The 69,531-nt window shown below is 35.7% G+C and overlaps 9 protein-coding genes and 2 pseudogenes across 20 annotated transcripts in view; 3 read left to right on the forward strand and 8 right to left on the reverse strand.

Moving 5' to 3' along the window:
• Window positions 1-791: 791 nt before the first annotated feature.
• On the reverse strand, window positions 792-12,801 carry LOC142526423 (soluble starch synthase 3, chloroplastic/amyloplastic). 3 transcript variants are annotated; one of them, XM_075630817.1, is made up of 17 exons: window positions 12,508-12,801; window positions 12,029-12,092; window positions 11,528-11,943; window positions 10,294-11,434; window positions 9,211-9,422; window positions 8,798-9,068; window positions 7,854-8,029; window positions 6,677-6,784; window positions 6,095-6,204; window positions 4,900-5,005; window positions 4,193-4,363; window positions 3,882-4,010; window positions 3,139-3,321; window positions 2,299-2,430; window positions 2,088-2,199; window positions 1,738-1,861; window positions 792-1,262 (listed from the first exon to the last, which is right to left on the reverse strand). In XM_075630817.1, exons 1-17 carry the CDS (start codon window positions 12,634-12,636, stop codon window positions 1,133-1,135), a joined length of 3,714 nt encoding a protein of 1,237 aa, XP_075486932.1. In that variant the 5' UTR covers window positions 12,637-12,801; the 3' UTR covers window positions 792-1,132. The 3 variants fall into 3 exon arrangements, with proteins under 3 accessions (XP_075486932.1, XP_075486933.1, XP_075486934.1); XM_075630818.1 differs by lacking the exon at window positions 12,508-12,801 and adding an exon at window positions 12,221-12,256; XM_075630819.1 differs by lacking the exons at window positions 12,029-12,092; window positions 12,508-12,801 and having other exon boundaries at window positions 11,512-11,773.
• A 12,185-nt stretch (window positions 12,802-24,986) lies between these two features.
• LOC142527882 (protein S40-5-like) lies at window positions 24,987-25,995 on the forward strand. Its single transcript, XM_075632867.1, has one exon. The coding sequence runs from the start codon at window positions 25,154-25,156 to the stop codon at window positions 25,784-25,786; it is 633 nt and encodes a 210-aa protein (XP_075488982.1). The 5' UTR covers window positions 24,987-25,153; the 3' UTR covers window positions 25,787-25,995.
• A 4,505-nt stretch (window positions 25,996-30,500) lies between these two features.
• LOC142526854 (protein DETOXIFICATION 40-like) lies at window positions 30,501-33,463 on the forward strand. Its single transcript, XM_075631482.1, has 7 exons — window positions 30,501-30,901; window positions 31,131-31,762; window positions 31,941-31,997; window positions 32,123-32,361; window positions 32,890-33,008; window positions 33,134-33,220; window positions 33,296-33,463. The coding sequence occupies exons 1-7, from the start codon at window positions 30,578-30,580 to the stop codon at window positions 33,371-33,373; spliced, it is 1,536 nt and encodes a 511-aa protein (XP_075487597.1). The 5' UTR covers window positions 30,501-30,577; the 3' UTR covers window positions 33,374-33,463.
• Window positions 33,464-38,188: 4,725 nt separating this feature from the next.
• On the reverse strand, window positions 38,189-42,564 carry LOC142527893 (tobamovirus multiplication protein 1-like). Of its 4 annotated transcripts, none has more exons than XM_075632885.1 (12): window positions 42,429-42,564; window positions 42,121-42,291; window positions 41,656-41,746; window positions 41,524-41,576; window positions 40,824-40,916; window positions 40,549-40,620; window positions 39,714-39,786; window positions 39,542-39,587; window positions 39,358-39,421; window positions 38,867-38,920; window positions 38,680-38,757; window positions 38,189-38,600 (listed from the first exon to the last, which is right to left on the reverse strand). In XM_075632885.1, the coding sequence occupies exons 2-12, from the start codon at window positions 42,271-42,273 to the stop codon at window positions 38,508-38,510; spliced, it is 870 nt and encodes a 289-aa protein (XP_075489000.1). In that variant the 5' UTR covers window positions 42,274-42,291; window positions 42,429-42,564; the 3' UTR covers window positions 38,189-38,507. The 4 variants fall into 4 exon arrangements, with proteins under 4 accessions (XP_075489000.1, XP_075489002.1, XP_075488998.1 ...); XM_075632887.1 differs by having other exon boundaries at window positions 42,449-42,548; XM_075632883.1 differs by having other exon boundaries at window positions 42,396-42,536.
• Window positions 42,565-43,085: 521 nt separating this feature from the next.
• LOC142527892 (putative serine/threonine-protein kinase PBL23) lies at window positions 43,086-45,671 on the forward strand (annotated as a pseudogene).
• A 1,214-nt stretch (window positions 45,672-46,885) lies between these two features.
• Window positions 46,886-52,067, reverse strand: LOC142527891 (homeobox-leucine zipper protein PROTODERMAL FACTOR 2-like). Of its 4 annotated transcripts, none has more exons than XM_075632879.1 (13): window positions 51,737-52,067; window positions 51,179-51,378; window positions 50,371-50,642; window positions 50,155-50,272; window positions 49,888-50,076; window positions 49,338-49,775; window positions 49,153-49,254; window positions 48,828-49,028; window positions 48,561-48,735; window positions 48,081-48,352; window positions 47,844-47,939; window positions 47,371-47,750; window positions 46,886-47,229 (listed from the first exon to the last, which is right to left on the reverse strand). In XM_075632879.1, exons 2-12 carry the CDS (start codon window positions 51,206-51,208, stop codon window positions 47,385-47,387), a joined length of 2,259 nt encoding a protein of 752 aa, XP_075488994.1. In that variant the 5' UTR covers window positions 51,209-51,378; window positions 51,737-52,067; the 3' UTR covers window positions 46,886-47,229; window positions 47,371-47,384. The 4 variants fall into 4 exon arrangements, with proteins under 4 accessions (XP_075488994.1, XP_075488997.1, XP_075488996.1 ...); XM_075632882.1 differs by having other exon boundaries at window positions 50,371-50,591; window positions 51,193-51,378; window positions 51,737-52,066; XM_075632881.1 differs by having other exon boundaries at window positions 50,371-50,637; window positions 51,184-51,378; window positions 51,737-52,066.
• Window positions 52,068-55,074: 3,007 nt separating this feature from the next.
• Window positions 55,075-57,230, reverse strand: LOC142526159 (COBRA-like protein 10). The gene is made up of 2 exons (XM_075630414.1): window positions 56,570-57,230; window positions 55,075-56,486 (listed from the first exon to the last, which is right to left on the reverse strand). Exons 1-2 carry the CDS (start codon window positions 57,108-57,110, stop codon window positions 55,075-55,077), a joined length of 1,953 nt encoding a protein of 650 aa, XP_075486529.1. The 5' UTR covers window positions 57,111-57,230.
• Window positions 57,231-57,546: 316 nt separating this feature from the next.
• Window positions 57,547-60,287, reverse strand: LOC142527751 (uncharacterized). The gene is made up of 5 exons (XM_075632666.1): window positions 59,751-60,287; window positions 59,176-59,343; window positions 58,973-59,070; window positions 58,785-58,869; window positions 57,547-58,040 (listed from the first exon to the last, which is right to left on the reverse strand). Exons 2-5 carry the CDS (start codon window positions 59,234-59,236, stop codon window positions 57,841-57,843), a joined length of 444 nt encoding a protein of 147 aa, XP_075488781.1. The 5' UTR covers window positions 59,237-59,343; window positions 59,751-60,287; the 3' UTR covers window positions 57,547-57,840.
• A 1,328-nt stretch (window positions 60,288-61,615) lies between these two features.
• LOC142526470 (nuclear transport factor 2A-like) lies at window positions 61,616-62,059 on the reverse strand (annotated as a pseudogene).
• On the reverse strand, window positions 61,616-65,021 carry LOC142526469 (putative dolichyl-diphosphooligosaccharide--protein glycosyltransferase subunit 3B). 4 transcript variants are annotated; one of them, XM_075630898.1, is made up of 2 exons: window positions 63,881-65,021; window positions 61,616-62,098 (listed from the first exon to the last, which is right to left on the reverse strand). In XM_075630898.1, exon 1 carries the CDS (start codon window positions 64,942-64,944, stop codon window positions 63,925-63,927), a length of 1,020 nt encoding a protein of 339 aa, XP_075487013.1. In that variant the 5' UTR covers window positions 64,945-65,021; the 3' UTR covers window positions 61,616-62,098; window positions 63,881-63,924. The 4 variants fall into 4 exon arrangements, with proteins under 4 accessions (XP_075487013.1, XP_075487011.1, XP_075487010.1 ...); XM_075630896.1 differs by having other exon boundaries at window positions 61,616-62,151; XM_075630895.1 differs by lacking the exon at window positions 61,616-62,098 and adding an exon at window positions 63,131-63,563.
• A 1,983-nt stretch (window positions 65,022-67,004) lies between these two features.
• LOC142527560 (chaperone protein dnaJ 50) overlaps window positions 67,005-69,531 on the reverse strand; it is a 4,227-nt gene continuing 1,700 nt past the window's right edge. The window contains exons 5-10 of the mRNA XM_075632399.1: window positions 69,415-69,465; window positions 69,203-69,279; window positions 68,324-68,440; window positions 68,004-68,121; window positions 67,704-67,830; window positions 67,005-67,422 (exon numbers count right to left, since the gene is read on the reverse strand). Coding sequence (XP_075488514.1) covers window positions 67,319-67,422; window positions 67,704-67,830; window positions 68,004-68,121; window positions 68,324-68,440; window positions 69,203-69,279; window positions 69,415-69,465 — 594 coding nt within the window. The 3' untranslated portion in view covers window positions 67,005-67,318. The remainder of the gene's footprint in view (window positions 67,423-67,703; window positions 67,831-68,003; window positions 68,122-68,323; window positions 68,441-69,202; window positions 69,280-69,414; window positions 69,466-69,531) is intronic.

Raw genomic sequence — 69,531 nt, forward strand, 5'->3', positions numbered from 1 at the left:
AAGCAAAGAATTTAATAACTTCACGGAACGAAATACGGCCACAAAAATACTAAAGTTGCACTTGATAGATTTGGTTTAAGGACAACTTTGTTTCGAAAAACGATTTGATTGGATGAATTTTCTCATCTTCAATATATTTGAAAATACACATTACTTATTATTGAAATTTCATTTAAAAATTTCAAATTCATTGATTTGTAATGTTTCCAGTGATAAAGGGAGGAGGAAAAATTTAGCATGGGAGAAGGAGAGTGAACGAATACTCATTTTATTGGGGATAAATGATATAAACTTTTAAACAAATTGTGTAAAATATTAAAATGTCCTCATTCCTCTTTGTTGGATCGCTCCCTATGACCCTACACCTTATGATGTTAATCCTGTTTAACAATTTAGTTGATAAGACATAATCGACAACTCCAAACAGGTAAAGTTAGTAAATTCTTTATTAAAAACCCTTTTATATTATTATTGTGGAGCAAACATATGGCGGATAACTGCGCCCAAAAAGGCATGTAGTGAGATAACGTAGACCCATATACTAACCCCTTTTGGGTCCAACGTGCAATCATATCATCATATATTTATCATTATTTATTACAAGTAAAATAGAAGGGCTTCCGAAATCAAGTTGGCCATTTGAAACTTATCGAGCATGTTTTGCCAAAGTGATTTCCAATTAAGAAATTTAATCGGACGTAAATCAAGCATATATCAAAACATAAGTCTATACTCTCTTTTAACGAGATCAATTAGGAGCACGAAAATGCACCATGCTAACCCATTGCCCATTTCAGTCAACTTCGACTCACTTTTCTTTTTTATTTTCAACTCTTGCCTCCTCTAAAATCCCCATCTTTTCAACAGAAACAAATCACTCAAAACTCTTTAGTCACATAACCATCATTTCAACAACTATTTTCTAATGTAAATTTATGAATTTTACTCTAAAAATAAATGAATATTATCATCTTACAACGTAAATAAAACTGGCTGAATGATAAGAGAGTATTTACAGTGGCGATATCTTGCAGATTTATTAAATATATTTTAAAACATGAAATCTTACCAGAAATGGAAATTGTGACTAAAGCTGTACAAAACCCACCGTATGAATTATGATCGATCGTTCTCATTTCCGAGCAGCATGGTAGAGCTCCAGATAATCGAGAGCAGGACGATTCCAAGACCAGTCTTGCTCCATAACTTGCTTGCATAAAGAATTCAACCACTCTCTACCATCGTACCAAGCAGATATTGCTCTAACAACAGAAAACATGGTGAGTCTTCCCATTCAAGCAAGATAAAACTTTATCAATATGAAACAGAAAACCTTATAGAGGATCATCTCTTCTCAATCACATGCAATTTCCCAATTATCTTCTTTATACAACATTTTTTCCCGGTATGGAATGAGTCATATAATACTTTTACGCATCAATCCTGTAGAAATATATTCGTTCTCTTTTATTCGTTCACATGTTCAACCGCAAATTTAAACAGTTTCAAATGATACCGATTAGGTAAACTGTGTTTTTTCAGTTTCCCATGTTTAGTTGACACAAGGGCCCAAATTCAATCACATGGCAGTGATTTAAGAATCATCGGTGAAATCTTCAGAAACTAATCCTTTCTTTCGAGATGAAGCCAAAATGTCATACCAGGCTAGATAGAAATGCAACTATCTGTGGTGCACCATAAAAAAAACTAAGAAAACATGAAACTGTGCCTACTTACCTATTAAGAGCATAATCAACACCGGCAGCATCTGCACCATCAAAATTAAATCCATTCGGTTCAAGACCATGACCTTGTGCTCTTTCTTTATCATGGTCAGCATCAAAAACAGTATCATATAGTCCTGCAAGGTAAATTTTGTAAAGACCAGCTTAAATGAGTTGATGTGAAGATAAGCAACGAAGAAAAATGCCACCAAGGAACATCATGCATATTCTACGCAGATGGTTGGTTAGTTAGTCAGCAAGATCTTTCACTCGCACCGACTTGGAACTGCTAGATAGATAAGAGCTTTAAAAAACCATCTAACTGAAACAACTTACTGCTAGTTTTTTTTTTAATTCACTTACCACCAGTTTTACGAACAATAGGAATTGACCCGTATCTCATGGCTGTGAGTTGAGTAAGTCCACATGGTTCGAATATTGAAGGGACCAAAATGAAATCTGCACCAGCATATATCTGGGAAATATACAAATAAAAGTAGGTGAAAATGTATCTTGCACATAAAATCTGCAAACATACAAGGAAGGAAAATAACTAATTTCCACGAGAAAATACCAAGTGAGAAAGAGGCTCGTCATATGATAGGCATAGGCGTGCACGATCATTATATGAAGAATGCAATTGGTTTGCCAAATTAACAAAATCATTCTGGATCCGATGATCAGGAGCTGAACCCAACAAAACAACCTATCAAAAAGCTCACTCTCAGTATAGCAAATAGTAAGTTGATATCTCATTTGTTTCCCAAAAAAATCTCAAAATATTCAACAAAAACAACTTCAAGCATTAGAAAAATGCTCTTGATCTAAAACTGAAGGACAAGCTTTGCACACTTGCAAATATGTCAATAACACATCGAGGAAGAATCTGTGTGAGGACAGGAGCAAAACATAAATCAATAGACCATGGCAAAGGAATAGCAGTTCATTCAATGGCCCAAACAAACCCATGCAATTCAATTCAAACAAATAACAAATTGAACTACTAGACATAAAACATCGCAGTTATTGAACAATTTTGAAAGTAATAAATTGATCTTCTTTATAGGATTTGCAGGAATTGATGTTTCAGCCGAAAATAAATCCGATTGTGTAAATTAGTCTGTCAATTGGACTTTAGTATTCTTCCTTTTCCGATAATGGGTTTTTTCTTCACAATGTTAACTATCCCATTGCTGTCTTGTTTTACCACCTCACCATATTTATCCTTAGAATATCTTTCTCTCAATTATTCTACATCTCAGATGTGTAATAGTATGAATCTTTTTAACACTTCAAAAGAAAGAGATTTAGTTCTCCAAATATCAATAATATTCTTTCCTTAAAGTGCATTCTCTCAATGAACAACCCAAAAAAGACACTGAAGGAGTAGATTCAACAGAAAAATTAGACAAACCTGTCCACCGCGTTCCAGTGTGCGCCAGATGGCATGTTTGATGAGGTGGATTCCCTTTTGGTGAGTCAAGCGACTAATTATTCCTATCAAGGGCAAATCGGCTATTCTCAACCCAAGCTTTTGCTGCAAAGCTTCCTTGGCAGCTTTTTTGCCTTCAACCACATTTTCTGAAGTATAGGACACCTGTAATTGGTATGCTTGAGTTTCGTACCAGGAAACAAACAAATGAGTGTAATATTAAAATCTGAACTATAAGCATCACATACGTAAAATGAATGGTCTGAAATCATCATACTTCATGATCATTAAAATTAATTGAATAGTATTTCAATAAATGGTTCAAATAAATAAAAAGAAATGGATCCCAAATGGAAAGAGGAGAATAGGCCAATCATTCATGAACACTAGAATTAAATAGGATGAGAAACAGAGAGAAATATGACATCCATCATCATTTCATGTAAAAACATGCCAGACATCCTCTAGGTAATAGTTTTCATTACCAAGCTATGAAGTATAATAACATCACTCTCAACCAGTTTTACGTGAACCGATATGGTAATTAGAGGCAAAACAATATTGGTAATTAAAGGCAAAGCAATATACATCTTTTTCCAACTCAAGCACACGGATATGGAACGTCAGCGGAAACAAGTATACACTAGTAACAAAGTAATTTCAATTCATCTATCTCACCTCCTGCAGCCCGAAATGAAAGACAGTTTAAAATGTAATTTGCTCACCGGGATGAACTTATCATTGTATGGATCCCATATGTCCGGGTCAATTCCATTCAAAATACCATGGAACTTGAAAATGTGAGGGGCTATGGAAGGATTTCTCGAAATCTCCCGTGCATAAGTAGGGGACACCTGAAGGAACCGTAACCAGTTATGGCAAGACAATAGAATAGGTAAACAGCAATTCCAATTTTTGCTTCCACTTCTTATAGTGTCCAATCATCAAGACATTAACATAGGTTGAAACCGCTGAAAATAGCAATTAAGTACGCCAGTCATTAAATCATTTATTTGAAGATCTCAGAGGAACTTACAGTTGTAGCCTTGTCCGAGAACTCCATGGCCTTAGCAATTAATTGTGCTCCAAATTCAAGGTTGTGTATGGTGAAAACAACACGGGCTTTACTGAGACCATAATGCCTGTATTGATCCTTGAATAACCATGCAACTGGAGCAGTAGACCAATCATGACAGTGAATTATATCCTGGCATATAAAAAGCAGCAAGCAACACATAAGGAGATTGAAGTCGTAGGAAATGAAAATGTCATGCTTCTTTGTCTGCTGTTTTATTGCTCTAGAACAAGTCATCAAAGATGAAAGATGAAAAGCACATACTCGAAGAAAATAGCTCTATCACAAATTAAAAAATATATCATTTTATAGATACAATGATCAATACATGTTTCCTTAAAAAAGGTAATATTTAATATCAAAATCATACATCCTGCCACACATTTTATCAAGCTTGCATGCAACTTCCTATTCACATGTAATTCTGATTATGGCAACACGATGACAATGAAAGTGACAAACAAGATGAGCAGCAACGAAAGATCAATAGGGAAGCAAAAACTCGCAAGCCTCATAAGTTCAAATCATGAACAATTTGTTTCAGCATAGTAATCCAGTTTGCCTCTTCCTCAATCGGGAGTACAGATAAATTGCTTGCACCATGTCAGGAATGAATGACACATGAGTATAGACATCAAACTTGATATTTGATGTGAATTAGAGTTTACCGGATGAAATCCACCTTGCAGAAGAAACTCAAGAGCCGCGTGGCAAAAGAAAGCAAATCTTTCCCCATCATTATTGCGACCGTATATGCAACCAACACAAAATAATCTAAAAGAAAGACAAAAAAAATAATTTAGCTAGATCCAGTAACCTTTAATGATAAAGTGCTTCAAAATAATAAAAAGGCAGGCTTACAGAGATCAAATGGTACAACATTTAGTATACTGAAAGGTGTACTCAGCTTAAAAAAAAGCTTGAAGTGTGTCCATGAATTAGATAATAAAAATTATGTTTCCATGTGGCATCTGGAAGACTTGCATCATCTGACCATTGTCCTCAGGACTATGCACATAGAAACCCGAGTTATAATTTCAAATACATTCCTTAAAAGGGTACAGAATGATTCATTTTTTAGCTACAAAAGTGAGGGGTTTATCCTTAATTCTCCTGGCTAGAACTTTAAAAAAACACACACCTCCATCCATTAATTGATCTATCCAACACCTCTACGGTTTCTATCTGAAATTTATGAATAAAATCAAAATCTAAAATGCCGTTCATCTACTTTAATCCAAAACTATGATGAAAACTGACCGAACCATATGGCAAAAAATAACAAAATTTGGGACAACTATAGCGTTCCAGTAACAAGGAAGACTCGAATGTTGTAGTTACCCGAAACGAAACCAAAAAAACACAGATATGCAGAGGTAACTTATTTCTCAAATTCATTCAGATAGTGATAAATAATGGTAATGAAAAAATTTGACATAATTCTTTTAGTCAACAGGGATAATGGTACAGCCCGAATATCAGAATGTGAAAGGACTAAAGTTTTAGACACTCGATTTTGAAAGCATGTCGCTTATATAAGAGTAATTTAATCTGGAACGAGGGTATTTGTACTAAACACCCAATTCAGAAAGAAAGAATATAAAAAATTTAATGTGCCAATCAAGCCGCCGCAGAAGGCTTCAAAATTAACAGGATGGGCTAGGAACGAACTAGTTGACTTGATGATCAAATAATCAACACAATGGCTGGAATCTTCTCGACAACAAAAAAGAACAAGTCAATAAAATGTTATAAACAACCATAAAATAAAAACTTGGCTTTCTAAGTGCAAACATGACCAACAACCTCAAACAAAACATCCCACCTTCACACAATTAACATGAGGGCGGGACTAGAAGTTACCCGTTCTGAGGTTCCAAAAAATAGACAGATAGGCCTTCCACCTTCCCAGACCAAACTTTAATCTCAGTCCCACTCCAAAAGTAGCTTTTATGAAAGTGTAAATCCTTCACCTATTTGAAAATATGTAGAGATGGCAAAATAGAGGAGAAATTAAAGCAAACATGATTGAACTAACTACCTAAGCTGCATTCCATTTCATATTTTCAAAATGATTCTTCAGAAATAGTTTGTAGTAGCTGTACTGAAAAATGTCATAAAAAACCTTCCTATTAAGTAGATATAAAGAAAGGGCAGATAAACCTGAATTCCTGAAGATTATAAGAACAATGAGTGACACCATAAATATTATCAAGAATTTTTTGCCGCGTTTTAGCAGTTTCACACTAAAGACATAAATTACAGTTTTGCCAATACTTCTCCCATCACATGTCACACAACATTCACTGGTTTTCGCAAAAGGTGTATAAACTTTGGAATGTAATAGTATTCATCTGCGCTTTTCCATGGATGGAATTTGAAGCTTAGTCAAATCCGTTTGTATTAGTTTATCAGAACTCAAGCAGCACATATGGAAAAACTTACATGATCAAATTTCAAGCAATCGTACTTCGGAAGAATAATGTCCACGTTATGATTCATGTCCTGAACAGCTCGAGAAAGGCTGGTAACGACATCACCAAGTCCCCCAACCTGCAAGAATATGATTGATAAATATAATTCAAAACATAATAAAATCATTTATGTACATGCTTACCGATAAATCACATGAGTAGTACAGAAAAACCAAGCAAGATAGGCCAGAACTAAATAACCCTCTCTTTATATATATAAAAAAACCCACAAAATTATTGGCTTGTACAAACTGGAAAAAAGAAGGAAAACAAAACTTCCTACCTTACGGAAGAGCCAATAAAAATAAATAAATAGCATAAGGCGATCTACACGATTTTTACTGAGCCTGTATGCTGGGTTACAAAGACAACAGCCAGCATAATGGAGAAATTGCAAACACCACAACAAAGAAAGATCAATCCACATATTTAACATTACTTTATTAATGTCTGGATGCTGGATCAAATTACTGAGGCTGTATGCTGTCAAATTACTGAAGGCCGAAAAAATCATGATTTATATTTTTCACAAACACCAATCTCCAACCACATGGATGCCAAACTATAATAAAATCTGCACCAATGCCCATTTCTTTATATTAGTAAAAACTTGTGCAAATTATATATTTTAACAATCCTGAAGTCGGTATTTCCTCCCCAACATTTCACTTCCTACAGATGAAAAATACAGAAAAAAAGAAAAAGGAAAATCAGTATTCATTGATGGTACAACCATTCTAACTTCTATCATATAGAGCCGTCGAAACGAGCCAGCAGGGTTGGCCCACCAGCAACCTGCCACAACCCACCATTTGGTGGGGCAAGGCGGCCCACCATTTGGGTGGGTTGGGAAATTGCCAACCCATCCTGCCCACTTGGTGAGGCAAAGCGAGACTAGCCATTTTAGTTATATTAGGTGGGCTGGCCCGCAACCAGCCTCAACCCACCATTTGGAGGGGCGGTCCAACCCGTCATATGCGCGGGTCAGGAAATTCCCAACCCAACCCACCTATTTGGTGGGACGGGTCAACCCAACAAGCTTGACTCAATTTGCAGACTCTAATCATATTGGATTAGTTGCTTATGTCAGCAGTTGATAATGACAAATTAATTGAAGACAACATATAATTAATCAAAAGACACTCAACCTTGGCAATAGGAGCCATTTCAACTGCGATGTGCACAATGTGCATTGGTGGTTCCTTCACAACTCCTCCAAGCACGGGTATGTGATAGTCCATACCGTTCTTGTTGTCAAAGACTCCACGGTCCTTACCTTCAGAGAACACAAAGTCCATCGAGTATGCATCCAACGGAACCTTGACTGCCAAAAATGAAGCCAGACGTGGAGGAGAGAAGAAGGGACTTTGATAAAATAAAGAACTTCAAAAACTAGAAAAACGATAAGACACGGAAAACCTAAATGTACAAATTGTCCAAAAAGTTGGCACATGGCACATCAGCCAACAGAGACAACTTCAGATATCAAGCACGTTTCGTTGTCCATATTGAATACCGCAACCAGAAATTGTATTATTACCATATGCATTCAAGCAAATGTTATTGCACATTCGCAGTCAGGAAGCCAGTGTGACATCAAGGTTTTCCGTGAAAATAGACAAGTAGAGATTTTTTCATAAGAGGAATCAAACCAACAAGAAAAAAACCTCCAGTTATTTGTTATTATGATGAAAAGATACAGATATAAACATTTCCATCTACCACCCTGACATTTGTCATGATAACAAAAAAAACTCAAGTATATTTAAATATTACATATAACTCTCTTGAGATTCGTGAAAAATAATAAATAAATCCGATGGTATCTAACATTCCATGCAAACCCTCATATTCGTATTTTTCTCACATTTATCCCCCAAAAATATAAGATAAACACAAACATAAGGGTATAAAATGTAAGATAAATACAAACTTGATGGGAGTGTTTGTATAGATTTATTTGTTGTTTTTCAAAAACCTCCAAGGAGTGTAAATGTAACATTTAATATATCATGGAATTATTTTGTAACTATGACAAACTTCAAGGAAGGTAGATGTAATTATCACTGATATTTTCACAACTCGATCTCACCAGTTGCTTTGAGATGAGAACCGTTTTTATCACGATACATTATTTGTGGTGCGAATGGACCCATACGATGCGTCCAGCGGTTGAATGAATATAGCAACCAGATTTCTGATTTCCCATTGAGGACTGTGTTGGCGGGATCATAAAATACGGTAATTGTGCTTCCAGCTCGGACATCAAGGGGATCGGTATAGACAATTTGCTTTTGAGACAACAAAAATGTTTTCAAAGTTCTTTTCTTTGTTTCCAATTTCATACGAGCGGTTTTTTTTACCTGTTGAATGAAGAACAGAGAATAAAGAGAATAAGTACTTGCAAAAACAATGAGAAGCACTCAGTATCTGTTCCTGACATCCAAAAATCACATTTGAGATATTAACAGTTTCATCTTCAAATATAAATTCCAGAAAACAGACCTTAGCTTGTATAGCTTCTTCTCTCAACCGCCTTGCTGTCTGAAGTTTATTATAAATGTGTTCTTCCTCAAGCAATGCGAGTTCCTCAAAACTGGCTTTGGGGACGATGGCATGAAAATCTTGGCGACGATTATTGTCATAAACAGTGGCTCTCTGAGGTGAACCATCAGCAAAAACCCAGTCCAAAACTAGCGCTCGTTCAGGTAAAACAACTGCAAAAAGAAATCTTACTTTGACGAACAATGCAGGTCAATTTCAACTAGGGGAGTGATAAATGAAGTGCACTAAACATATACTTTAGGAAGAATATTCAAGGGAAGATAGTGTCAAATTTATTAGTATGTACGAAGAATTGTTCAATTTTTTAAATGCGCATTCAAACTTCGGCACTAATACTTAGCAATAACTTTTTATAAAAAATTATGTGTATGAACAGGCACATAAATCGCCAAAAGTTCAAAGAAATTCCAATAAATTGAAAACTCACGAGAAAGGATTCACTTGCACAACGTAAAAGGGCCATAGCTGATATACAGCTAATATAAATATATAGATACATGATAAAATGTCCACAAATGCAGAGAGATCACTGGCACCAAAAAGGATCATTCAAAATATTCCAAACAAGAGCATAGTCATAGAAGAAACAGTTAAAAAAATGTATTCACGCTCAAGAGTCACCAATGGAACCAGACAGAAAACTTGATGCCGTACAGAAAGGGAAAAAATAGTCGGTTATAGCAAATATAAGGTGATAGGCATTTTATATTATGTGTGACAACTTATTTGTCCTTTACATGATTCTGAACTCACAGCACTTGAACTAGTCAACTCCGTCAATAACCAAGCAACTGGACAAAAGTAAATTGAAAAGAAGGAAAGCTTAAAGTAGAGAAATCATATGTACGGTACACTGTACATCAAGCCTAACCATGGATAAGGTGCAACATCCTAAATGAACCCAGTAAACTTTGAGACGTCTATGTATTAGGCTTAGCATAAACCATACACAATCACAAAAAAAAACAAAGATTCATTTTGATGAAAGTAAGAGAGACTGAGAGACTTCACATTGACACTCACCGTCAGTGTACCACCAGTCTCCATCCTTGTTCTCAGATTTGACGAGCTTTGAAAATATGGACAGTCCATCCTTCCAACCATTATACCCTCCATGAATCCATATTTCAGTAGCTTCAGAAAGTGGTCCCGAGCTCTTGTTATAGTAAAGCTTGACCTTATCTCCGCCTTCAAATTCACTAGGTTCTATATACCAGATATTATTGGCAGATGTCACACCCCTTTTCATTAACTCTTTCAGCGCACCCATACTCTTTGCAACTTCCTCTCTTGCATGAGCTCTATCAGCTTCTTTCGCCGCTATATCTGCTTCTTTGAGTCTTTTTTCTTCTTCCTCTTTTTCCCTTTCAGCTTTTTGCCTTTCAAATTCCTCCTGCTCCAAGCGTTTCTCTTCAAGCAAGAAATTTTCGAAATCAAACACATCCATCCCTCCTTCAACAGTAATATGAAAATCTTTCTCATCATTGTTGTCATATACGTCATTTCCATTATGGAACACGAAATCAATCCTGTATGCTTCTTCAGGAACATGCACTTGGCAAGACCACCAATCCCCATTGAGATGGCTCTTGTTCAAATTTATGTTAAATGACTTCCATTTCCAGTCATTATACGCTCCCATGATAACAACAGCAGGTTCATTTTTCAAAATGGAGAGATTTCTGTTAAAAAAAATTTCTATATCTTTATCAGGTCTGGCAACCTCAGGGTAACAAAACACTTTATTCCCTTCCTTGAAATTTTTCTCAGCAAGCTTATCTATTTCATCTTTACGTGAATTCTCTTCCCTCTCCAACTTTAGTGCTGGAAAAGGATCTCTTATCGTACCATCATCACTGATTGAAACGTTATCTTCCTTAACAGCCTCAGGCTTTACAAACCGACTTATGCCAGTATCATCAATAATTCTCGTACTTTCAGCCTGCTGCACAGTGTTTGAAATAGTTCTGTTTTCATTTATTCTTGAATCTGTTTCATCTGAAGCATTCTTTCCAGCCATGTGTGTTGACTTTGCTTCTCTGGATTCCTCTTCCTCGATACTCTCGTGCCATGAAGCTTCATCATGTTCCATATATCTCTGTTTTCCTCCAACAACTCTTTCAAACAAAGGAATATCAATATCCGCAGTTGATGTCTCCTTTTCCTGCATCATATATCTCAATATTTTACGACTTTCGAAACACCGATAAATGAAGCATTGATTTGTTAATTATGCTCTACCTGCATAAATACTGACCTCGCTCTTTGTAAATCTTTCTGCATTTTTTGGCTCCATCACATTGTCAACCACTTTCGGAAGTGCTCCTTTTTCATCGTAGTGACTTATTTTACGATCAGACAATGGTCCGTAGGTTGATGCTGCTTCAAAGTCTATGCTGTTGCTCTTGTTTTCACTTTCCTCCTTAACTTCTGGTACTTGACTAAAGTTGGCTACCACTTGGTCATCAGTTCCAATTTCCATTTCAGCTGTTTTCGCGTTGGAACCCTCAAAATCATTGGATGCTGAATTGCCAGGACCTTCCTTTTCCTCATTATTCTTTGTATCCCTTCTCTGGGTGCTTGTAGGTAGTTGTGTTCTAGGCATAAATCCCCTCGGTGTGGAATCTTTAGACTTCGGAGTGGAAGTTTTTCTGTGTCTTCTTCGTGAAAAGTCTGCATTACATGGATAAACGAAAAGCATAGAAAAAGGAAACCGATATTCAAAAAAGACTTTTTTCTATCAATCAAAAGAACCAACCGGCACTAGCAGTAAATGAATGTCTGATCCTGGTTGCTTTGTGAGCCTTTTGCCATTCAGAGGACTGCAATAATATAAATGTTCTAAAATACTTCAAAAAACCCTCGCTCCAGCCGATTTTTAGCGCAACAAGACATCATTCAAGAAATCCAAACGAATTGATATAAATATTTGCAGGGAGCAAGCAATTACCATTGAAACACAGTCCCACATACCATCGAAACACACTCCCACATAGCACTAACTCAAAAAAAAAAAAAAAAAAAAAAACTAATCACACCGCGAAAACATTGCAGATTCGAGCCCCAGTGCCACACGGCATTAACGGCTACAACACACAATAAACATACGGATAAAAATCACAGAAAGAAATAAGATAAAGAATTCAGAGTATGGGTTAAGTGTATACCACGCACGGTCTCATTCATCATCAGAGAAACATAACACTAAAAAAAATTGACATTAAGGTAAAGATTTACTATTGAGAATGAGCTAGGGTTTCCATTCGGCAAAAACCCAAGAAGTGGGGAAATCTTCAGCTGAGTAACTCCTCCGCCAAAAAATGTTCTGCAACTGATGGGCCTTGGCAAGGGCAGAGAAGCTTCCATTTTCGTACTTATACCTCGCCTCCACTCCGCTCCGCTCCGCTCCTATCTTAAATCACTGAATACAAAATCAGAGGTTCGAGTTCCCATGAAAATTTAGCAGAGACGGTATGGTACTGCTGAAACTGCGTTTGATCTGTCCCCAGATGTGTGTGGTGTAAATGTAAAGTGCTCCATATATGCTGAGAGGACGAAAAATCCCGAATACTAAGCTGTGTAATCCGAATAATCAGAACTGTCCATCACTTTCTTTGACTTCGTTGACCTCATGAAGGTCGTCGATTGATCGTGTTTATATTTGTCCGTGCGCACTAATAAAATAAAATATATCCAAATTGTCAAATCAAAACTCTTCCAATATATATTATATTATGGTATATAAAAATAAAAATAGTATTCTTTTATTTAATATTTTTAATGGAATAATATTGCCACGTCGCTTGATCAGAGGTGCTACTGTGGTTGATATTAATTTGCTAAAATTATGGAGGAGAAATTCTTAAATCCGCACAAAAAATGACGATCGTTCCCAGTCATTGGGCCCACTTTGCCATTGATATTATTATTTTGTTTTAAAATTTATTTGAGATTTTCCAATATCATTTTTAACATCACTTAATTATTATATCATATCTTAACTATATATTTTTTTAAAATTTTAATACACGTTAACCCTTGCTAAAATAACAAAATACATATGATCATCCTAACTCAATTATAACGATATTATTTAATTTACAATGAAAACACCCACAAAAAATAAATAAGATTACACAAGCATCGCCTTTGTTACATTTCATTAGGCGAAATACCTGCCCAAAATGATCTTAGTTATTACTTAAAAAATTTCAGAAGATATAATTTTTCACTTATAAATTGATATGTTGTTGTCTTTTTTTTTTTGGGGGGGGATAATGAGGTATATTATATTCACAAAACTTGTGTGAGACGATGTCATGTATCGATTTTATGAGACATATGTTATATTTGGATTATCTATAAAAAATATTGATTTTTATAGTAAATATGAACAAAGTTAACCTATTTCACGAATAAATATTTGTGAGACCGTCTGAATTACTCCATTATATTAGACATTGATGCGAACTGATTGCGAATTATTGTTTTACTCACGAGTGTCTCAAATATTAAATTAATAAATCATCATGATAGTCGTATATCATCCAATATTTCGAACCAAACGATATGTGTAATAAAATATACCTGAGATAATATTTGTGCTATTTGCTTTTGCAACGTTGTGGTTTTATCTTCGTGTTTACAAATGATAACGATAATAAGATATTTTTTAAGTTGACACGGTATAAATGAGTTCAACTTTCGAAGTGTTATGAACTCATGCTCAGCCATAGAATTTTAACTCGAGGTTGAGATGCTCGTCCAAATAAGTTAGAGTTCATGTAATTTAAATCGAGTACAAATAAGGTTTTATATGATATAATACAAGTAAAAATTGGATTGATTTTTAAAATTTTATATCATATCTTAAAACAAATATTCAACGTATTAAACAACAATAACAATGATTTTATAAATAAATTATTTTGAAAAAATAGTAAAATGTTGATATATATAACCCAGGAGGCCAAAAATAGGGATGTCAACTTTTTCCACGGATTCGGAGCCACGGAAAAAACTCAAAACAGAGACGGAGATCCTCGATTTTTTCTGATTCGGGGATTTTTTAAAATTCTCAAAATAGTTCGAAATGGATATGAGATTACTATTCTTCTCCTCAAACTCGTCCCGAAAATAATATTAATAATAATAATATTTTTTTAAAATATTAATAATAATAATATTATAACTAATAATAATAGATAATAATGAGTTCCCCGAATCCATCATCGTCTTGTTTCATTAATATTTTCGAAATAAAAATAGGGTGAGGATGATGATTTGATCCTCGCATTTCGAATTCGGAGATTCTCTAAACCCGAAAAAAAGAAAATCGAGACGAATATAAAGGCGATAAAAATGAAAATGACAAACTCGCACATATCCCGTCCTGTTGCAGCCAAAAACTACCATAAATGACTTTTAAAAAAATCAGCCGCGCCACAACAGGAGACCGCCACCATCCTTTTTCCCGCCTCAGAAACCACAATTACCCATTTTAAAACCCCATCTCCCCCACTTTCTCAGGACCATTTCCACTCTCTCTAGGGTTTCCTACTCTTTGTTTTCCCTCAAAAACCACCATGAAAACAAGGGTTCGAAGCGGCGGTTTTAGGTCACTGGCTGCATCGACGTCGTTCTACACTTATCTGAAGCCGGGAGCTCTTGCCCAAATCAGATACTCAAAGATCACCGCTAGATCCAAAGAAACCGGTGCCCAGGCTCTGATTGCTCTCTGCCAGCTCAATTCTGTTTCTGATTCGGCGTTCTCACTGCCTCATTCGACTGCCTTTGCCGTGGATGTTATTCCGTGCTTCAATTTGAGGGTCACAACTTATCCTCGGTGTCTCCAACGGAAAAAGCTCACTGCCGCTACAACATTTATTAACGAGACTCAGTCCTAATCTCCTGTTCTGTCGTAGTTGTTTATCGATCGCCTAGATTAAAAGCCAAAAACTGTAATTTGGGTAATTTCTTTGTAGTTTATTAAATTTGGTCCTACTTTTTTTGTAATTGAAACACAAAAACGATGTAGGAGGAACATTAAATGAATAAATTGACTAATTGATCAGTTGCTACGGCTTCTTGTAGTTTCTACACGGAAATCTGTTGAACTATATTTGGAAGTTATAGTTGGCAAGCTGTTCTTCATGATTACATGATAATAATAGTCAATAGATGTGACTTTGTAATATTGTACTAGAATTAGTAGTCGCTTGTTGAAAATTCATGCCTTGTCTAGGATAAATTAATTGAACGCAGCTTAGAAAATGGGATTAGATTTGGTAGGCGCTTGTTGAAATTTAGGGATGCAACTTAGTGCTTGTGCTTATGGGAACCAATTACGATCTACATACCTTTTATACTCGTGCACCGTGTTTACTGAATCATGTGCTGTATAAAGAGTCAATAAGATCTTCTCCAATTGTTAGGTCATAATCTTTGACACGGTATCTTTACACAGCTATATTTTCCTGATTAATGTTTTGCATCTCACTGCCATGTTCTTACCCTGGACGAGAATGAAAATATGTCTGGGTTATATTCTTATACTATTCCAAAGATTTATGTGATGACGGAAGCTTGGAAGAACAACATCATTATGTTTCTTGATTTATGTTTGAAATATATAATCAAAGAATTTGTTTGAGATGAAAACTCTATATGCCTCAATATGGTATGTTGTGGTGCAGTGATTGTCTATGTTCGTTAGAGCAATCGAAAATTGACTCTTTAAATATTGTACAATCTAAAATATTTGAGTTGTACTATTATTACTAGCTATAATTTTTGGTAAAATGTCAAGCGTTCGGTCTTATAATTGATATCAGAGTTAAGATCACATGTTCGATTTTCACCGATTGCAATGAGTGCAATTAGAGAGAGATTGTTAGGGCACAACAATTGTTCTTATATGTTAGAGTAATTGAAATGTGACGTTTTGGCTGTTGTACACATTGTAAGATTTGAGTTGCACAATAATCACGACTATAGTTTTCGGTAAAGCAGCAAGCGTTCAGCTTACAAATTAAAATTATGTGAATGTCATAACAATGTTGAACGTACTTCCTCTTCCGATCCTCTCTTGTTGAGGTGGAGACCTGTCATCATCTACCCAACAAGCATAGTTTCAGTGTCATATGTTTAAATTTTACAGCTACGGCTCATGGCAACCTAAAACTTGTTTTTTGAATGCACTAAAGCCTTAACACATGCACATGAATTATGAAAGGACATGGGAGGTGAGTAGTGACAATTCTTGTAGAAGTCTTCTTTATGCGTGTCTTCCCATTAGTTTCAATGCTTTGATTCCCCTTTAACTGGAATAGTGTGCAATTTTTAAATAGCGTAGAAAGTTTCACCTTTCTACAATTGGGTCAGATTAGATTGCTTGTCATCATCAGGCTAGAGTTTGAAAACATTAGTTTCTTGTGTTGTGAACCAACTCATTTAAAGAAAAGTATTTATTACGTTTTCCTACTAAATATAATGTTGCATGTCGCTTTTAAATGGAATAGATATTTAATTTCTATCTACAAGTTTAGAAGCTCAAAAACAATAATGAAGCATAATACTGGATATCAGTTTCCCCATGCAGTTGGCAAAGTACATATACGAGTTTTTACATCTTTCATGGAGCTTTCAATGCTTCATCATACTGTCTGCGTGGAATTTTCATAGATACTAGCTGTTATGCCTGAACTTGTTATAATTAAAGCAAGACGCAATCATGCAAATATACATACGGCAGGTGATCGGCCAGTCGAAAGCTAGTCTGCTACCAATTCCATATTCATAATATGTAACCTGTTCAACAACTTATCATGACTTGGAAACTAATCCTGGTTTTTCCATCCAGTTTTGCCTGGTGTTTATTCAAGTGCCGGAGTGTGATAGATCTCAACAATGGCTACATTGTGCCTTTCACATTCTATAGGAATCAGTGATATTTTCAGTAGTAGGAACTAACTAAGACAGACCCAAAGTTCCAAACAACAGTTTTAATATTTACTCTTGAGATTGGGAGACAAGTAATGTATTTTAGTGAAGTCATGATTCTTTCAAGGCTGGTTCTATAGACATAATTGGAAAAAAGTACTCTGTATTTAACGACTAATGTCAGAAGCTATCCTAGTGTTGTACAACAAAATGTTGGTTCTCGTCTCATTTAAAACTTTTTTTGGATGCAACATTAAACACTATTTTAAGTTATAATTAAGTTGTAAATATTCTCATTGTTTTTCTTAAACTAGCATAATCAATAGAAAACACAACTACGACATGTTGGTCCCACGTGCGGAATTTGAGATAATAAAACCCGAAAATAAAGAATAAAATGGACACCGAGATTTACGTGGAAAACCACTAAAAATAATTAGGGTAAAAACCACGGGCAAGATGAAAAAATTCCACTGTAATATTTTGTGGTGTACAACTCACTCACTGTATTTCCAAAGAGAACACACACTCTCTTAATACAGGAGAACAAAACACCTCACAAATATTATAGAACTAAGCACTCAAATGCTTATAAGATGAGAGAAAACTCGAAGAAGAGATGATTTCAGAATGAAGGGGGGAGCTCTATTTATAGAGCCTTCTGTCAGTGTGAAACCGCGTTTAAAACGCGTACCTATTCCATTTCAAATTTTGCTGCCAGCCTTGTGCATTTAATGTTTTGCTGCCACCCACAATTGACTTTGCCGACATTTCTCCCACTTGGAGATTTGATTGAGAATCAAACACATCTCAACACATCATTTCAATCTTGCCATTCCCTGCTGCTTACGTTTCCACTAGACCACTTGAGGATCTACACCACTCAAAACTTATCAGTGTTCACTGGCTTGGTCAGAAAATCAGCTATTTATCTTTTGTATGGATTTTCTGCATATCCACGCTTCCTTCCTCTACTACTTCCCGCACAAAGTGAAATTGGACTCCAATGTGTTTAGTCCTGGAATGAAAGGCTGGATTCCTTGCGATGTGCAAGGCACTCTTACTGTCACAAAACAAAGAAACATTTTCTTGTTTGTGCCCGATCTCTTCCAATAACCTTTTAATCCATATTGCCTTCTTGCAAGCTTGAGTAGCTGCCATATATTCTGCCTCCGTCGTAGATAACGTCACAACTGTTTGCAGTTTTGAAACCCAGCTTACTGCTCCTTCTGCAAGTGTAAACACATAACCAGTAGTAGATTTCCTCTTATCAGGATCACCTGCATAATCTGAATCGACATAGCCCCTGAGTGTAAAATCCGATCCTCCATAACATAATGTAGCATTCGAGGTACCCTTAATGTATCTAAGGATCCTCTTAACAGTGCTCCAATGCTCTCTTCCAGGATTCGCCATATACCGACTAACTGCTCCCACTGCTTGAGCAATGTCCGGTCTTGTACAGATCATAGCGAACATCAAACTTCCCACTGCTGATGCATACGGTACTCGAGACATCTCCATCTTCTCTGCTTCACTGCTAGGACACATCTCGGAGGATAACTTGAAGTTAACAGGAAGAGGGGTCGAGATTGGCTTACTATCTTGCATGTTGAAGCGTTGCAAGACTTTCTTCAAATAATTTCTCTGTGAAAGCCAAATCTTTCTGTTACTTCTATCTCGGTGAACTTGCATCCCTAGAATCTTGTTTGCTGGTCCCAAGTCCTTCATATCAAATTCCCTAGCCAACTGTGCCTTCAATCCTTAGACATGATCTTTGTTGGGGCCTGATACCAACATGTCGTCTACATACAACAGCAAAATAATATAATCATCACCAGACCTCTTGAAATACGTACAAGGGTCTGCATTCAATCTGTTGTATCCAAGGCTCATGATATAGGAATCAAATCTCTTATACCAACATCTCGGCGCCTGTTTGAGATCGTACAGAGATTTGTTCAACCTGCAAACCAAGTTCTCTTTGCCTTTTTCCGCAAAACCTTCTGGCTGGAGCATATAGATTTCTTCTTCAAGATCTCCATGAAGAAATGCCGTTTTCACATCTAGCTGTTCCAGACGTAGGTCAAACACCGCACACAATGTCAACACTAATCTGACTGTTGTAAGCCGAACCACAGGAGAAAATATCTCATTGAAGTCAATGCCTTCTTTCTGAGCATACCTTTTTACCACCAATCTAGCACGATACCGCTCCACTTAGTTATTTCCATCTCGCTTGATCTTATAGACCCATCTGTTACCGATGGCTTTCCTCCCTCGTGGTAGTGTAACAAGATCCCAAGTTTTATTCCTGTCTAATGCCTCTAATTCTTCTTGCATTGCTATCATCCACAAAGATACATCCGAGCTTTGAGTAGCCTCGTGGAAACTCGATGGCTCACCATCCTCTGGTAATAGACAATATGCAATGTTGCTTTCAGTGACATAATCTGAAAGTTAACCTGGTGGTCTTCTGTCTCGAGTTGACTGCCTCACATTGGAAACTTCAGACTCAACATGTTCTTGTTCTTCGTGCTCTGGTACTGCTTCACAAGAAACTTGACCATCGTCCGTCTTATTTTCCACATGAAAAATAGTAGTTTCTGAATTCGGTGTGCCTTTGTCTCCCTTTACTTTATCTTCCTCGAAGATAACATCCCTGCTGATGACAAGCTTGTGAACAGTAGGATCCCACAAGCGAAACCCCTTTACTCCATCAGCATAACCCAAGAAGATACATTTTCTGGATTTCGAATCCAACTTCGATCTTTCTTGCTCATTGTACAGAACGTACACAGGACTTCCAAATGTATGCAAATGAGAATAATATGTCGACTTCCCGGTCCACATCTCCATCGGAGTCTTCAGATCAATCGCCACTGAAGGAGAACGATTGATAATATAACAAGCGGTTTTGACTGCTTCTACCCAAAATGACTTTTCTAGACCTGCAGTCCTCAACATAGCTCTTGTTCTGTCCAACAAGGTTCTATTCATCCGCTCCGCCACTCCATTCTGTTGAGGTGTATAAGCCGTCGTGAACTGTCTCTTGATGCCCTCATGTTGACAGTATGCATCAAACTCGTCACTGGTATATTCTCCTCCATTATCAGTCCTCAGACACTTGATTTTCTTTTCAGAATCAAGTTCAACTCGCGCTTTGAATTCTTTGAAGATCTGGAAAACATCTGATTTCTTCTTGATTGGATACACCCAACATCTCCTAGAGAAATCATCAATAAACGAGACAAAGTATCTCGCTCCTCCTAGGGATACAACCGGTGCTTGCCAAACATCTGAATGAATCAGCTCCAATATGCTTTTGCTCCTGGCAGTAGAAGTGCCAAACTTTAATCTGTGTTGTTTACTGGTAACACAGTGCTCACAAAAGGGTAGTGACACTTTTGTAAGTCCCGGCAGCACCTTCCGTTCTGAGAGAATTTTCAACCCTCGTTCTGACATATGCCCGAGCTTTCTATGCCATAACACTGTTAATTCTTCTCCTGAACCAATTGATGCAACAACTAGTTCTGCCTCTTTGTGTGTTTCTCCCAAAAGTACATACAGATTTGCAGCAACCTTTTCCGCCTTCATAACCACAAGCGCGCCCTTCACAATTTTCATGATCTCGTTCTCGATACGAGTTTTGCACCCGATGTCATCCAATTGCCCCAAGGACAAAAGATTTTTCGTCAGTCCTTTCACATGTCGTACTTCCTGTATGGTGCGAATGGTGCCATCAAATATTTTAATTTTGATAGTACCGACCCCAGCGATTTCCAAGGCATGATCATTTCCCATGAATACAGATCCTCCTGAGACTGGTTCATAATGATCAAACCATTCTCTCCGAGACGTCATGTGCCACGTCGCTCCTGAATCCATAATCCATGTGTCACAAAATTTGTGTCTGCCTTCTGCAACAGTTGCTGCTTCGCTGAATAATATTTCACCACCGCCTGAAGTACTGGCCATATTTCCTTGAGAACTTTTATCGATACCCGTACACTCTCTCTTGAAGTGCCCTTTACCGCCACATTTAAAGCAGTAAATATTTTTCTTCTTACTTCTTGACTTTGATCTACCTCGCCTTTGGCTCCAACTGGAGTCAGGGTCCATAAATCTTCCTCTTATCATCGGTAAAGCCTCTGCCTGCTTCGATGTTACCAACCTATCTTCCTTATTCTTGCGTCGGCTTTCTTCTCTGAGAACCGCAGTTAAGACATCGTCGAATCTTAGAAAGCCCATAAGAATATTGTTGGTAATGTTGATGATAAGTTGATCATATGAATCTGGTAGACTTTGAAGTAGAAGCTCCGCACGTTCATTTTCCCCTATTTTATGCCCCATGGAAGTGAGTTGGGCAAATAGAGTATTTAGTGTGTTGATATGGTCGGTCATCGATGAGGATTCCGCCATCCGAAGAGTATAAGGCCTTCTCTTTAAGAAAATCATGTTGTGTAGGGACTTGACCTCGTACATCTTTGTCAGAGTATCCCAGATAACTTTGGCTGTTTTTATCTCAGATATACTTGACAAAACTTCGTCAGCTATAGCCAAGTGTAAATTGGCAACAGCATTATCATTCATCTCGTTCCACTTTCCATCATCTGTAATCTCCACCGGTCTATCTCCAATAGCCGCCAAGCAATTTTTCTTTCTTAAAACTGCTTGTATCTTTATTTTCCACATCATAAAATTGCTTCCGTTGAATTTTGCTATATCGTACCTTCCCGCCATTATGTCTACAACAATTTTAGTAGACCGGACAAAATAATCCCGCCTTAAATAAAAAATCTCAAAAAATCTTTTCTGATGTGGAAGATCAGTCTAGGCTGCAACCACAGAGCATACTCATAATTTTAAGAAATTTTAAACCAAGGCTCTGATAACACTTGTTGGTCCCACGTGCGGAATTTGAGATAATAAAACCCGAAAATAAAGAATAAAATGGACACCGAGATTTACGTGGAAAACCCCTAAAAATAATTATGGTAAAAACCACGGGCAAGATGAAAAGAATTCCACTGTAATATTTTGTGGTGTACAACTCACTCACTGTGTTTCCAAAGAGAACACACACTCTCTTAATACAGGAGAACAAAACACCTCACAAATATTATAGAACTAAGCACTCAAATGCTTATAAGATGAGAGAAAACTCGAAGAAGGGATGATTTCAGAATGAAGGGGGGAGCTCTATTTATAGAGCCTTCTGTCAGTGTGAAACCGCGTTTAAAACGCGTACCTATTCCGTTTCAAATTTTGCTGCAGCCTTGTGCATTTAATGTTTTGCTGCCAGCCACAATTGACTTTGCCGACACGACAGAGGCAGTAAACAAACCATTTAAGTTTCATTTCATGAAAACGTAATCTGAGCACCAAACACAACATGTAATTACCAACTTCTTCCTCGCAAAAAAATGAGAACTCGCCGCGTGTGATAGCTTGAGTTGTTTATATAAACTTAGTTTATTATTGATCAAACGTAACTAAAAACCTGTTGTCCATGCTTACACTTGGACATTAGTTTACTTTGTTTGGACTTGTAAAAATGGACGTTTCACTAGATGTTTATGTGAACATCTTGTGACGCTCATGAGCTGTCCACCAATAAGTGGTCGACATATAGGAATATATATATTTATATGCATGTGTATAGTATGATAAAGATTAGTTAGTGTCAAGAATAAGTAGGTCACGATTTACAGGCATTTTCGATGGCTGAGATCAAAAGTAGGAAGAATGGGTGTGGAGGGATAACTTGTATATAGCCAACACATGGGATTCTTTCTAACGCGAAGGTTATTAATTAAAGTACTAGCTATTGTCATTAATTATGTGTTATTTTATATAGAGTAGATATCTTGTAAGACGGTCTCACGAATCTTTATCTGTGTGACGGGTCAACTCTACAGATATTCAGTAATACTCTTAGCATAAAAAATAATATTTTTTCATAGATGACCCAAATAAGAGATCTGTCTCACAAAATACGACCCGTGAGACCGTCTCACACAAGTTTTTGCCTTTGATATATTGTTGTTATATAATTAGAGAAAAAAACCATTCAATATAAAAGATGAAGAATTATAAACGATAAGCTAATTAATAATCTAACTTTTTTGAAAATAAAAACCGTAATTTATACATATATTTAAATTATACTTATTGATCAATCATTCTATTCTTGAAAATGATATGAGGCTAATTGCACATGCATGGGGTATCCCCTTGTCGGAACCATGTCATGTATTAAAAACCCTACCCTACGGCATTTGCATGTAATTTTCTCTTGAAGACAAGTACATAATTCATAGCACTTCATTAAATTTATATGCATGATTAATTCATTTAATGTTTAATTAATTAAACAACCACATTTTATAGAATTATATAAAGTTCCTTTTAGATTCTACACCAAGATCCAACCATATCATAATAAAGTGAAGATACAATTATTGTGATTCAAGGATCTCATTAATTTATCTCTTACATGTATAATATGGTCAATTATCAGTCGTCAGATCATCAACTTTATACTTCAATTTCTATAAAAATGTGAGGAACTCACGTGATCTAATGATATTGAATAAAAAATAAAAATAATTACACTGTCTAAAATAGTTATTAGGTATTTTGCAATTTAATATTAGTATGGAGGCATTGCATAATAAGTATGCATATATAACACAACACTTATAATATATAATGAATAATAATAATAATAGTATAAATATAAAGAAATAATAAAGAAGCGATGGATCAATGGCTCATGTAATAAAGAACACCAAACGAACCGTACGATTAAAATCACATAAATATTAGGTATAATAATATCTCATGGGAATCAATAGCAGGTAGGATTCTGATTCTAATAATTTTAAACAATTTCTTTTATTAAAATCATTTTTTAATTCGATTTCAACATGAGTCTATGACGTAGAGTGGTTTAGGTGCCTTGTTCTATGTCTCACAAGTGGGTCTACTATATTCTTCTACCACTCTATTTTTATAATATAATATAAATAAATAAATAAATAAATAAATGTGCGTTTTACTTGTGCTATTTCACCTTATGGGCCACCACCAAATGGGTCGGGCCCATGTTAGTTAAGGTTGCATAGCTGGATCCAAATCCGGCATCGAGCCCAGTTGCAGCCTTGAATCTTGATTTGCATCTAGTCGATGATTTTTTTTTTACCAATTAAATCATTTAAATTATCAATTCAATAATTTGTGTATGAGAACAAATTTTGTCAATATTTGTACATGTAATGAGGGGATGGGACAAGTGGTCACATGTTTCTTGTTTTGTCTATGTCAAAAGCAGGGGATTTTTCTTTTCATGCATAAATGATACTAGTGATTGCCAGGAGCTCAAATTAAGCTTGATTTGATGTCGAGCATCGCACCTTTTTTTTGTTGGTTGAGAATATTTTGTTAAATCGACTCATTTGCTACTACATTACAAAGAAAGAAACCGCGCTTAATTCCTTTCTGAAGTGAGCCAAATAATAAATAATGCATCATCAATCCACGTAAATGTCACAAGTGATGATTTCGAAAGTTGTGTTTTTTTAAATCTTTTATTACAAGTTTCGTGTTCCCCTCCTTATTTCTTCTCACCATACATTTGCCTTTTCCTTGTTGCGCAAATTAAAGAAAATGCAGACAAAATGAAACTCAAATGAACGTGTGGGGCCGAGCAAACGTTCTACATTCAACCCGAGCAAACGTTCTAGATTCAACCGCAGTCTTGGAAGCCGATATAAGTACATGCACAAGGGCTTACATATTTCTCTGTTTGGGTTAGCCGGAAAGTCACCATTCCGGTAACCTGAGCTATATATAATTTATTATCTTTGTTCATCAAGACCGTCTAACCGGGAAATCATGGCCGGTTTTTAATCGGTTCAATTAGTAATTATTATAAACCATGGCAAAGGGCCGGAAATTAACGACCAGTGGCAGCGAAAGGTATTTAGGAAGTTTTGGATCGAGTAACGGCCAAGAGACGTTTGATGGTGCGCCGGAGCTGGGGGAAGACGAGGTTTGGTCTTTGGTGGATAACACAGCCAACGGGAATGATCACTCTCCCGAGCGAGAGTGGTCCAACTCAGGCGCCTCCACGGAAAGCAACGGGACCTTCAGTATATACAGTAGCCGCCGCCCACCACCACCGGTATCCCACCGCCAGGTCGGTGGTTTGTCGTTGGCTTTTGATGATTCCAACACCTCGTCGTCGCCGAGGGTTGTCCACCAATTCCGAGCTCAAGACATAGAATCTCCACGTGTTCGCCACGTAGCAACGTCAGCACCAGTGAACGTACCCGATTGGTCCAAAATTTATCGGGTTAACTCAGTCCAGTCACCGCATGAATGGGAAGACGATTTCAACGATAATGATCTGGAGGTTGTTCCGCCGCATGAATATCTGGCGCGTGAGTACAGACGCAGCAGGAATGCTGCAGCCAATTCGGTGTTCGAGGGTGTGGGGCGAACCCTTAAGGGCCGGGACCTTAGCCGTGTCAGGGATGGGGTGTGGAGTCGGACCGGGTTCGATGGGTGATTAATAAATATAAATTTTGGTAATTATTTTTATCCAAATTAATTAATGTGTTAACCGCGATCATATATGATACGTATATTTATTTCTCAAGCGTTGGTGAATTTACCCGTTGACCAAGTGAGTCCATTTGGAGCGATTGAGCAAAATCATGTACTAGGTTAATTGAACGCTGCAATAATAATAATAATAATATCTTCTTATTTCTTTTATGAAGTTACACCTGACCATTTGGCCACAAAAGGAAGAGGATCATCAATATATTGAAGGTTAATAAGAAAATGACCACTACTATCTTTTAGGGCCTTAGGGGCCAAACTTTACAATAGTATTGCAGATATTATATTCATTCTGTCGTGACTAGTATATATATATATATATATATATATATATAGCAAGGTTTTCACCAAATTAACTTGAAACCGAGATGCTTTGCTGTAATAAAATAGTATAGTAACAGAATGGAGTAATTCTATACATCGGATACCTCGTCACTTGAACAAATAGAATCTTAGAAAAATGAACTCTTCAGAAGCGAATAAAAATAGATATAACGGAAAATAGATATAAACGGTGATTCCAGGGCCTCATATTCTCCAACCTTGTTGGACCCATAATATGTTATGGGAATGTGACCATTTCCTTGGTGATTGGTAATGTTTTTTGGCCTTTTCCTTGTGTGCAACATTCAGACAAGCACAAGTAAATTCTAAAAAAGCCAGACATTTTGAATGCACGATCGATTGGTTCCGGCGAGTAATTAGATTGGATTGCTAAAAAGCAAATCATGTTATTTACTTTGTATCGTGTGGTGATGGAAGAGGATGGCAAGTGGGGTGGGAAAAATGGCACAAACAACATATTGAAGAGGTGGATGAGTAACCTTTTTCAACAAAAGGAAATGATTCCATTTATTGGGCTCACGAGTGTTCTATGCCATTTTGGTTTCAACTTTCAAGTACCCGACCTACAATTTCCGCTCAAAAAACTTTTGGATTTTCACAGGTCCACACTTTTTTTAGGACTAAGATAAGAATCATTCCGAAATACAACTAATAAGTGAAATAAACTATTGTTTTTTTTAATCGACCGTTATCACTTGTGTTTTGGAGCATGCATTTTAAACCTCATACTTAATAAATAAAAACATATTTTATTTATTTATTTTATAAAGTAACATGGCGCAATTCTACTATTACATGTAGCAGTAAAATACAATTCTATCGTGGCATTTGACTAATTTTTTCTAGTTCGAGTCAAAATGGGTCAACATAGTTTACGCATCAAATAAGAATAAAAAACGAAACCCATAGACCAAATTCGACCTTATAATTTTGCACGCCTTCGACCCAAACCAAAGATAGCCCAAATATTAGTCATATGTAGGAGACCCATATTTCCATATCTTGACCCAATTGCGGCTCTGATTCACACTATTTTCATTCGAAAGTTGCGAATCAGAAAAGGCAATTTATCACCCTAGGGTTGCGATTCTTTCTGCCAGCATTTTAAACATAGTTAATAATTTCAATGAGTGAATTCGATCTTTTTTAAAAAATAAATATATTCGGGACATGTACTCGTATGGTAGATTTTGTTCATCAAATTTGTTTTATGCAGTTTGACTCATGAAATCTACTCGACTTACTTTCCAAAATCTTGTGTTATTTTCTATGTCCAAATCAAATCTTTTTATTCGAATGCCACTAGACAACTAAAGTGTGCAACTCTACCTTGGAAACACAATCTATGCCACTACTTGATATTCTTGTTTCGAGATGAATAACTATACTGCAATTATTCAGTGGCGCAGCCAAAAATATGACTCTATCCGAGCTACAATTTTGAACTTTATAATCTTTTAATTTTTTAAATTGATTTACTCGGTCTAATATCATATTATTCCAAAATTATACAAAAATTTACATATTTTTTAAAAATAATTGTACCGCCCGGGCTTTATATATGTATGTGGCTCCGCCACTACAAATACTTGACTTGTATCGATACTATATTTAATGAAAGAGTGTTGTCACTAGCATAATTTAATATGTAGTGATTTAAGTAGAATAAGGATCGAATTAAAGCATAATTTATTTTTTGTAAAAAAAAAAAAATTCCTGATCGACCAACATGATATGCCTATGAATTCGTAAACTATATATGTCATAATAATTAAAGAAAATATGCTGCTGTCATCTTCATTGGGCTCACTTCTGATCTAGCTAGTTCTCGATAGATTTGGCGTTAAGTAGTGAAAAGGATTTATGATAGTTTAGGAAATGTTTGGACCATAAGTTGGAACGGGTGATCTTAATGATTTGTTTCTTTTTTTATTCCTTTCTTTACACTTGACCACATAAATATTAAAATAGTTTTTTTTTTTTTTTTAACAAATCTTTTGCTACTTTATTTTTCATGTTGGTTTGCTATTTTATCGTTATCACATGAAACATGATTTCTCGGAATGTAGTTTTAGATAAATTTTTTTCTCTAACAAGAAAATATTTGTGTGGAAACATGTGATGTAATTATTTAGTCTTGTAATTTATACGTTTTCTTTGTCTTTTTTTAACGGGAATATGTCATTTCTGTCGAAAATTGTATATATGATAGACGAGGATGCTGACATGGATTTTTGGAAAAAAACCTTACATATCTGTCGATCGGATGATCACTTTTGCAAGTAATCGGATCACTTTTGCAAGTAATCGGATGACTAAAAACATGCAAGTAATCGAACTACAAATATGAAAATTCACTATTAACATGACAAAAAATGATAAAAACAAAAAAAATTCCAAGATTGTTAATAAAACAAAAAAAATACAAATTACAAAACCAAAAACATAATTTTCCATAACAACAACCAAATGTACAAAGAGAGGTTAAACTTTGAGAAGCAATAATCACCATTTTGGATTATTCATTTATCTGAATTACCAACCTTACCGGACCACATACGCATATTAATTTGGATGCGACATCCTGCTCCACTCGTGTCAATTTAATTACGATGATACTTCTTCACCATCCATCCAATCATCATATTGATCATTTGGTTTTGATTTTGTCAACACTGACATTTCGTTTTATACTACACTAATATCGCTTAATCCTTGAATACAATAATTATTTTATTCCATCGAATTAAAAAAAAAAAATCAGCATATGTAATGTGTGGCCCCGACACGATAGACGTGACTTAGTCGATACACACACACACACACGTAACACTAACCCAAGACAATTTTTTTATTATATTAAATCAATCACATCAATTTCTAAAAAAAATTAAATTAATTGAATCAAATTTTATATGAAATTAAAGAGATCTATCTGATCAAGTGCAATTTCGATTAAAATTAGTAATAAAAAATCCGGTCATTAACGTTTTAAAATTAAATCAAAATGGGTCACAGTCTAAGCTTAAATCTCCCATTTTAAAAGAGGATGCGACTTTTAATCTCACTCCCTTACGTATAAAATTGGGTCATGTTGTCGACTCAAACAAAATGAGTGGATGGTCAGGAAGAACAAGATACACTATAGAGATTCTAAAAATTATCCAATAAGATATTTTTCAATTAAAGAAAATGAATTTGAGTCCGGACTTTAAGTTGGTAGAAATGTTTAATTAAGAAGTACCCCTACAATTTCGATCTAGAGTATGTTCCTATCCACCGATTAAGTAAATAATTATCAAGACCGAAGAAATCTGTATATTTTGTGGTAATTGTGTTGAGTCTTGTTCAACAAATTGTTTATCAATGATCGAGAATACGAGCTTTCCTCTTACGATCATTATGAATTGAATTATAATCAAATTGCTTTAGGTGGTTATCGGTGTCAATAATTGACGATTATACAATTCGAACAATAGGACAATTCGTCCAACACGAAGATAGTTTATAATGTCCTGAAGTTATTTATAACGTCATAAAGTTTGCTTAACTCTTCACGCAGTTTCATAATGTTCCTCACCAATGATCCGAGGTTGAAGTTGAATCTAAAAGATCTACTGTCTGATAGATACCTTTGACAGCTAGTCCTCCTCTTGAGAGTACGGTAGTAGCATCTAAATGTGCAAATATTTTCCTCCGAAATTAGCAAGACACTTCTCGTCGTCATCGTTCAGTTGGCTGTATGTCCATTAAGCATTCCGTCATATATAAATTTGCAGATATACATTTTTATTAAAATTTGAAATATATTATAAATAATTAACAAAATAAGCAGTTCAAAACAGACATACCTATACGAGATGATAAATGGAATTAAATTTTAAATAAACCGAGGGAAGAGATATTTTAGAAATTAATTATATGAAACTCGTTGTATAAGTAAATGAAAGTCACTACGTGATTTTTATCATTATTTTTCATATAAAATAAAGGGATATTTTTGTTCATACACTTACAAATTATATATCGAATTTCGTTAGTCTTTGTAGAGTCGATATATACACACAGACAATGGTAATTCACACACGGTTGTAAACAATATTTTTAATTAAAAATATTTTGTTCATCAATTAATGATGAGGTAGACGATTTTTAAATTAGAGCAAATTTTTTCTGATATGTGAGTTAAGATAAAAATGAAATAAATTTTAAATTAATTAATAATAAAGGTTGTTTTTATTATTATTAAAATAATCATATTTTTAATGATATAGTAAGGGCTATTATTAGATGCTGAGTTTTCATCAATTGATATTTATCGCGTTATATAAATTGTATCGAGAACGAATGTTTCACGCAACACACTCATAGAGAAACTGCAGGTGTAGGCATGGAGCACGGTACTAAGGATGAGCTCCATCAACCAACTCTGACCTCCATCCACCCGCCATATTCTCCCGTCTCCCACTCCGGCTCCGATTTGGAAAAGTTGCTGTTGGACACCGATTCCCCACTCTTAGAACGATATCGTAAGGCTACATGGATCGAACTAAAGCTCCTGTTCAAACTATCTGCACCCGCCGTCATGATGTACTTAGTCAACAACGCTATGTCCGTGTCTACTCGAATCTTCTCCGGCCAACTCGGAAACTTGCAGTTCGCCGCCGCCTGCCTCGGCAACCAAGGAATTCAGTTATTCGCCTACGGCCTCCTGGTATATATGTTCGAGCATTACACTATTTCAAAATTTTATAGAAAGCAGAGTTTTCATATATACTCCGACCTTCAAGGCGGGGAGCATGCGGTTTCATTGTAATATACTCGTTTTGTTCTACTTCATGCTCTGCTCTGCTCCACAATACAAATAAACAGCGGAACACCGAACATACACTTCAATACATTCCTGGATGATATGTATTGAGTTAAATGTCCTGATCTTGCAGTTAGGAATGGGAAGCGCTGTGGAAACGCTCTGTGGTCAAGCCTTCGGCGCACGTCGGTACGAAATGTTAGGAGTGTACCTTCAACGCGCCACCGTTGTGTTGATGCTATTCAGCCTCCCAATCACTCTAGTTTACGTGTTTTCAAGGCAGCTCCTGCTCCTTATAGGCGAATCTGAACGTGTGTCCATGCTAGCGTCGTTGTTCGTGTACGGCCTGATCCCGCAGATATTCGCGTACGCGGTAAATTTTCCTATACAGAAGTTCCTGCAAGCGCAGAGCATCGTCGGGCCAAGCGCGTTGATTTCCCTGTCCACACTTTGCTTTCATCTGTTGTTGAGTTGGATTGCTGCGTACAAGATTGGCATGGGATTGCTCGGAGCATCTTTGGTCCTAAGCCTGTCGTGGTGGATAATTGTGTTCGCTCAGTTTGTCTACATAGTGAACAGCAAGAGATGTGAGGCAACATGGAGTGGTTTCAAGTGGGAGGCGTTCACTGGATTGTGGGAATTCGTTAAACTGTCCATGGCTTCTGCGGTGATGCTGTGCTTGGAAACTTGGTACTTCCAGGTTCTGGTATTGATTGCTGGATTGCTCGAGAACCCTGAGCTTGCCTTGGATGCACTTTCTGTATGGTAAATAATCAACAATCTTGTCTTTGTTTCTGATCAATATTCCTGTTTTCAAGGGCATTTGTTAGCACTTGTAAAACTTGATTATCCATGTCAATAATATTCGACTTCGATCCTTTAGTATGCGTATATAATGAGTTGAACATTAGATTATGAGGAAGCTATGATTCTCTTTCTGCAGCATGTCAATAAACGGGCTGCTGTTTATGATTGCCATAGGATTCAACGCCGCCGCTAGGTTAGTTTCCGAGCTATTTCCGGATTGAAATAATATTTATTTACTGATTTCTGAGTCACTTCAAATTATTTGAGATTTCTGGTAGAGTTTACGTGCTGAAAAACTAATCGGGGATTATTAATAAGCGTGCGAGTAAGCAATGAGTTGGGAGCAGGGCACCCAGAGTCAGCATTTTTCTCCGTGGTGGTGGTGACTGCAGTCTGTTTAGTCCTTGCGGTGGTGGAAGGAGTGGTCGTGTTGTCCCTACGCCATGTCGTTAGCTACATGTTCACTAGCGGCGAAACGGTGGCGGACGCGGTGGCGGACCTTTGTCCATTCTTAGCCGTCACACTCGTTCTAAATGGCATACAACCCGTCTTATCTGGTGAACAATTTGTCGTCCACAATTCATTTTTGTCCTTGTGTTTTTTCGTTTTAAATTGCTTCAAATTCCGTTTTCCAATATTTCCTTTTTCTTACTATTTCATATTATCCAAGAAATTGGACTGCACTACAAATAAACACATGAAAAAGCAAGAAATATATTTCTCAACTTCAAAAAGTTGGAAATTAAGTAGCTCCCACAAAAAAGTTGAAGATAATGCAAAATTTATGAAAGAATCTATTAGCTATTTGGATCCGGTTGAGAATGAGAGTGGACAATTAATTACCTTCATAGTTTAAAAAATAATTTCAAATCTGAGATTTTCATATTTGGGCATGGGCTCCACAACGAGTCGATAGTTTTCTGGACGTACGTATTCTCAGAATTTGTCTAGTATATATGTGTCAACTTCATACCTCGATCATATATAACATTAATTATTAAAAATAATCATTTACGAACTGAAGGGAGTGATTATGCCTTTCTCGTCCAATTTGATGTTTTATTCAATAGCATAATTATTTACAGGTGTGGCCGTGGGGTGCGGATGGCAAGCGTTTGTGGCGTACGTAAATGTCGGGTGTTACTACTTGGTTGGAATCCCAATTGGATGTCTTCTCGGCTTTAAATTCAAACTCGGTGTCAAGGTACTCCGATATTTTGAGTAGGTCTCTTGTGAGACGGTCTCATAAATCTTTATCTGTGAGACGGATCAACCCTATTGATATTCACAATAAAAAGTAATACTCTTAGCGTGTGTTGTTGTTGACAGGGTATTTGGTCGGGGATGATCGGAGGAACGGCATTGCAAACTTTCATCTTGCTCTGGGTAACATTTCGTGCCGACTGGAACAAAGAGGTGCGTTTTCTTTAATGATTTCTTGATTATTTTCTTAAATATATTTTTTTTAAAGAAGGATATGGAATAATTTAGGTGGAGAAAGCGAGGGAGAGGTTGGACAAGTGGGAAGAGATAACCGAGCCACTTCTCAAGGACTTGAGTTCGACTTGAACAAATCTAAAACAACATTACTCTCCCAAATTTGGATTTGATTGGTTTGTGATACTACTTTGTCCCAAATCAATATATTGGAATTTGTTACTTGTGAGTGCATTAAATATAAAAAAATACACCATGACACATGGTGTCATGGTGTATTTTATATTACTAACTATTTTTTAATAACTTAAAATTTCAAATAAACAACTATGAAATTGCCAATAGTATTTGGTTTATTTAAATTTTTATAAACAAACAAATGGAGTGTGGATTTTTTTTTATAAAAAACAAACACATTTTTACTTTGTAGATTTAAAAAAATAAAATTATAATTTTTATGTAATTGAATTTTAAAATTTTCAAAATACAATGTTTTTTAGTGTTGTAAAATTTGTAGGTTTCTATATGGAATGTATTTAGGGAAATTAATAATAATAATAATAATAATAATAATAATAATAATAATAATAATAATATATTTTTACGATTTTCTTCTTGTTCAGTAACGAAACACACGTGTTGAGAACTTTAAATTTCGCACGCGGAGTTCTGTTTGGTATGATGGGTAAATAGTAGGTTGGATAATTGTCGTTGAGACGAGTCTTTAATGTATTTATTACATTGGGGGCTGGACAGTCAAATTGGGTATGGTTCAGACTGAAATTATTTTGTAATTCTTGTTTTGTTTAATGAATTAATAGCACGTTCTTTATTTTATTATATTCCACATGCATTGTCATGTATTCTTTAATGATTCTTCTTGGTTTTATTTTTTGAAATAATTCTTCTTTATTTTCAAGATAGATCTAACGCACATTACTTCTAAATTTATGCAATTTCAAAGGAGTTGTTTCTGTATCTCTGCTTTGTTCTTCCATGTAAATTGTAACGTAAAAGCCACCAACCTGTGTGCTAGTGAGAACTAGGAACATTAATATATTTTAAGTTCCGCGGCTTATATAATTTTTTATTTTTAGTTATGTTATTTGTTAACTCACGATTTCTGTTAACTAACTTGCACTTTTTCATCTAATTTTTAGTCTGTTTTCAATAGAATGCTGCTAACGTGACATCCTTTAGAACTTCTTCTAACGACTTATGCATTTTGTTATCGTAAAGGAGAAAGTTAAGAAAAAAAAAAGAATTGACAGTCACTTTTTCGAGTCAGCTCGAAAAATATGATGAATGTCAATACTCTAATAAAAAAAACAAATAATGAGAAAAAATAAAGTTAGTGGATAAAAATAGTAAATTGATTGATAGCATGACCAAAACTAAAAAATGTGTAAGTTAGAAGATTTAAAATGTTATTTTCCTTTCAATAAATTTCACCACCATGAACTTAAAATATACAAATGAATCGTATAGAAATGATCAGAATTAATTAATTAGCAGCTTATCATATCAATTTTTTTATAGTTAAAATAAAATTTCACATTTCAAAAAATCATATACAATAAATCTGGGTATATCCAGGCAGATATAGATACAGGCTCCTGATTACGAGAAGCTTCTTAGGCCCACTCTTAATGGGCAAAGCCTTAAAATTCATTATACTCTGGCCTCCAATATGGCCCAATCAAATGGATTTTGCGTTTATTCTGCCTTCTTTTTTTTTTCCTAATATTCCTAAAGTTTCAATCTTCATAAAATTATCGAATACATGCAATTTTTTAAAAAAATCCTGAAAATGGAAGCGTTTGATATGTATTACACCATTTGTTTTTATCTACAAACAAAAGCTTCTTTTATTATAATGAATTGTAGTTATGCAACAACAATGTTCACCAAAAGAGACAAAGTTAATTCCAAATAATTAAGTTTAAAAACCTTGATGAAGCAACTGGCGTCCTTATCACTCCATTTTTTTTCATATTTAAGTTTTGTTTCACAAATATGATAAATATATCTTCTATCGCCGTGCCCCAAGCTCAGGTTTATGCAAGCGCCATTTGCGCATATATAGCAGCTACTTTTTATTCATTCTAACACCGATGAAACCATTATAGGTTTTTAACATCAACCTAAATGGGATATGAGTACTTCATTTATCATAGACTCTAATTCAAAACCATAAGCTGGGGAGGACGCAGGATTTTGATCCGGGGGACTTAAATCTTTTACGGGTAGATCGTTCTTGTGTAGGACGAGCCAAAACCTTGTAAATTGCATTTTCGTCCGGTTACAGATCACGTAGCAATAATGAAAACCCTATTTTCTGTTACAAAACAAGAACAAGCTGTGGAAAGAAAATACATCGAAATGATCACAAAAGCTTCATGGCACTGGTGGGAGTGCATTACTAGTCACTATTGAATCCTGTTTCCACCGAAGCCAAGATTTTAACACGCTAGCAATCTGTCTGTACAAATCCGTTTTAGCAGAAAACGAGGCAATGGAGTAACCCTTTCTCAATTTCTTACCAATCTTGATCTTCAATCTGAACATATTCACTCTCAACCACGACGGCCTTCTCCTTGAATCAGCTTTCTGCAACGACTTATAAATCAAGAACTGCGCCCTTCGATGCTTTATATCATCAGGCTCCTCAGTTTGGATCTTTGAGTAGGCATACTTTATGTTGACATGAGCCATCTTCTTAGTTTATTGATCAAGAGGCGTTTTCTTTTTTGCTTTTCATGTGTTTGTTTTTCAGGTTGCTTTGGATGTGAATTAGGTGCAGTATTTATACTGAAAATATCAAGAATCGTGTAGTGATGAAACATGGCATGCGCACTTCACCTATAGTTTGAAAACATATAATATAAAATATAGATCATATCAAATATATTTTTCTTAAAAAAATTTAAGAAATGTAGCATTTTAATAAAATATGTGCCGATCACAAGAAATATATTCTAAAAAAAATTTGTTGAGGTTTTGTAGTAAACGTGGCGTCAATAATGGGATAAAATAATCTATGGTTCTAGCTTTTGAATTTAATATATGTAATTATTTCAGCAATAATAGTTCAACAGAACATACAGGGCCGGGGTGATTAATTCGATGATGTAGCTGTATCCGTCGTAATGATATATTAATGTTTAATAAATTATTCAATTGGTCAAATGCAATGTTCAATTAATCTCGAGAGGGCGGCAAAACAAGAAATATTTAATATATTTTACAATCAATAACAACTAGAACAATGTTAATTAATATTATAAGTTAGATTAATGTATGAAAGTGGGCAGCCTCAATTGAAGTCATTATTAACATATAAGGCAACACAGACGGGGTGGGATGCATGCCACTAATGTTGGAGTCCAATCCATAATTAATTAATTAAGCGAATCAATAATGGTAATTTAAGATAACGATGATTGAAATGAGCCCTTAAAAGTCAAAATCTGGTAGGGACCCGCATCTCCACACGTGCTCAAAATTATTTAGAAAATTATTTAATATCACATCATCATCATTATATTAATCCGATCAAATTTCAAGTTTTAGTTTTTAAATGATTGAATCCTTGGATGTTATAATTGATCTGGTTAATGATTTAAAATATTTGAGTTAGATAGTTGTTGGTAAATCAGCGAATGTCCTACAAAATCTATAAAAAAAATTGACACAGGTAGTTTAAAAACATAATCCTACAAGCTATAACACCATTTTTTTTATTGAGTAGGTTTCTTATGAGACGATCTCACGAATATTTATCTGTGAGACGGATCAACTATACCCATATTCACAATAAAAAATAATACTTTTAGCATAAAAAATAATATTTTTTCATGGATGACCTAAATAAAAGATCCGTCGCACAAACTACGACCCGTGACACTTTCTCACACAAATTTTTATCTTTTTTATTTAATCGGTTTGGTTGTGTGTTTAAATTGTAAATCAGTATATGATTCAGATGTTTGATGGTACAAGTGTTGGGTAAGTTTAAAGATTATCTAGATCGAGGAGGGTTTTAACTCGGTGAAAATCGTTCAGATTCACCTGAATAATTAAGAATACCTATTGACGCCTCGGATTTGCTCCTCCGCCAGAATAAGACGTTTCACATAATTTATTGGCTTACGAGTTGGTTAATATTGGGATGTGTTTGATCGGTTTCTAGAAAGTCGCACAGACACACTTCATAAATCATAAAGATATTGATGTAAAAATCTGTAAAGCTCCGTTTGGTACGTGTGATAGGATAAGTAAGTGATTAATAATTAGAGTAATTAAAAAATGACATATATAGATTAATAGTATAATGAGATAAATAACATGGTGTTTGGTATGATTTTAAAATGATGGATTAATTTTGTAAATTTTATTGTAATGACCAAAATACCCCAAATGCTAATTAAATATATATTCTTAAAATAATTGGATAGATAATTAAATATTTATAATTATAATTTATATTATTAAAATTAATTTAAATATATTTATTAAAAATAAATTTGTAAACATGCATGTACTTTAATAATTAAAATAATAATAATATTTTGAATGTTAATGTTAAATAAAATTTTAGTAATAATTACAATATTATTGTTTTTTTTTAAAATAATTATAAATATTTTTAAAATAATTTGATAGATAATTAAATATTTATAATTATAATTTATATTTATTAAAATTAATTTAAATCATTAAAAAAATAAATTAGAATTGAAAAAATATTTATTTTCATAAAAAAATTAATTAACAAGATTACAAATTTATATTAATTCACATTTGCAACTAAACCAAAGAATCCTTGGCAACAGCATTCCCGGCTTTTGTTTTAATTAATCTGTGCATTAGGAACCAGTCCAAGGATGACCAAGAGTGTTCCTCAAATTACATGTGCCACCGTAAAAATGTTGTGAGAACACAACAAAAGTGCAGACCCGCAATATGGACGTAGTTTAAATCAGAAAGATATTCGAAACTTATAGCTACTGTGACAAAACAACTTACTTTTCCAAGCATAAAAACCTAGGCAATTAATTCAACTGTCATTTCGAGCATAAAATACAGGCATAAGAAAAGAAATTCCTGACGTGAGCCATCGCAAATAACGAATCTCAATCTTCTTCCAGGCTCTATTTGATACTCAATTCCACCGACTAAAATTGGGACCGTGGGTACCTTCAAGAGTGATGCAACCACAAAGAGATGCGCCTGTGTAATGGTGTGGCGCAAGCTTTTTTCATCACTAGCGGATGGGGTGGTATTGAGCCGATATTCTTTTGGGAGGCAGCTTACGCAAAATGTACAAAACAAGAGCCGAAGGTAGGATCTCGACAAGCTGTTTTCATAATCTATATTAGAACACACAATTATCTAATACTCACAGGTCGGCCTATAACAAAAGACAGAAGCAGTACCGTATAGTAGATTAAATTTAGCATAGGATGGTCCAGTACATCAAGTGATGCATTTGAATCAAACGCTGATAGCATAACCTGCATTAGAAGGGAATAACCTCACCTCAGCCAGGAGCTAATTAAGCAATTGTAAAAGAAAACAAGACCCAGCAATAAATGCGAGTCTAGACACTAGAGTATAACTCACCACGAAGCATCTTATAAGAAAACAAGTGAAGCATATAGCTGTCACAGATCCGACCTGTAACAAGAAATGTCTTAAAAGAAAAGAAAAATTCAAATGAAAGCATGGATAAGCTATATCCCTACCATGCAGCACAGTACATACAAGCTCTTGGCCCCACGAGGCCTCAAATGAAAACAAGAATACTCACCAAACACACACAAAAGTGTCCAATATGTGTACTTTAAACTAGAAGTTATAACACTTTATTGCAAGTAATTATTCATTAACCCATCCCAAGATAATGCAGAACACAATATTTAATGATGATTGATATAGAAACAAAAACGAAATACTGCAACACAGTTCCCCCCCTGTTCAAAAAAGCGCTGAGTATGTTTTCCTTCAGTTTCAATACGTGAACCATCAGAAACTCAATTGTATCAAGAAGGCTTTCATTCTCAGAAAACCAGTACACCACAATTATAGATGTACACCCGGTTCGATTCACAAACCTCGTGCAGTTTCTTTCTTCTTCCTTTAGATTCTATGGGGAAACGTCTCAGCATGAAAAATAGCCTAAACAACGAAAATATAATTTCAGAGAAGCAGAAAAAAAGGAAATACAAAGTGAGATTTGAAGAGATCAGTTGAAAAAAATTATGCAGAAGGGGCATATAAGAAGAAATTATCACTTACTTCCCTCCATATATCAGAAATCCCAAAGCTGCTATAAATGAAACCACTGCAGAAATTAAAGAGGACAATCAGCAACAGGCAGGTCATCTATCAGTAAATTAGGGGAACCAAGAAAGCCAAACAGCAAAACATAAACATTAAAAATTAAACCAAAGAAACAGGATAGATTGACCTGCAATAAATATCTTTCCAATGAATTCCACAATGGCATTATCATCTATCCAGAGGTATACCCAGATGCAAACCTGTTGTCAACACAGCTAATACCGTATTTAGCCAATCAAACCAGACACAAATATAAGAATAAGTCGATTAGGTAAACAGATGACAACACAATACTGGAGGTCGTCCAAAAAAACATAATTCTTACATTAATATATCCAGCATCGTGTGTATGTTTGGCGAGTTAAATGAAAAGCTAGAACAGCTTTCCCAAACTATGCCCAATAAGTCGATTAGGTAAACAGATGACAACTCAATACTGGAGGTCGTCCAAGAAAACATAATTCTTACATAATATATCCAGCATCGTATATATGTTCGGCGAGTTAAATGAAAAGCTAGAAAAGCTTCCCCAAACTATGCCCAATAAGTCGATAAGGTAAACAGATGACAACTCAATACTGGAGGTCGTCCAAGAAAACATAATTCTTACATAATATAGGCGTCGTAGGTATGTTTGGCGAGTTAAATGAAAAGCTAGAACAGCTTCCACAAACTATGCCTTCCATTTATGAATAAAGTTTTCTTTTGAATTTTAATCCACCACACTTTAAAAACAAAAGAGATACTAAGTTCTAGACAATTTATGCCTACAGAACTCAATCATGAAACTGAAAGAGACAAGAAAAGTAGAGTAAAGGAGGACCTGAAAGTTAAAAGGTATGAGATAATGTAATAGAAGAAGCTAACTTCCAAATATAGACAATGATCACAAATATAATAGAATCAAGAGATAACAGTAAATAAGCCAAAACTGAAGATCAAATGCACACACAAGCACTAACCTGTATGAAGTAAATGGCACTATTGATAGAAATGTAGGTAATTCTCAGTTTATCTGTTGGCAAACTTCTAGCCTGACCAAATACAAGAATACAATTTTCCGTGAATTTTCATGTCACATAAAGATGTTGATATTTGCGAGTCACAAGCATCTGAATTCACCAACATTTCAATCAGGACTGGAGAGAATTCCTCCCGCCAATAACCAATTATTGACTGCATTTGGATACTCATACTCCAATTCAGTCATAGTTTGTCAATAACTCTACACTTATACCTGGTGATATATCTCGGCCCAAAAAAGAGCAAGAAGGGTATATGTAGAAAAGAACAGCAAGCCAGGAAGATCCAACAGCACCAAAGTTAGTGCCTGATTAATTACATTTACAGTTCATATCAGCAGATGAGGATAAAACCACTAAACAGCTAAATAGTCCACAGATGATCCTTAAGTTCACAATTGCAAGTGCTAAACAGACATAAAAACACAGTACTCAATTATTATGCACCTTTCAACTGAATAAAAAAGATTCTAAGAGAAAGTTTGTCAGCACAAAATGCAGTAGAAATAGATAAACTATTCTATCATCAGTGTCTAACAACTGTTAAAGTAAATCATACACAATAAAGCTTGAAATGTTTATAGAGACAGAAAACAACAATAACTACTCGAACAGTAAAACAGAATTTCTAAGGACTAACCACAAAGAAAAAAGATGACCGATAATTAAACCAGGATGATTAACCCACTATGTGTATGTCAAGGAAATATCATTGTTTTTTCCCCAAAAACATTCTCTATTAATCAAATTCAGAAAGACTTCGAAAGCTACCGGTTATTTAACACATTATGATTTATAGCTCCTTAAACGACAATGACAAGCTTTTATCTTAGAGAAGATTTATCGGAGTAGAAGTACATAACGTGAGCCAAAATTTTTAATAGAATCAGTAATAGTTGGGAAGGTGAACCTTACCTTAGGATGCAAAAGAAATACTTTCTGGTGAAATCCAAACATAACAGCACGCACTGAAATGAGTGCAAAGAGCGACATAATAATTAATTCAAAGAAGAGGCATGTAGGCAAAATTTGCAGCGATTTTCATACCTCCATTCACAATGAAGTTCATCAAGTGGAAAACCTTCTGAGTTGTCCAACCATACTCGGGCACCCTGAGCTCAATTCTTATCAATTGAATCTGCAGAGAAGATAAGACACCAAGTCAAAAAAAAAAAAAAAATTTCCCGATTAATAGAAGTCCTCAAAAGCAAATAATAACACGAAGCCAAAACATCATACAACAACGACAAACCTTTATCTCACCAAGTGGGTCGAAGCCAAAACACGGTAAACAAGAAAAAAATTAAGAAGAAAAACTGAATGAACAACAAGACAACTTCACAAAAATGACTTTAAAACAACAAGATTTGATTTTTGTGAATCACGAAGAAAAATTTATACATAATGCACACAACAAATTAATTAAATAGATACAAACACAGACCCAACACTAATAACAAAATGATCCAGTCCGTCTCCAATTAAACCGAAATTGTTAATCGATAGACATACGAGAGCAACTAACGAAACAAGAGCGTAAGCAGCGCAGAGAGCAAAGAATATTCCGTCTTGCCACTCAACGGATTCATTGATCTCATTCCACCAACCGGCAGACAATTCTCCGACTCCGGTATCAATGGCCGGAAAGCTCATTGGCATTCTCATCGTTTCAACTCAGCTCTCCTTTTCCAAAAAATTAAAATATGATTAGCTATCGAATACACAATAATTAATTAAATATATATTGAATCGAATGAGGAGATCAAATCGAAAAGGGAAGAGAAAACCCGAAGAAAAGAGGGGAACGCGAAGATTCTTACATCAATTAGGGATTTTCTACCTGTGACGACAAAAATAAATTATATTACAATTGGGCCACGCCAATATTATTCTGGATCGGGATGGGATAACTCCATGCCAGCGAGGACTGTTGTTACCAACGTTTTGTGCCTGATATCTATCTATCCATTCAGCTTTATTACAATTTTCGTAAAACTAATGATTTATTTACTCTAACCATTTTTAGTTAATTATAATAAATTATGTTTTCTTAAACTATCTATTCATATTATGAAAAATAAAGTTCAATGATTCGTCTCATAAAATTGTTCTGTAAAATGATATTATAGAAATTTTAATAAATTATAACATGATGTCTTATAATTGACGTGTAATTCCAATATTTGCGCACCCATATTGTGCTTAATCATTTTGAAAATAGTTCATCATGATTAATTATCTCTTTAATAATTTAGACAACAAAACATGTATACTTCAATATTTAGATAGATTAGATATTCTCACATAGCATTTATATGAGCTTGACCGAGAAATCCGAGTCTGAATTGCAACGTGGAATCTCTTCATTAATCTGCAAGAAAAGTGGTTGTTTCTATTATGCTTGAAAACAAAGTGTTTTCGTTCAAGATCCTCATTTTATTCCAATCTGTCGTGTAATTTTAATAATTATTAATCAATAAATTTTGTTGGGCACCTTTTTTTTTCTTTTTTTTTTCCCCAGCTATGTTGGGCACCCTATTTGATCTTAGCTTCATGGAGAACAATGGATACAAAGAATGCACAGATTCTGTTACCAAGTAGAAAAAGGTTCTAAACGAGGGGTAGGCATTCTGTCTTCTTGCAAGGACAATGAAGAAGAATCCATTAAAAACTTCCAAAAGTTATGTCAATGAAATTCAGGCATCACAGAAATATGATGGTAATGGGGAGGAATTATTCCCAATCTCCAGAAGTATTTCTATGAATACAGGTTAGAATCAGAAACATATGTAGCTTTTTTTTCGTTTCATATTTTGTTTTCTTATTTTTCTCGTGGATTGTGATGTTCTTGAGAAATTTCATACATCTGAAGATCGACTCTGAAGGTTGTCTGACATTGTAACACGATCTTTCACAATGTTTTGATCATAAAATATTTGTAAGGTAACGGAAAACAAAGGATGATAGCTGAAGATGTACTAAGGCATGGAAATGTGATGAGAGTTCCGGCCAAAGTATTCACCTTTCGTGAACTGGCGATTGCTACTAGAAAACTTCAGTTCTGAACTTCTAGTGGGTGAAGGAGGCTTTGGAAGAGTCTACAAAGGTCATCTTAAGAATATCAATCAAGTATTTGCCACCTCTCTACTACTTTTGGGTTTCAAGTTATGTTTCAACATATAATTTTCACGTTATTCTTGTCAAGATTGTTGCTGTGAAGCAGCTTGACAGAAATGGGGTTCAAGGAAACCGGGAATTCCTAGCAGAGGTCATGACATTAAGCCTCGCTCACCACCCGAATCTGGTAAATTTGATTGGATATTGCGCAGATGGCCGCCAAAGGATACTGGTGTATGAATACATGCAAAATGGATCTTTAGAAGATCATCTTCATGGTAAATACCTCAGAATGATTTTATAATATTAATGTTGGAAAAAGAATCTTGTCTAACTGGGTTCAATTTCTAAGTTGCTATTTTTTTATGTTTACAGATTTGCCACCTGATAAGAAGCCTCTGGACTGGTACACCAGAATGCAGATAGCTAAAGGTGCAGCACAGGGACTTGAGTACTTGCATGATACAGCAAACCCGTCAATAATATTCCGGGATTTCAAGATTTCTAACATATTGTTGGACGAGAAGTTCAATTCTAAGCTGTCGGATTTTGGACTTTCTAAGTTGGGTCCAAAAGATGGAGAGGATCATGAGTCCACTAGATTGATGGAGACGTATGGCTACTGTGCACCAGAGTATGCGAAAACGGGCCACCTTACCACTAAATCTGATGTTTATAGTTTCGGGGCTGTGTTTCTTGAGATAATTTCAGGGAGGAAAGCAACAGATAACTCAAAACCAGCTGAAGAGGAGAATCTAGTAGAATGGGTTAGTTAACTAACTTATTTTCAATCAAATTTATTGAACTCATGCTCCAGTTTCACAGGTCGAACGATATTTTATCCTGAGCAATTTTGAAACGGGATGTTTTGAATCTCGAGTGCGCAGGCAAAGCCTCTTTTCAAGGACAGAAGCAACTTTACGTTGATGGCGGATCCATTGCTTGAAGGGAAGTATCCGGAGAAGGGTCTGAATCAAGCTCTTGCTATTGCAGCTATGTGCCTTCAAGAAGAAGCCAGCACACGACCTCTCATTGGGGACGTTGTCACTGCACTTGAATATTTAGCCATGGGAACAGATGAAGATATGAGTGCAACAGATACGTAAAAAATTACTGAGGTAAAGAAATTTTCTAAGACCTTGAATAAGGACAGGAACGATATATTCTTGTTACATATATGCCACACTAGAATCATGGTAAGCAAGGAAGAAAAAAGGATAATGTGGTATGAGAATTGTTAGAATAGGGACTATATTTAGACAGCGGCATGCATTTTCTCTTCGGCTATACTTATGTAAAGATACTTGAGCTATCATTTTTTTAAAACAAAATTTAACTCTCATTTTACAGCGGAATGATAAGGAAATCTGGCCGTCTTATTGTTTTCGTTTTCGGCTTTTATTTGTGCCTATAAACTCTTGCGAGAATTTTTCGTGAAAATTTATTTACAAGCAAGGAGTAGGGTCAACTACCACCTCTCTTTGTATCAGCTTCAAGATTTTGAGTCTTTGACAGCTAAATTCAGGTGTGCATCATTAATCCCCTGGAGATTTGCAACTTATAATAGAGAAAATAACACACCAGATTCTACTCTTCCTTCTCTTCTTCATAACAAGAAACCATTAAAAACCAGAAACTAGACAAGGATACCAATGTGCAAATGCGGTTTCTTTACCTTTTCTAAAATCGATTGCTTATTTTGTGGCAGAGGCTCCAGGTCAAGGAGAAGAAATGGGTTTTGATAATGTATTATGCATGATGTTGGAGCCCATTAATTCCTGGTATGAGCACTTCTTTAACACATTTCCGCACCTGATGTGACTCGAGTAATGAGAAGCCAACACGCCCACCTATCTTTGACATCTAATGTGTTGATTAACATAGTGTGCTTAAAGTTGGACAGCTTGAAGGATAAATATAACGATCGAGTTTGTTTGTTTCTTCATTTAGGCCGATGCTCTGAATTGAGCAATTCTTGATTGTTTCTTTATGTAAAAGATATGGACCATCTGTTGTTTAGGCTTTGATTAGTCTGTTGTACTATTAGATTTTATCACAACTAAAAGCCATATAAAACTATTTCCATCTTTTGCAAATTGTCTCCCTGGTGTTTTCTTCCACCTTCTATTTTTTAACTATAGGAAAATGGCACATATGCATTAACATTTCCAAAAAAATATAAATTTATTTTGAGGATACTGTACATGTCATTGCGTATGGCAATGATTTCTTCGAGAGCTGATAGATTTCAAGGTCAGAAGTCATTACACGCTCCGTTATAAGAAAGCTCATTTTAGAAGTGCATTGAAATTGTTTTAAAATTTGACAGCTGCTGTCACCGGAGAGCCAGGGCCGGCCCTTTCCTAAGGGCAAACTGGGCCCATGCCCAGGGCCCCATTTTGATGGGGGCCCCAAATTTTTTTAATATATATATATATATATATATAATAGTATTGTGACCCAAATAATTACTTTAATTATATTATATATATAATAAGATCTAAATATTATAAAAAAATTATAACAGCAGCATTTTCAATACTCAAATCGTAAGACTCAATTTTCGATTTCGGCGGATGAAGCTATACGATCTGACCAATCTCTAACCTCCATTCCAATTGTCTTCTATCATCTCAATTTTGTTTCAGTACTCATCGTTGCTCCTCGTCATCCCTTAGTAAATTTTTTATCGTCGAAGATTAGAGGTATGAATTTTCACAACCTAATTTTGAAATTTGTGTGAATCTTGAATCTGCTTTGAAAAAGGATGATGCGTCTGATATTGATGCTCATGATTTGCTTTTAGAATTACAAATGTTGCAAGAGATGCTACCTCTTGAAGCTTACGACACAAATAAATCTTGGACAAGCCATTAAAATTTTGGAGTTTGCATTGAAAATGGATGTTTTTACTACAGTTGTGGTTGCGTATCAAATTTTATTGACTATTCCTGTAACTATAGCATCAGCTGAGAGAAGCTTTTCCAAGTTAAAATTATTGAAATCTTATTTGAGAACCACAATGAGTCAAGAGAGATTGAATAGTTTGGCTATCCTCTGCCCTTGAAATGCTTATAGAAGTTAACATGGCGAAAAACCAAATCCGAAAATATCTTAACTCATGATCAAGACAAAATAGCAGTAGAAATAAGAATACAAATGCAAGGGAAACCACTGCATGTTCGTTAGAAAGAGCCAAGATTTCATGGTTCCATGGTGTTCCTACTAACCCGACTTCTATCAAATGCCTAAAGAATATATTAGTTCTGACACGGACACAGAAACATGACACACATACGTAAATATCAAGCTGTAGTTTACTACATGATTCCCAATGGACAGAGTCAATGCCCGAACCAACTACCCTTGCCGAGCCGTATAAATCTATCTGATTTCTCATGAAAAAAAGCACCGTACTGAGAGGATTAAAGCAAGGTGCGTTCTTGACTTCTACCCTTGTTTCATGCCCGTAAACAAATCGTTGTTAGTCCATCTCTGTTGTCGCTACAACGTACAAGACAAAGAAAACTGATGTTAGATGATAATGTACGTACTGCTATTGATCCAAGTTAAAGGGTATTGAAAGTGGAAGCTACTGAAATTTGACTAATTATTTCAGTCTGCTTATCGACTAGGAAAAATTACCACAAGTTTCTGGGTCATCCGGTGTCACATAGTACAGCGCCTTTGATCCTTTCAACAGTGCACTTTATAAGGTTATTAACCGTAGCTACCGAGCCTAATGAAAGTTTTGCCGTTGGAACAGAATCGACTAATATCTGGAAGGCCACAGTCAGTAAAGATCCGCCGGACCCAACCTCGGGAATTTCTCTCGTCGAATTATTTGTTCCATCAGGAAGTATAGCGAAACCAGATGGTAGAAGAGCTACATAGTCTGGATCGCCCCCACTTAAGACAACATCCATAGCCACAATATCAACTGGAGCATAGATTACATAAGATCCTGTTGAATCAGTGCAGCTCTCTTGTAGTATGAGCATATTGCTTTGGCTTGAAGTTGCACTCTGCAGTAAGAAACAATAATGGTTTTACAGTTTACGATACAAAATTATAACATGGGAAAATATGGAAATGATTTTCGAATTTATTGAACTCACATTGACACGTAGTAAAGAGACGGAGTTTCCTGGATGACGGCCATTTGCTATATGCGCCATTTCTTGAACAAGGTCGCCGTTTGAGAGAATATCCCACTTTAATATCACAGAAAGAAATCAAAATGATTTAGCAATAAGAATAAATGAAAGAATTGAAACTATATAGAGTGAATAATATTGAAAATTGATGAATTCTTGGACTTGACAATTATATAAAAGCACCGTAAGTTACTGTACCTTACTTCTCGAATTCTCGTCCCGTAGGAAATCGAACACTCTTTTTGGTGGAACTGGGAGCCAAAATGAAGTGGCAGCACTAAGCACAATACCCGGAGGCCTCCCTGGATCATCCATGCTTTTCCTAGTCATTACTCGAACATCATCAGCGCCACTTCCAGACAAAGTTGTCCACGTGTGTGCAGTTGAAGCACCAACGCCTGTGCAGAAGCTCATCACCATTCTCTCGGCCAGCTTCAACATGCTCTTTCTACCTTCCGGGGAAGAAATCACTGCAACACGTACGTGCCAATTAGAAATTTGAAAGCCACGGATTCAGAACACCTAACCCCACAATCCCCTTTAAAGAGGCCAATCAAATAGTCGAATTGTAGCATTATGGGTCTTTCACAGGTCTTTTTGAAGAAAAATAAGGAATTTTTTATTGTCGTAAGAGAGATCCGATCATTATGCCTCAAGGGATAATAAATACACGCGTACCACCACCATCTCCTGCTGAAATGTTATTAGTCATAACACTTTCCAGTCGTTCACACTGTCGGTCAAGCGTTGCAACCCAACGTCGGGCACCAAATGCAAGCCCAGAATTGACTAATGGTTTGTAGATGTTGTGAACCGCTCTATCATCCACTTCGACATGTTCAATCCACGTAACCTAGCAATAAACAGAGATGCACATCTGAGAAGATAAACATTATTGTATTATCAACATAAACTGAAATTTAAAATGGCTGGCATTACTTGTACCTTTGAGTAACCATTTGGTAATTCTTGAATTATACAACCAGATGGCCTTCTTCTGCATCTTGGTAAGGAAGCAGGTTGTAAATTGTCCAAAGAAACATCAACAACAGCCCAAGTCCCGTCAGCATGGTGTTTGCAATATCTTGCAAAGTAGTTTTCGCGAGTTGGGACTAAGGGAGAGGGAACTTGGAACTCGGCAGTCATCTGATGTTAAACAAAAGAGTATCATAGGAATAGACTCTATAAAATTTGATAACTATTATGATATCTTAAAATTTAAAAATTACAATTAAAATAACAAATTAGTACACCTAATCTCCGGACATACCACTTGCAACGCTCCATTATAGTTTCCAGCCACACCAGAAGATAAGACTTCCAAAGTCATCGCTCTAGATACGATGCTTGAAAACAGACTAGCCCAGTGGTTCTGTAAATATCAAATGTAACATGAAACACTTTGCAAAAGAGCAAAACTCTATCATTTGATATTGCACCTATGCAAAATCATACCGAATCCATTAGAGTCTCCACCAGAGTGGCATGATTCATAATCACAACAGTTGACTCACGAGAAGCTTCGGATTTCAAGCACAAAGGCTTCGGATCAATCCCTCGTGGGAATGTCCGCATATACTCGTCTTCATTCAACGTCTCTGCAGAATTATCAGTGCTGGGAATCCATAAGGGCTCTCCTGCTTGTGCCATTCTTATCAATTCTTCCATTGCTGCAACAGCAAGCTCGATGATCATTGGCTTGTCGGCATCCGTAGGGAAAGATACTGTCCTAAGAAGATCAGCAGCTCCATAAATCCCCCCAGCATCGCCTGCCTGAGGCCCGAAATTCCCCATTCCTAGATCAAGTGAACGAGATGCTCCCGGAGAAAGACGTGGATACGAGAGCATTGGTTTTCCGACGTACTTTGCAGCAATGCTGGATATTCTATCGATCTAAAAACATATGTATATCATTGACATAGGTCCAGAATACTAGATCTCAAAATTATATTCTTGAAAATGGAATCGAAGAGTTGAACTTTTCAAGTTCTTCAATTTTATATACCTCTTCTCTTAATCGAGAATTTTCGATCCTCAGATGCTGCTCATCGAACGACATCTCGCCTATGGCGGCTGGTCCTCCACAATTTGGACAAGTAGCATTGCCGATAGCCTCCTTATACCGTATATTGTCAGCACGAAGCTTCTCATTTTCAGTTCTTAGCTGCGTATTTTCATGGCGTTCGTGTTGAGCCTGTAATTCTTTCACTCACAGTTTAAGAACTTTCATAAAAGAGAAAAAAGTGGAAAATGATCAAGAAATACACTTCACCTTCATTTGTGTACGCTTGTTCTGAAACCAAAATTTAACTTGCAATGGCTCCAAATTCAATCGACGGCCAAGCTCCTTCCTCTGTTTATCATCAGGGTGCGGGCATTCCTTAAAAAATCTGTCAAAACATGAGTAAATTAATGGATCAATATCGTTAAGAGAAAATGACCCTTTACAACATATCAATGGTAAATCACACTATAACATTGAACGTACGATTCCATCTCCTGGATTTGAAGTTGCGTGTGGCGATGATATTGTTTCTTCTTGGGACGTTGATTTGGATCTAGGTCATCGCCAGAGGGGGCTTCCATTATTTCCGTCCCCGATTTGCTTTCATATTCATCATCCTTTATAAGATCCGTTTCGTTTTCCGGAGGTTTATGTCCCATATCCAGCAAGTGAAGGTGGCTATCAAACATGTTTGGCTGAAACATCTTAAATATAATGGTAATGGAGTCTGCCCAAAAGCTATAGTAGTCTCTAATCTGACATAAAAAGTTATAGTGAAATCAGATATATTTTCCACCAGGAAAAAATAAATAAAGGTACCAACACAATAAAATCTGAAGATATCTTCAAGCAATTAATGATGATATCAAGTCAACAGATCTCTTTCTTTATTATCTACAAGAAATATATGCACATGAAAACAGCCATTTACAAACGAACTAGGCGAGGGCCAGGCGGAAGTTAACAATACAGACACTTAATTCTCAAACGAAAAAAACTAGAAGAATAAATTTTTTTTTTCTCTAAAATCGAGTTTCACCGCCTTCAGAAGAAATGCTGAAACACCTTCAGGAGTATGTTTGTTAAAAAAACTTCAAAGTTTATAATGAGTAATTTTGCGTGGTGATTAATGGCCGACTATTGACAGAGACCGTACTCCATTGAAACAAGCTGTGGGATAGTTGAATTTGCATTTTTAGCCACAACTTATTTGTACCTTTAACTTGTTGAAAAAGGAGAGTCCTTATTTAATTCAAAAAAGATGCAGCTCATGATATCATTGTATACCGACCTTACAAATTAAACTATTCCTTCGAATCATGCAGGTGATCTTCTGAGTTGCCGGGAAATTAATTCCATCATGGAAGTTGCAGGTCTTTACCAAGAAACCCTAGAAAGCTTGGTGCTTGATTTCTTCGTAATTCGGGTTAAGCTTTAAGGGCGCTTTCAAAAGCCAGTTCATTGAGTTTAACTAGAGTCTTCCGGCAGTGCCTGAGTCAAAAACAAGTGAAATGGTAACATGTAACACCAGCTGACCAACAATGGACTTCTGTTTTCCAGTTTCCGGTTTCCACAGAAAACTTTATATATCTTCTCTGTCTTAACGTGCCAAAAAGAATACAGACAAAAAAAAAAGGAAACCAGGGGTTGACAGCGTGAAACCGCCTTTTGACACCAGCTATATATATATATTTATATGTATATATATAAGATCCTACTCAAATCTTCTCTCTCCGCAAGCAGATAAAACAAAAGAAGAAAGACGACAGGTGTATTAGAAACTTATCGATCTTCGAACTTGACACTCGAAATGATGCATGCAAAATATTGTTTAAAAAAAAAAACTTACGGCTTTCGTAAACCACCCCATTCGAGAATTAGGGTCAACCGGAAGAGTGAAGGTTGAGATCTGGTTTTTTAAGGCTGAAACACCACTTTCTTTGTCTCTCTTATTTATTTTTTTACCAGGAATGTGTATAAAAAGATTTTTTTTTTAAGTTTAATTGCAGATGGTGCCTTTCTTGTGAATAGAATTTAAGACGGGGACTGTGGTGGAAAGAGAAATTAAAAGAAATCGATATATAAAAATCAAGAGAATGAATTCGAGAAGGTGAAGCAAAGAGAAAGGCGAACAGGTGGAGGAGATGTGGTAGCGGAGGAGTTATTGCAAAGCATTAATGGCTGTGTATATGTGTGGGGAGAGAGCCCACTGTCTATACAAAGGAGAAGGACCTTCGAGGTTGGTATCCCATGTTTAATTTTGCTCCATAAAAATTAACCACAATATGATACTTTATAAAATTAACCCCAAATTCATAATGAAAGCAATAAATTTCCATGCTCAAATAATACGCTTTCCTAGGTAAAAACTTGTATGAGACGGTTTTACGGGTCGTATTTTGTGATATGGATCTTTTATTTGGATCATCCATGAAAAAATATTACTTTTTATGTTAAGAATATTACTTTTTATTATGAATATCGGTAGGATCGACTCGTCTCACATATAAAGATTCGTGAGACCGTCTCACAAGATACCTACCCAATTTCCTATTGTAATAGAAGACGATAAATATAATCAATTTTTTACTTCGACACAAATGAAATTATTTCAAAAGTTAATTCACTAGCAAAATTATAATTTATGTCAAGCATTCTTGTTATTTAATTGGGTCTTCGTAGTTTTTGTTAATTTTTATTTTTTTAATTTTTTTTAAAAAAAGTTATGTATTTAAGTCAAAAGAGTGGGTTAGAGTAAAATAAATTTACGAATTGAAATCGAAGTGAACATGTAAATCTAAATCGAAGCAAATCAAAATTAAGATATGGTTTATGTTCCACCGCAATGGTTTCCGATTTGAGATCAGAATACATTCAATTAGAAAAAATTCAGATAGCATTGCAATGATTTTATCGATTTTGGTAATTTGGTGATTCGGATTGGTTTTGCCAATTATTACACCCCTAATCAAGTTTTTTAATCTGTTGTCAAAGTTCTTTATTCACACAATAAATTAATTCTATAAAATTAATATCTATAATTTTGGTTTTTGGCTATATATATATTCAAATTGATAAAATTACTTCAAACAAGGAACATGATCAAGGAGGGAAAAACAAGGATATTTTAAATTTTTTTTAATAAATCATGATATGTTTTTCTTGTTGTTTCTTTTATATTTATATTTGATTATTATAATTTTTTTTAAAAAAAATAGAAACAAATAAATGTTTTCTGTTTGCATGTTAAAATAATTTTGGTTAGAAATTAAAAAATAAAATACGAATTGACGACTCGAATGGAAATGGATAATAACGTCATCTGTTAATTTATTTTCTTCATTTTTAAAATTATTTCACCCTCTTTGCAAAATTCATACCATTAATTTTAGAAAAAGGTATCGGATGTTAGCATTGCAAATGACATCGTTTCGATTGTCACAGTTATTACATCCAAGTAATATCGTCATAATTAACGTAGGACCCTATTTCTGTACACACATTACGTTGCATGACATGATATGGATTTATACTGAGAGTATGTCTTAATATCATACATTAATTAGGACGAGCATCGTTACACTAAATTAGTTCTTGCAAATTCTGTTATTTTGGTCTAAAGTCGCTTTCTACACATTTGTAGTTTATAATATAATATAATTATAATTAATGTGGGAAATGTCACAAGCCCAAAAACAAAAAACAAGATCATCCAATAATTGGATGTTTGAATTTTATTATCAATTATTTTACCCCACGTTGCTTTGTCATATTCATTTCACCAGCCTTACATTGTTCAACAAATAAATATTAGGTATTTAACTCTGATCGATGATCAGACGACTTCAATGTATGGACTGTACCAATCTCGTTCACATAGTGAAAACTGAAAATTTCGAAGGACAAAATTTTTCACTGATTCATTTTTTGTCTTTGCTAGTTTTGTGAAATCCTTGACTAAAACATAACATTTCCACTCTCCTCGTTTAATTAGCTGTTAAGCTAAATTTCACATCTTTCATTATATGAAATCAACTTATAAACATCTTTATAAATAATTTGTTTGATCTCCATCAAACTACAATTGCCAAATTCAACTTCGATTTTGAACTTGACTATCTTAATGAGAACACAAAATTCAATATTTGTGTTATCCTCAATGGTTTACAACTCCATGTGATTTAGAACAACATTTTTTCATATTCGGGCTTACCATAATTAGCTTATTATTTTCATCAACCCTAGATCAAGAACGTCGGAACTCAAGTCTGATTGCACTCATCGGATCATGGTAAGAGAGTCTAGTAACATCTCCTAATGATCCCTTAGTAATCACTGATATTGCTTGCAAAAACCTTAAGTTGTGGTCAACGTACAGTACAGTCTCTTCAACTCATATATCTCGATCAAATCTGTAACCATTGATATATTGAGAGTTGCAAATGAATTCTAAAACAGTGCGATATATCTTTGAGTAATATAGTGATATGGTATGTACAACTGAGGAAACGTCTTTCCAAAATACACATGTCTTACTTTGACCAAAAATTTCTTATACTATTAACTAATCAGCACATATGATATCTTCACTCATAGGTGAGCGGTGGATCTCCGACTACAATGCATTGACTCCTACGAACTTCGAAACTACACTTAACATCGTCACCTGATAACCTTCAACGAAGTCGGTAAACGGATCAAAGTACATGCTAGTACGTTGAGACTCCACATTGTCTCGGGTCAAAGAGCTAATGATGTAAAACCATAATCGCATACTATCCAACTCGATAAGTGATAACCACTTGTAAATTCCGAAGGGAGGGTTGTTCAGTGCATCATCAAATGATCATTTATCTGTATGAATGGACATCTTTATGCTCTTACCAATAAAACATGACGTTTACAACATATGTTAGTCTCAAACTCGAGCGACATTATCCTTATTTTAGACGGCTGAATCAACTAGGAATCAGTTTAGAATATACAGTACACTTTTTAATGAGTTTCATGATCTTACGTTGAGAGACATATCTCATGTTATATATGGTATATTCAAGGATTTTATCTATACAACTTGCACAAACATATCGATAAAGTAAATGTTATAATTGAATAAAACTGTAAAATATTATTAAAATAAATTGTTTTTATATAAAAGGGAATAAAACTCAAACAATAATAATTTGGCTAGCTGGACACATTATCTAACAAAAATATCATGCAAGCAAGAGATGCAAGAAGCTTAAAATTTAGAGGATATAACCTAGCATCTGCGCTTGGAAATTGCGTGGGAAGCGCACATTCCTCACCATTGAAGAACAACTTGGAAGGAAATCCATCACCATCTACAATCTCGATGTCACGTATTTGGTTCTTCGTAAATGTCAGTACTGATTGCTGCTTACCAGATATCCTCGGATCCTTCAGAGGATCTGACCCATTTGTCTCCCCGATCAGATAGTTTGAGCCGGGCAGGCCTGTCAGGAAAATAGTGTTGTTCAAATCTTCAAGCAATGTTCCGTTAAAAGAATAAGCCTTTTGAAAACCAGGGCCTGATTTCTTCAACTGAACCGCCACAAACCAGTCCTCGAAATTCATTTCCATCCAATTGAATAATGTGATTCGGACCGACCATCCCTTCCTGTAGTTGGTGGAAACATGCCAGTTTATGCTAACCCCGCAGTTGTCAGGGCAAGGCAACGGCCTAGGAACACGATTATGCTTGATTGTTGCCCATCCTACCGCTTTTTCTGTTCTGTTTGCGAAAGGAACAAGAAGTGATTCCGGAGGAAGAAGCAGCGCTTGGGAACTTGAATCACATTTTACTGTATCTTCACAACCGCAGGCGCATGTGTTGCACGGAATTACAGAATCATTGTAATAAGCTGAGTAAGAAACACAACACCGTGCCTGTCTGGTTTTGGGCCGGGTTATGTTACATACAATTTGCCAGCTTGCTATTGCAGCTGTTGTGGCCTGGAGCCCGCCTGGATCAGGGAACTCGGTGGCATCAACTCTTATTGCCTGCCCACACTTGTACTGTGGATTAAGCACGCCCTGGATTTTCCATTTTTCGGGAGGATACAGAGCCGTTAGGTTTAAATCAGGCGGAAGTTTATACACCTGAAGCTGGAAAACTGACACTGACTTGGTTTGATTCATTATTGTCGGCAACAAGCTACCATTTCTACAGCAATTTGGTAAATTGCCAACATCTTTGTCATTTTCCCTGTCTTGGGGAAGATCACCGATGATGGGCCTCTTCTCACAACACATAACTTTAGAAAAATCTAAATCTTGATAATACTGTCCTGCAGCACCATAGATGCAATCCAGATTGTCCTTCTTACGGGTATATGCCCCTCTCATCGAGTATATGAACTCCCCTCTCATCCACTCCCATGTTAAGTTCCAGTGATCTAGCCGCCCCAAAGGATTTCGGTTGTCGATTGTCACCTGAGCAAGATAATTATTACCGTAAGCTTGCAATACATCATAAGACATCGAGAGATCGCCTTTTTGACGTGGTAAGTACTTGGTTGCTGTGTTCTTGATCTTGAACTTTGGATCCCTCACACAACAAACTAGCATAGTTGTTGCTGTTAAGTTACAGAAACAGGTTTAGTAGACAATATGCAAGCAAAAAATGCAAATATCTGAAAGGGATCGATTCAGTTTTTACAACGAGATTTCGGTGCAGGACATTTGTAACCATCATTTACAAGCTTGATAATACGTGGCATTGGATATCCCGGTGGCCTAATCCCAAATTGAGTTCCGGTTAATTCAATCTGAGTCTGAATTTGGCTCAAATCTCCTGCTGTTTCGATTGAATTTTTCAAATTTGTCTGCGGATAACCAGCAAGTGTAGTTCCATTCCCCACAGGAGCAGGGAATCCATCTCCATCTTCAAGAATTGCGTTGCTAGCAGACACTAAAATCTCTCGATTCTGAAACCCAATGAATATTTTCCAGCCTTTGAGATCGTCCATGCCCGCATTCAGTATTGTTGCCATGGACTTGAAGGCCCAGGGTTGCGCACTCGCATTCTTTATGTAGGGATACTCCCTTGTTCTAGAAACGAAAGTGTACGTGAGAAAGATCCCGTTGCAGTTACTTTGTTCTGGAGGCGGTTTATTGTCATCATCGTAATCTTGAGCTCTGACAGCATATACTAGAAAGAAATTCAAGAAACCGTAAAAGAGTAGCAATCTCAAGACCATTTTAAAGATTTTTTTCCTCGTTCGAAGTCCGTCTGACTATAGTAGTTTGTTTGTCTGAGTTTGTTGCTTCAGAACATCTAAGCTTTACTCGGATGAAAATGGAATATTTGATCTTTGTCGGAAAAAGAACGTAAATTATGTTTCATCTTATTCGTCAAAAAGGTAGAGAAAACAAAACTGAGATTTGGGGAGAGAGTGTTGGATTCAGTGAAGGAGACTTGGTCAGGTGAAATCTCCACCACTACTTAAACGAAATATTTGGCGGGGTAGTTAAGTACCAACTACAATGCCTGTCTTTCTGTTGGAGAAAAAATTACTGTCGTGCCCATGAAAAGTTCAAAGATCGCATAATTCTCTATTATGTTTCGATTGCTTGAATTTTCATAGAATCTTATATTCAAAGAACGTGATTTTTGAGGACGAGGAATCAAAAGTAAAAGAACATAAATAAAAGGGCAAAACAAACAATTACTTCTAGTATTCCTCGCATCGTTCAAATACAGTACTCACACCAGCTACCTTCAAATTTTACACCGAATGAAAAGAAAACGAAAGGAAGAAAGAAATATTCAGCCTCTCAAATCACTCACTCACATATGAACATTAGATACAACTCATTTGCATTTTACCTCCACACCCTCTGATCCCTTGCAGCAGCTGCATAGGATGTTCCAAGCATAAAAATACGTTTTTTCGAGAACTTTAAGGATCATTTGAATTCATACTTCTACTACGCCACTTCAATGTTAACCTGTTGTGAGCCTTCGACAAATTTGGATTTCGATTTTGCTACTCGGGAAGACCTTGATGACAAAGAAGAATTAGACTTAGGGGAGGAACTTGACTTAGATTTCTTCCTTTTCTGCTTTTTCTTTACACTAGAAACATTCATGTCGGATCCTGATTGTTGCTGCATTGATTCTCCATAATCTATTCATGAAAAGGAGACATTATGAATAAGAAGCTACTAAGATCCTTCATCACCTCAAAACATCTATTAAAGCAACAAGATGAGAACATGATAAGATAAAAATATGCCCGTGCACAGTTTTATTCATTCATAAAGTAGAAATATATTTCGATCCAATGACTAATCTATCCATTGTAAAGTTGCCAAATAATTCTTGAGACAATAAGGAAAGTTAAATACATAGTTGGGTTATAGCCGATGGTTGCCAAAGTAACAATGCATTGATTCGATAATATGTTTAAATCTACATGACCTTTGGGCTTCATTACAGATTCTCAGTGTTTTAGGAAACCAGTTCACGGTGCAGCTGCAAGTCTACGAGTACACATCAACCAAATTTATTGAAGTCCCTTTGGTTGAATGCATGCAATCCATTAACTCAAATGTTGAGACATATGAGCCAAAATTTTCCCTGACACGTGTCCAGGAATCTAATTGACATAAGCTCTCTTATAATTCATTAGAAAAATACAACACACGTTATATTTTCTGAAAGATACATAGCATATGATATTACGATCATTAGACGAAACATCATTTCTTGAATTCCTTTATCAGCCACTGTCTATAGGTCGTTCTAAACATTCAGTTGGAGGTACTATAGGCTTATGCATTTATGATCAGCTATGGTGCCCACAAGAAAATAAGAACTGAATCTAAAATTCGGAGGAAAAAATAAAATTGGATTGAGATGCAGAACCAACCATGGGACGACCAAGGAGAAAGGGCGGAACCAGAATTACCAACAGACGTTGCTGTGAAATCAGCTGTTGTCTTAAATTCATTCATCTACATTAACACAAAACAAGAACGAATTCAGTATGTGGTTAAAGAGCATTGAAAGAAATTAGGTAACCAAAATAAATTTAAAACTTGTACAAAATAAACATACCCAACTGGGGGCACTTCCGGAAGGGCCATCCCAACCAATGTGTGCCACATGCTTGACATCCGTAGGATTCCCAATCTCTATTTCACGCTCCTTTACAACTACAAGAATCAAGAATTTTGAATTTAACCCCAAAAATCAACACAAAACATGAAGGAAATCGTACATACAGAAAATCTGCAGAAATATTAGAAAAGGGCAATTACCAAAGATTTGAGACAGTGTATATTTGAATCCTTTATAGATCCCTTTCATTTTCGTTCCCATTGCGGAAACTGTACGGGTCTAATCCAACTCCAGCTACCCTTTCTAGGATATATGAAGTACAATGTGGAAGAAAGCACCAGCAAATCGTAAAAAAGGTGTTGCTTTGCCTATCACAAGAGCAAAGGCATTATCATAGGATTAATATCACTCATTTAACAAATCTGTCATAAATTCTAAATCTAAAATGGCAAAAAGAAAAGAATTTCGGCATCAAACAAGGTGCATCTGTGACATAACTTTCTAAAATTGAAAGTCCATCTCACAAGAAAAGTATCTGAACAACCATTGGCCATGTAATTATACAATAAACAAAAGTAAAGATAACAAATGCGCATGAAACTAAACAAATTATAAACTTCTTGGCATCCGCATTAGCAAAAAGCGAGAAACGTGCATGAAATTATACAAATTTATATCCTTTTCACATATGCATTTGCAGTAGAAGGCAGCAATACCTTTTCTAAGGGTACAAAGTGAGGAAACAAGAAATGGAAAACTAAAAGTATATACGTACCTTTTCAGTGAAGAACCTATATTACACAGAGAGAATGGAGATTCACAAGAGAAGCTTCATCTCCAGTCCCCCCGCCTCAAACCCCCACATATCTTCAAACGCCGTTGGCTTCCACGTGTTACAATAAGCAAAAATACAGACCAAATCGGATTAAGGGTTCTTCAGTAACGCGATGAAGAATAAAGAATCCAACCATGAACATCAAAAAGAAAATGTGGGCACGAAATTGAAAAAAAAAAAACAAAAAAACAAGAAGCAGCTTCGGATGGTTTTTGGTAATTAAAGTGGTATGGCCATTTTCAATTCAACGGCGCGGGGTGGCTTCGGGAATTTGTTTAGGACGAGGGAGAAGAAACGGAAGAAGATTGAATAATTGGGGGAAAAAAAGGATGGACAGCCAAGAAAATCTCCAAGACGACGAAGGTTTAGCAGAATTGGAGGACATGAGTAGATTAAAATATATTCACAAAAATTGAGTAACTCTGAAAATTTATGCGCCTATAACATTCTCCACAGGATAAGACAAATATTTTGTGAAGATAATGCTAAGCAATTGAGGTCCTTTTCTGCTCGTGCTGTCATTAGAAATAATCAGTTATTTTCTTACTACACACACACACACACACACATATATATACAGACACGCAGAAGATTAGATATATGTTTTACATAAAATTAGTATATATATATTTGTTCATCTAATGATATATATCATGTAAAATGTATTCTGCATTGAGCAAATACGATTTTTTCTCTGTGCCAGAATCGTTGTGCATGAGTTGTATCGATGCAAAAGTTGGCAATTTTGTTTAGAACAATGCAAGTGGAGATTTTACTTTATAATCATGAGGTATGTAAGGCAGCATCAATCTTAATTTTATATTATTTAGAATGGATGCGATTTCTTTCCATTATTCCAAATTTGTTGTAAGTTGCAACCACGTTTTGGTGAGTGATGTTAGATTTAACAGAAACATATACTTTGTAATTGATGAGTACATTATGGAACGGGTGCTATTTTTTACACTTGTGTTCCATGTAATATTTATTCATTATATCATAATTTGTTCTGCGATAATAGTATGCAAATGCTAATTAAATTTGAAAACAGGAATATACAAAAGCTAGGCCAGCAAATAATTTTGTCAAGGACGTAGACACAATCAAATTTTATTTATTTATGGAGACAACAACACATCATATGAAATCATAACGTTTTTTGGCTAACATCTGCGAATCCATGGCATTGTCTTTCTTGGGTATGTTTAAGTATTACATTATTTCAGTATCATATGGTTATTTTAAACTTTATATCGTATTGTCATACTTTTTGGGAAATATGAAAAGTTGAATTTAGGATAGCAAAACGAAAACTATAGACATATTTGGTTACCGACTCGTACTAGTAGAGTTACTTGGCTAAATTCATCTTCAAGTCATTTGCTCTGCAAGAGAATATTTTCAAATTTTTTTTTAATTTCAATATTAATATTTATATTTCTTAATAATTATTTATAGTTTACTAATACGATTATAATTATATCTTATAATTTATATATTAAAATTTAAATTAATTATTTTATTTTATATATAGATAAAAAAATTATTTTTAATAGAAATATACTTTAAATAAAAACATAAATCATTGTAAGGAAAAAACACACATTTTATAGTAAACTAATAATATAACACAAACACAAAATTAAATATTTGAATTACTAATTGTTCCCATAAATACACAACTAAAACATTAGAAATTTAATTTAGTTGATAATTAATTTCGACTCAAAGTGTTAAAATTTTTATAATTAATATTTAAAGTTTTACAAGTAAATTAATATAATATTTATTTAAAATTAAAAAAATAAAAGAAAATTATAAAATTTATTATTTAGTTAAACTATAAAATAATAAAATTAAACCAAACCATTTAAAAAATTAAAGAAAAAAAATATATGTGACGCAGATACGGTGATGCACCACATGTTGAGCAACTCTTGGAGAGGGTCTAAAGTCTAAACCTTAAAGAATGCTCCTCTCCAAGCAGTTGGAGGCTGCCGCTAACAAAAACTAAAATGCCGCCACAAAATGCAGATGGCTGTGAATCAACGGTGCTAATCACGTGCCGACATTGACCAAACGTCAGCTGATCAAGCTTAAGCAGATATATCAAAAACCCCTCGTATCTTCTCCCCCTCAAAAGCGAGCATGGAAGTTGACTGATACAGTGAAACAAGCTCACTTTGGTTAAGATAGAACAGGTAGTGATCAGCAAACGCTCTTCCCACCATCTCAACCTCTTCTTCCATATCTCCAATAGTATTATCAGAACGTAATTGATCGGTGATCTTGCTTTCAGAAATAATATCAGTAAGCTAATGGGACAGGGTATCTTACACTGCTGCATGGTTTCGCAAACTAGTGAAATGTGAATGGGAATTAATACATATTGACCGACGTTATAAAGCAAGGTGAAATCTCAGCGACACCATGTATGCCTTGGTGATGGACGTAAGGCACACTTTATAGATTTCCACTTTGTTATTTTAAGAAATCATCTATCCATACCAGTCCATGCCAACTAATACATCCATTTCGTTGAAAGCCTAGAAAAGGAATAGGAAGGGAAGCAGAAAACAGCCCCTCAAAGGCAAGTTATGTAATTCAAGTAGACTACTCAAGGTATGAGGCAATGTTGACAGTGAAACCAAAGAAAGCTAATTGAAAGACAAATCAATCACTACTGTTGCAAACAAAGATGTACCTACAGGCTACACCTCAATGTAGCACACCGCCGCACAAATAGACTATAAACAAATTGGCATAAAAGGTTGCCATAGATAACAATTACAAATATGCAATACATAGGGAACAGATAATTTACCACAACCTGAATGACATAAGGGCCTTATAGAAACTCCAAAACCAATCATGCATAGAACTTTGAGATGTGTCTTATAAACCACAAGGACTCCGAAATCAGAACAATGTAGAATTAGTCATACAAATTAGTATGGCTAACAATACTGATAGAACTAAAAATACTGCCTTAAGCTGTGTAAACATGACTGACCCTAAGCAAAAACAGTAGAAAATTACTTTTCATGTTACTTGGGAAGATCGTGCTTTGAAACATTTGAAAACTTACGTTCGTTCAGTCAGAAAATGGTCAGAACATTCTTTGAGGACCTACGGTATCGGGGTGAACAATATTTGACAGAATCCAGGTCTTTTTATCAAAAATAGTCAAATCATTGATTTCATGATACTCTATTGAATTGAACTAAGAAGTCAATCAAGGAAATTGAAATCAATTACGTATACAGTGTATATGAGTGAGTGAGTGTGAGTGTAGAATCTGAGAGTGGTGGTGTTAGACAACAACAATAGAAGCATAGCCCAGCTATACTACTTCAGTATTGGATCCCATGCAAATTCATCTTAAAATAACAATATCCATAAATGAATAAAACCGTATTATTATTAAGAACAAAACCTTACATACCATTTATATTGTTCCTATTTTCCTTCTGTAGCTTTTCCTTTCTCATTTTTTAGCCCAAACAGAATTCAACTTCATTTCATGAAGTTAATAGCAAACATCTCATCATCGTGTCTCTCACTATCGAAAATCATAGAAACTTATAACTTCCCATAGAATTCCTAATCCATTTGCCAAATTAATAACAATGTCATTCACCGATCACCACAGCAGTCCATTTCTTGCTAATTTTGCTTTCCACATTTGACATCATATTACAGCAAGTAAAAACAGATTTCTTACCGAACACAAGTTCAAAGGACATTTCTTACCTGCTGATAAATGAACACATTGACAAACAAAAAATTATGGCAGAACCACAGAAACACGAAGGCATTTAGAAATTGCAACTAGACAATTAAAAAGCATTCGGCATAACTAAATATGAAGTGTGGGATATGCACTAAAACAAAACACCTCTTTATCACCTCTTTATCAAATATGTTGGAATTTCTGTTAAGCATGTCTCAAGAAAAAGAGATATATCAATTGTCTAAATGATCAGAGAATTTATCCGCTTAAGTAAAAAGCTCTTTAATGAGCTACATCTTTATAGTCCCACGAATTCATAATAATGCAAAACTCTTACCTAAAGGCAGAAACACCCAGTATTCCCAGACCTTTTTATTGCACTCACCGCCAGCTAGAAGGCCAATAACCGTGAATACCATACCCCGTCTTCCAATTGTCCAAGAAAACCACCTTCTTCACCGCCCAGAAAGATATAAACAACACCAAAATCATCAACACTCTCTGCACAGTTCTATTCCTCAGCCTAACCATGGCGTGAGTCACGAAAGCCAGCAAGAGACCCACGATTGTATATAAGAATCCGACAGCAAAGCCCTCGGTCCCTAGCTGCATCCCTGAGCCCTGGTAGAAGAAAACTAATTTCCCCGGATCCTGCCTGTCCATCATGAACATTGGCATCTTCCTTATTATGTTAAACATCGCTCCTGAAACGCTGAAAAAGTACACAAAAATGGCTCCAGCCATCCATATATTCTTATCATGCAAGAAAGTATTCCCGGCAATCAATTTTTTCAAGAAAAAAGGAATCCAAACCAATACAACAGCGACTGCGAACAAGATTTGTTTTTTGGAAACTACAGGCGGCCGATTAATGGGACCAACTGAGAGCTTAGTCCTGGATTCAATGAACTCAGCCATGGATTCAGCCAATCTGGAAAAATCGGAGGCGTCCATTTGGATCGTATCTGCTTTTAAGTCAGTGGCCGACGGAGGGACTAGACGGATGTGAGGAAGAGAGTTGATCCCGAATTGACCGAACGAAGCCTGAGATTCTGAGAACTCGATTTCGAAGAAAAAAAGGGATTTCTGGTTAGGGTTATTGGATTGGAAAGTGGAGGAGACAAGGGAGAATTCGTTTTTAAGAGTTGGAAGAGAGAGCTCAGGCTTGGAGTGGAGATGTTTTGCGTCGAAGAAGATGAGAAAGTGGAAGGGGCGAGGGATGGGTAAGGCGAGGATGCGGCGGAGGAGTGGGTCGGTTAGGTGGATGACGCCAGTTGAGGACTGCGACTGGAGCGAAGACAGATCAGAAATAACGGAGTCTGATGGGGAGAGGGCATGGCATGTGAGAAGGCGGAGGAGAAGGAAGAAGGCGGCGGAGCAAGGGGTTAAAGAGATTGCCATTGGTGGCGAAACTAGTGTACTTTTTTCTCCGATTCACGTAGTTGGGGAGCAATAGAAACGAAGACTTTTGGTTGAAGGTCATGTTTGGATCTTTGAATAAATTGGATGCTGACTCGAATTTCTCCACGCATGTCTTGTCCAATCACGTTGTGACACTTCATTTTTGTGCAATTTTGAGTCTCTGAGCAGAAATATTTAAAAAAATTATGAGTTTTTGAAGTCCGAAATATAAATACATTAAAACCAAACGATACGTTTGTTCTCTTTCTCCAAAAAATATTATACACTCCACCAAGACACGAGGACGCTATTATCTTCTGGCATTCAAACTTACATCTCTTCTAATTCTAAAAAAAATCTATTATCATATCAAATCACAGAACCCAACATTCAGATTCAGTTCACTCTCCACTATATTTTCTAAAACGAGCCTCCCAAAAAACATTACCCCAACAATCCTCATAAGTTGTCTATGAACTATATATGTTCACATACTGCAGACATCAAAAGCTATATTATTATTTTTTTCCAAAAAAAAAAGCTACTATACATAAATGTGCTGATATGTAGCCTTAAGCAAAGTGCATAAATGAACATGAATCCTTACCCAACATTTACCTAAAACCTGTCTATACCCTAACACAAGCATTTCATCGTGTAATTTCATGGCTTTCCTCAGTTCATTTTCATGACATAGACCTCTTATCATAAGCGAAAAACTTCCACTGCTCAACATTTTACACACGTTTTCATGTAACCGAACACATTGGCTGCTTTTTCAATTCTATTCTCTTTCAGTAGCGGTGCAAAAAATATATTGTACGTCGCTATTTCTAACATGCCCTTCAATCCTTCCAACTTATCATGCAACAAAATTGCCGAATCAAGTCGTCTGTTACAGCAATAGTGTTTCTCAAAAGAGCCACAAGTGTTCGAATCAATCAAACACCCTTGATCCAAAATCAAATTCCAGAGCTCCTCTGCCTCCTGTTCAATCTTGTGTTTTGTTTACATTTCGTTTATACCATGCTTTGAATTTTTTTTAAAAAAAAAAGGCATTTCGTGGATAGCTAGAACAAAGGCATTTGTTTGTTTCATGCGTTGAACTTCTGATAAGGTTCCTTTATGAACTTTACGGTAGGCTTTTTATGTTTCTCTATTAGGACACTATAAAATTTTGAAGGCAAGGAAAGACTTAGTATGTTATCAAGTCCTTAATGTTCTGGAGCAGATGCTTATTATGACATATGAAGAAACGATAGTTGAGAGATCGTTAATCATGGAAAAATAACGACCGTCGATGTAGGCAATTGTCAGAAATTGGAAGGCATGTGCTGTAATAAAACTTCTCTTTTATTATAAAATAGACGATGGAAAAATAATGTCGTTTGTCATCGTGGGATTTGTTGGGTTGGCAGATGGACACCATATGGACAAACGAAGTGCATTATCTGTAAGCAGCAAGTACATCAGGATGGCAAAAATTGTCACACATACGCATACAGTAAATGTACTCTTTCTATTTGTACATTTTAAAAACGCATTGGTATGTTGTGACTATATGGTTTTTTATATCCAGGGATATGTGCAAATGTGTGGGAAGCAAGTAATCGATACCAAGTGCTACAAGCAAAGCAATGTGTAGTGCATTGAATGAGCAGAATCGATTGTATACACACCCTATGAACTACCCATTTGCATGTACTTTGGACTCGTCTCTTTTTTTTATCTAGACACGCAAACAAAATTTTCTTGCGTTTTCCACATGAGCAAACACCAAAATACCTTTTCTGAGAAGGTGAAAATACTAGGACGGGGGACGCAATGGACGAGGGAGATGGACAGGTCTGCTATGGCAGGGGAATCTATACTATAGCACACCATATGTGTTTTTGTCCTATTGAATTGAGTGCTACCGTTATTGCTTGATGTATTTCTAGATCAATACAGGTATTTCTAGATCAATACAGCAACCACAATGGTTCACAAAGAAAACAAACCTAACAAGGAAAAAGAGAGAAAACAAAAACAAAAACAAATACCCCAATGGGTCAAAAAGGGAAAAAAATTGAGACCAATTTGTCATCAATATTGTTGTTATATAGTATTGCTGGTAACCATGTCCACCGTAAAACAACTTGTATCGCTCAATTGCAAAACTGAAATTTGGGAGAATTTCCTACTACTGTTCTATAATTATTTGGTGTTCAGTTGACATGCAGACAATGAAAAAGTATTAGGGCCTCTCTTTTCTGGTATAGAAGTATGATTTTTCAAAAATTTTATAAAAAATCTCCACACCAACGAGCAAGAATAATACCATAAAGATGCAAGCAAGCGGCTTTTCTGATACTCGATTCTATAGACAATTCTTCTATCTTCTGCGCTTTGATTCTTTTCGCATCTCTGCTAGGTAGCTTTGGAAGTTGGTTTTTTCCCACAGTCGTCTATGGACAAGATTTTCTCTGGTTGATTCATCTGACATGTCCAAAAGCCAGGATCAGATGAAAAGTTCGCTTTGGCATTGAAATCTATGAAAAATTTACTCTAAAACAACTATAAAGTAGCGCACACACAGGATTGTAAGACTCTAACTGCTATTTTTCCCCATTCTTTCATTTCAGGAAGATCAGACACCAAAAAATATAAACCATTCCTATTGGAAGTAATATTTTTGTATGATTAGACCAAGAAATGATTCAAAAATTTCAAACCATTATCAAGTTTCAAAAGACGATTGATGAAAAATCATCATATACCCATATATTTCCATGAGTCAAAAGGCACCCTTAGGGACCTTCTCGTTAAGTATGAAGCATCTTCCAAAGAGTATGCTGCTCGTTTCACCTTGTACCTCCAGAACCAACTTCCATTCCATAATAGTAACTGTAGGTGAAGGTAACTGGTAGTTATTTGCTATCATAGGTTACAAATTCCAATAGCAGCTTCTCTGTAAATTAATATACTGAAGGGCAGTTTTTACAGAAATTTAGATCGACTAATTAAGTGATGGCTTTGAGATGGTTTGCCAACTACTCAGAAAATGCACCTATACTGACCTTCCCCAGAGTGTAAGGAAGTAAAATGAAACGAATGCCTAGAAGTCCCCAAACAGTGGGTTTTTCAGCTCCCTTTATCTGCAGTTCTAGTTCCTTGCTAAGCTCTTCCTCCATGTTCCTGCCAAAAAAAATGCAACTCCAATCCATTATTATTTCCAATACTGGCTGCAAAATCAGCTTGGCACCTATTCAGATCAGCCTCAAAAGACGAGAAATGCAAGCATTTTTTTAATCCAATGCAAGAAAAAGTAGTAGGATGGCAATCCGCTAAATGCATGTGAGAATATTAATACTGGACAGCCATTTATGATGAGTCATACTTGTCAATCTTATTGTTATTTTTCTTCTTCTTAGTCACCCCACCCATGCGTTCAAGTTCCAAAGCCTTTAGCTTATTTTTGTAAGCTGGGGTTCTCTTGACCATATCAACAGCCTGAAATGAGAGAATAAGAGACAACTGGCCACTAAGAAAACGAAGAGGAAAGAACCAAGGTTTCATGAATAGTGGATTGCTCTTCTTTAAATTTACCAAGGCAAAATGACAAATATAAAATTATTAAGCACAAGATAAGGGATAGAACAGTAGCCAAATTTCCTGTCTCCCAACTTTCATTTAGAACAAAAAAAATCATAAAAACTTCTATTTTACACTACAATTATATTGTTGTAGTTCAATTAGTGAAATCTTGCAAAACCAATGTCAAAATCATACTTAAATCTGGCTCTGGCTATTAATCAATTCAAAAAATAAGCAAGTGCACATGAGTACCACCTCCATAGTTCCAAAGGAAAAAAATCCCATAAAACTGAACTGAAACCGACACTTGAAAACTCATTATCACTAATAACCGAAAATAATTCCATGTTCCACCCTATTCTCGGCGAATAAATAGATGCTCATATTTTTTAAGGATATTCAATTAATAAATCCTAACTCAAAAGAACAAGAAGCTACATATATAAGTCTCCAACATGCAGCTTGTACAGGGAGAAGAGAAGACAGATTTGAAAAACAGCTTTGCAACTTACAGTTGGTGCGTGTTGTTTCTGTGTTGGATGTGAAAAAATAAAAGGATTTTGACAGTCAACGTTGGAAAAAGATGGTCTCAAATTGATAGCAGTCATTCATTCTTTCTAGTAGGATTTTGGTAATCAAATGATGAGCCGTGTGATGTTGTGTAAATTTCCAGTTACCTGCTTATATCCTTGTCCACTGGTTTAGATACTGAAATCCCGAGAGCACCAAAAGAAGGCCCACAAGGACAGCACGTGTATCCTAGCAAACAAAAATTAACACGCTCAACTAGGATGGGATGATGTGTCTTTTACACAACGAAGTGATTTAACACTTCGCAACTAATTGTGTAAATTGCAGTTAGAAAACTTACTATAATATGGAAAAGGAACTTACTGTCTTATGACCATAGTAAGCATGGTAGTATCGAGCTGTATTGTAAAATACCTAATAGATGCGAGAGTACTTGATTAATATCAAAGCAAGGAACTGAAAATAAGATACATAAAACTT

Source organism: Primulina tabacum, chromosome 15 (assembly GCF_025594145.1).
Source record: "Primulina tabacum isolate GXHZ01 chromosome 15, ASM2559414v2, whole genome shotgun sequence".
Taxonomy (NCBI): Eukaryota; Viridiplantae; Streptophyta; class Magnoliopsida; order Lamiales; family Gesneriaceae; genus Primulina; species Primulina tabacum.

Bases quoted from the DNA above. Each gene is read 5' to 3' on its own strand.
- LOC142526423 (XM_075630817.1), bottom strand. From the start codon at position 12,636: ATGGAAGCTTCTCTGCCCTTGCCAAGGCCCATCAGTTGCAGAACATTT. The intron at 9,423-10,293 runs GTGAGTGTCAAT...TTCTTTTTGCAG, and splicing joins AGACTGGTGGTACACTGACG to TTGTTTTACCTGAACGAGCG. The intron at 1,862-2,087 runs GTAAGTGAATTA...TTTACCTTGCAG, and splicing joins TATTGTTCGTAAAACTGGTG to GACTATATGATACTGTTTTT.
- LOC142527882 (XM_075632867.1), top strand. From the start codon at position 25,154: ATGGCAAAGGGCCGGAAATTAACGACCAGTGGCAGCGAAAGGTATTTA.
- LOC142526854 (XM_075631482.1), top strand. From the start codon at position 30,578: ATGGAGCACGGTACTAAGGATGAGCTCCATCAACCAACTCTGACCTCC. The intron at 30,902-31,130 runs GTATATATGTTC...CTGATCTTGCAG, and splicing joins TATTCGCCTACGGCCTCCTG to TTAGGAATGGGAAGCGCTGT. The intron at 31,763-31,940 runs GTAAATAATCAA...CTCTTTCTGCAG, and splicing joins TTGGATGCACTTTCTGTATG to CATGTCAATAAACGGGCTGC.
- LOC142527893 (XM_075632885.1), bottom strand. From the start codon at position 42,273: ATGAGAATGCCAATGAGCTTTCCGGCCATTGATACCGGAGTCGGAGAA. The intron at 38,921-39,357 runs GTTTGTGAATCG...TTCTTGTTACAG, and splicing joins GAAGAAAGAAACTGCACGAG to GTCGGATCTGTGACAGCTAT. The intron at 38,601-38,679 runs GTACTGCTTCTG...TTATGAAAACAG, and splicing joins TAAATTTAATCTACTATACG to CTTGTCGAGATCCTACCTTC.
- LOC142527891 (XM_075632879.1), bottom strand. From the start codon at position 51,208: ATGATTCGAAGGAATAGTTTAATTTGTAAG. The intron at 50,643-51,178 runs GTCGGTATACAA...TTTTTATGTCAG, and splicing joins GGAATAGTTTAATTTGTAAG to ATTAGAGACTACTATAGCTT. The intron at 49,029-49,152 runs GTATGTCCGGAG...GTTTAACATCAG, and splicing joins ATAATGGAGCGTTGCAAGTG to ATGACTGCCGAGTTCCAAGT.
- LOC142526159 (XM_075630414.1), bottom strand. From the start codon at position 57,110: ATGGTCTTGAGATTGCTACTCTTTTACGGTTTCTTGAATTTCTTTCTA. The intron at 56,487-56,569 runs GTAAAAACTGAA...GTAACTTAACAG, and splicing joins TCCTGCACCGAAATCTCGTT to CAACAACTATGCTAGTTTGT.
- LOC142527751 (XM_075632666.1), bottom strand. From the start codon at position 59,236: ATGGGAACGAAAATGAAAGGGATCTATAAAGGATTCAAATATACACTG. The intron at 59,071-59,175 runs GTAATTGCCCTT...TGATTCTTGTAG, and splicing joins TACACTGTCTCAAATCTTTG to TTGTAAAGGAGCGTGAAATA. The intron at 58,870-58,972 runs GTATGTTTATTT...GTGTTAATGTAG, and splicing joins CCGGAAGTGCCCCCAGTTGG to ATGAATGAATTTAAGACAAC.
- LOC142526469 (XM_075630898.1), bottom strand. From the start codon at position 64,944: ATGGCAATCTCTTTAACCCCTTGCTCCGCCGCCTTCTTCCTTCTCCTC.